The following is a 71768-nucleotide window of genomic DNA, read 5'->3' on the forward strand; positions in this document are numbered from 1 at the left end:
GGAAAACACATGGATACTTAGACAAAAAGTAACTTTTTATTTATTTAAAGCAATACTTAACTACATTTGAAGGATGCTGTTTTTATTACCATAAATAATGAACACATTGATTTTTTTTATGTTTAAAAAATAGTTAAAATCATTTGTGACATATAATTAAGAGGTTTATTATAGTTACGTCATTGCAATAAACTGTAGGACTTTTAAAGACTTCCAGAGAGAGGAATATATTATTTCAGGGTTCTTGCTGTAATTAAATTAAAAATATCCTAGAAAAGTCCTTAAAGTTTTGGAAAATGATCACTGCGAAAGAGTGGGAACCTTGATAATGTACAGTCAAACCAAAATGCATTCAGACACCTTCAACATTTCTCACATTATCACAGTTTATTCGCTATAGTTTAGCAAATAGTAATAAAATATGACAAGAACTTAAAGTTACACTGTGTCAGAACTAATTCATCTTGGTAATCACAAATTAATTAGTCAAACCAAAATTTATTTAGACACTTTACTGGTCGTCCACTGTATGAAGAATTTTGGGGTTTAATATATCACTTAAATAAATTAACAATTATATTTGGTGTCGGAATAATTTTTGGTCAAGGAGTTGGCCTATTTGATTTCCGTCAACTTACTTGGGATTACTGTATAAGTTATAATGTGCGAGTCCACTTGTGGAGAACAGGGGGAACTAGTCACTGACAAGTAATACAATGGCCCTGATTAAAGAGAGAGCAAAGAGAATCATGGAAAGAGTAAAAAAAAAAAAAAAAAACACATTCTAGCAATCATTGTGCAAAACTAGTACACATGGGGAAAATGAGATGGAAAAGAAAATAGTATTTTTAAGTAATAGTTCACCCATAAAGGTAAATTCTGTCATTAATTACTCACCCTCATGTTGTTTCAAACCTGTAAGTCCTTTGTTCATCTTCGAAACACAAATTAAGATATTTTTGATGAAATCTGAAAGCTTTCTGAACCTCCATAGACAGCAATGCAACTGAAATGTTCCCAGGCCCAGAAACGTAGTAATGGCTACAGATTTTACAAAGATATGAGAATACTTTGTCATTATTTTGGTTTTCTTTGCACACAAAAAGTATTCTCAGAGTACAGTTAAACCACTGTTGTCACATGGACTATTTTACCGATGTCCTTATTACCTTTCTGTGCCTTGAACATGTCAGTTGCATTGCTGTCTATGCAGAGTCAGAAAGCTCTTGGAATTCATGAAAAATATTTTCATTTGCATTCTGAAGATTAATTAAGGTCTTACAGGTTTGGAAGGAGAAACTATACTTCAATGCTTTGAAAAGTGAACAGCAAGTTTTCGTGAGAATGCAATACACTTGTGAGAAAACGCAAAAGCATTTTAATATATTTTTCTCATATTTTTGCATCAGTATTTTTATTCAGAGGCTTTGTATTTCAAGGACACAGTCTTTGTGACAATCTAAATGACCAATTATTAGTAAAATTAGTTAAACTGGTCTGAAAGGGTTTTTTTTTTTTTATATAAACATGATGTTTCTTTTGCTGATAATGATTTCAACCACTAAGTTAAACTGGCAAAAACGAATAGGCTTTGAATAGATCAAACAGAATAATTTAGCAATTAACAAAAATGTTATTGAACTCACCTTCGTAGCTGTACCAAATGCTACCGTGCTCTGAGGAGCAGAATAATCTCCTCTCAGAAAAGGCAGAGGATATACAGGGCAATGCTACAGTATAAAGAATAAAAAATGAAGCATACAAAAACATAACTTCTGTTTTTGTGAATAAAACTAGTAGGTGGATATCTAAATTAACTAGTAACAGGTGTTATGTCCTAACTGAAATTATCATAAAGTGTCACAGTAATTCGCTGCAGTACTGTGAAACTTCCCCTTTAGATAGAGAGGTCACTGGATTTCCCCCTATAAATAGCACTGGATGTGAAAATAAGGAACTAATGAAAAATAGAAGTTAGACCATGAGATTAAAAATGAAACAAGCAAAAAATGTAGAGAGTGAGTGTAGATGGTAAATAGTTTTCATTTATTTACACTTTCGTACAAGTTTCTGCATCACAGCTATACTGAATGACATGCCATCCTGACAATATTTAATACATTACAGCGGTCCTTTGAAATGATGAAAAGAAATTCCTAGAGTCGTCCACTATCATTGCACAGATTTAGCTTGGACGAGTTAACTTTTATCTGGTTTGTTCAAGTCATCTGTGTCAAAAGAAAAGGGCCGGTCATAACCCATGAGGTGGTTGTAGTCATGGGGCAGAGGAAAAAACATCGGGTTGACCAGCATTGAGCGTTTCTTTGCATAAAAACTAGTGAACATCCGACTGACATCTGGGATAACGACATCACGCTGATGGAACACAGTTCGTTTCTCCACTAGAAGAGCGCTGTAAGTGATGGCCGTGTACATGTCCGTCTCTTTGTTGTGGTACAGGCGTACTACATAGCCTTTGGTGATCAAGTGGAGGAGAACAGGAGTCATAAATGTGAAGAAACCTATAACGCCACAAAATGCCACTTTCAGGGCCAAGCTGTTTACACCAATGCCTGTTTTCATGAGGACATACGGCATCACACAGAGACTAAACATGCTGCTGGAGTAGGAGAAAAACTTCACACCTACAACAAAAAAAGAGCAGATTTTACTCATTAGATTATTTTAGAAAATTCACTGCAGCCTATGATAATTACAGTGCCTTGCAAAAGTATTCATACCCCTTCATTTTCACATTTTGTTACGTTGCAGCCTTATGTTAAAACTGCTTTAAATTATTTTTACCACATCAATTTACACTTCATAAACCATAATAACAAAGCACAAAACAGATTTGTGACAACTTTGCAAATTTATAAAACACTGAAATATGTACACTGCATAAGTTTTCATACCCTTAACTCAGTACTTAGTTTAAGCACCTTTACAGTCTCAAGTCTTTTTGGGTATGATGCGACAAGCTTTGCACATCTGCATTTGGCTCTGTCAGCTTCGACAGGGACTGGCAGACATTTTCAGGTATCTCCAGAAACATTTGACTGTGTTCAAGCCCAGGCTCTGGCTGGGCCACTCAAGGACATTCACAAAGTTGTCTATAAGCCACTCTTGCTGTGTGCTTAGGGTCATTGTTCTCTTGGAAGGTGAACCCTCTGCCTAGTCTGAGGTTCTGAATGCTCTGGACTGAGTTTTAATTACGGCCATCTCAATATTTTGGTGCCCTGACCTCTCTGTGTACTCTGATGAGTCCTTCAGTCCCTGCCACTGAAAAACAGCCCCACAGCATGAGGCTGCTACCAGCACACTTTACTTTTGGGATGCTACTCTGCAGGTGAAGAGCAGTGCCTGGTTTTCTTTAAACATGATGATTGGAATTGAGGTTCATCCGACCAATCTTGTTTCTCACAGTCTGAGGATCCTTTAGATGATTTTTTGCAAATTCCAAGTGGGTTTTAACATGTCTTCACTGAGGAGAGGATTGAGTTTGGCCACACCGCCATAAAGACTGGATCAGTGGAGTGTTGCAGTGATGTTTGTACTTCTGTAAGTTTTTTACAATCTGCATATATGATCATGTAGCTCAACTAGAGTGACCATCAGCGTCTTGGTCACCAGTATAACCAAGCCTCTTCTTCATCAATTAGCTTTAGAAAGAGTCCTAGTTGTTCCAAGCTTCTTCCATTATGGATAAACAGCTTAACTTCACTCACAGAGTTTAGTAACATCTACAAGTGATATGAATGCTCCTGAACTAAATTTCAAATGTCCCAGAAAGGGTTTGAATACTTATGCAATGGAATCATTTTAGTTTTTTTATTTCTAATAAATTTGCAAAGTTGTTACAAACCTATTTTGTGCTTTGTCATTATGGTATATGGAGTGTAGATTAATGTGGGGGGAAAAGCTGTAACAAGGCTGCAACATAGCAAAATGGGTATGAATACTTTCGCAAGGCACTGTATATCTGTTTGCTAGCTATTCATGGTGTTTTACATGTATAAATGCTGTATGTTCTATATTATAAGTAATTTACCAAGGACTGCTTTTCCCAGGTTGCCTGTGTAGATCAGTTCTCCATCTTCTGGCTGGACTGCTAAGGGTTTATACCATCTAACAGAACAATATGGCTGGACCTGTGGACATACAAATCCATTAAGAGTAGCACTTCTGAATACTACATACAAAATCATTCATTTTTAGAATGAAATTAATACACTTTTTTTTTTTTTTGAACATAAAGTGCATTTTAAAAGCTGTAACTGTTAATTTCCAGCACTATAAATGCCATAATCATAACACCTAATTAGATCATGTGGACCTAAATATATTTACATTTTCTTACACACACACACACACACACACACACACATATATATATATATATATATATATACACACACATACACATATATATATATATATACACACATATATATATATATATATATATATATATATATATATAATATAAATATATATATGTGTGTGTGTGTGTGTGTGTGTGTGTGTGTGTGAACAAATTAAATGTTTTTTTAATTAATGAATATTAAAATTGTATATTATAAATAGCTAAAAAATCAAATAAAGTATGGACAATCGACATAAACAATGTACAATGTACAGAAAGGTTAAAAGCAAATGGCATATTTGGAAGTCTACTAGGTAACGTTACCTTTTTTGCATTGGCTTTTAAAAATGACCTTCGGATCTCATGCAGCAAATGATCCTGCCTCCTTAGAAATACAGCATGAGTGTTGCAAATATTCCCATTGTTATGTAACGTCGGACGAACAGCGACTTTGAGGTTTCTTACGATCTGTTGCTGATTTTTTGACAGACACCGAAACCCCTGTAAAATCCCAATCTGGTACATTTTATCATGTGGAGTTTTCCCACTTCCTCAGACAGCAAGACGAGTCGACTAACGTTAACACCGGAAGCAATTTGGTCTGCGAGCACTTATGAAGTCCATCTAATGACGGACTGCGCAAAAACCTCACATGTGTAAAAAAGTATATATCTTACACGTTAGACTTTAAAGACACTTCAATCGAAAACACACAATTCTGATGTGTTAATAATTTTTAAATCATAATAAGGATGACTCTTATTTTGTAAAATCTATAACGGAAGTGCCTTGATTCTCTGCCGGACATTTGTTTCCTGTTGTCGGCAGTGACAACAGAAGAAGCAGCTGCCAGAGGCTTATCGGAGAGAAAACTGAAAAGAAAAAAAAAAACACACTGACCTGACCAGCTCGATCGTACTGAGGTGAGATGTTATAACGTTTGTTTAGTTATGACTATTTAATCTTGATTCGCGCGAATGCTGTCTACTGCAATATTTATAGAAAATACGATTTGTACGCTGTGTTTGAGCTAACTGGGAAGGCAACTCATTGCCTGATTTATTGTAGTGCATGTACTAAATAGCCCAGGCTCTCACAGAACTAGTGGAGCTGTTTTATTCTTATGCCAAATGTTAATATAAATATCGGTTATTTTTTAATACAAAGTAGATTGCATAGATATTTGTTTCTTGTATGCTTTCCGCATCCCTTTTCACGGACATCTATATGTGTTACTAACGTTTCATTATGTTTTTGTGGGGTTGATTTAAAACTGTTAATTCCTCTTTTAATATTTTAGAGATTGACAAGAAAAGGCAACAAGGATGGGTAAGAAATTTTAAGTGTTTATAAACAAATTAACTACTTATTCTGGACTTAGTCAGTTTGTGTTATTAGGAGACCAAACCATATGGTGCTTTAAAACATTTTTAGATTTTATTTACATTTAGATTAAAGAAGGTAAATACTCTTTTTCTGCATGATGTTACATTGGTGGTTTGATCATTTTAATACATTTTAGACGGAGAAGAAAAGACCTACGGTGGCTGTGAAGGGCCAGATGCCATGTATGTGAAATTGATCTCCTCTGATGGCCATGAGTTTATTGTGAAGAGAGAACATGCTCTGACATCTGGAACAATCAAAGCTATGCTTAGTGGTCCTGGTGAGTATCTGTTAAAAAAGGAATAAATAGCAGTGGATTATGTTCATTTAAAGGGGTCATCGGATGCCCATTTTCCACAAGTTCATATGATTCTTTAGGGTCTTGATGAAAAGTCTCTAATATACTTTGGTTAAAAATTCTCAATAGTAATGTAAAAAAAATATCAGTTCATTTTATCACAAGGGCCCTTTAAATGCAAATGAGCTCTGCTCGCCCCGCCCCTCTCTTCTGAGGGATTACCAGCTGTAAAGTTTACTTTAGCTGCATTTAGCTGAGTTTAGCTGCATTTAGCCGCGTTTATCGGTGAAACTTGCCAACAAGCACAAAGATGCATAAAAAAACCCTTATACTCACTTCTGCTGCGGGTGAAGCTGCATCACGAATGATTCACACAAACATAAATGTATATGTAGATCGGGATCGGCGCTTTCCTTTTAAAAACGAAAGTAACGTTGTCCTCTGCCTCTTAAGCGGCTCAGATGTCGGGAGTAAATGACGACTGCTATGTTCATTATTACACCCAACAGCAGAACACCTCAATGGCTCAATTAGAATCTTCCTTTGCACCTGAGTCGACACAATGGCAATCATATTTGGTAAGGTAAGGCGCTCATGTCAATCAACTGTGTTTCGTCACAACGACAAGAAGCTGAGAATGACCTGATTTTAAAAAGGGGATATTACTTTTAAAGATTAAAAAATACCACTGGGTGGATTTTTATTATTGTACGGTGGTTGTGTACGCAAGCTGCCAATACACAATAATGTTCAAACAACATGTAAAAGTTAGTTTTGCATCCGATGACCCCTTTAAATTACATCTATCAACAGTAGTTATTCCACTAACTGTGTTTCTTTAAATTTGAAGTTTTACATAATGTAAGCGTGTGTCTTTTCTTAAATTTGTGTTCATCTTAAAGCATTAAAGTGAGACTAATATTGCTTTGTCTTTTTTTCAGGCCAGTTTGCTGAGAATGAAACAAATGAGGTCAACTTTCGAGAGATCCCATCTCACGTCCTTTCTAAAGTGTGCATGTACTTTACATATAAAGTCCGCTATACTAATAGTTCAACAGAAATCCCAGAGTTTCCTATTGCCCCAGAGATAGCGCTGGAGCTTCTGATGGCTGCAAACTTCTTAGATTGTTAAACATAAAAAAAGAAACACTCATATACACGTCTGGATCCAGAATAAATATGAAAAGCAAAACATTATTGGTTTATTTTGTTGCTTTAATACTTTCAGGTTTGCAAACAGAGATATGAAGTATAATCATTTTTGGTCATTTGTTATATTTAACCTGTAATATTTTCCCCCCCGTTTTGTTTTTTTAAATTAGTAGATATCTAAGTTATTTTATTGTTTTAAGCTTTGACCCAGTATTAACTTGATCATGTCTGTATTGCAAAAAAAATGCCTGAAGTGATGCTCTCATATTAAATATTTTAATGATTAGAGTCAACCAGACAGACATGTAATTTTATAATGTATCTGTTTGTGTTAACAAGTTAAAAATCAGTTGAAATAGAATTGTTATACCTGTTCTGCATGTGGATTCGTCAGACAAAAGTCTTGTACTTGTCCTCAGTAGTTATTCATCAGTTGTTTAATGAATAAAATCAGCTGTTCTTGAAAATATTTTGTTAATTTCATTCTGCTTTGTGGAGTACATATGTGACCCGGACCACAAAACCAGTCGTAAGTACCATGGGTATATTTGTAGCAATAGCCAACAATACATTGTATGGGTCAAAGATCATGTTCCAGTAAGATATTTTGTTAATTTCCTACTGTAAATATGTCAAAACTTTTTTAATATGCATTGCTAAAAACTTTATTTGGAGATATATATATATATATATATATTCTTGTGATCAAAGCTTTTCAGCATCATTACTCGCCAGTCTTCAGTGTAACATGATCCTTTAGAAATCTTCCTAATATGCTGATTTGCTGTTCAAAAAACATTTTTTATTATTATTATCAATATTTAATATTTAACAACTGTTAAACAATATTTAACAGTTGAGTACATTTTCAGGATTCTTTGATGAATAGAAAGATCCAAAGATCAGCATTTATCTGAAATAAAAAGCTTTTGTAACATTATACACTACACCATTCAAAAACTCTTTTTTTTTGAGCAGCAAATTAGAATATTAGAATGATTTGTGAAGGATCATGTGACTGGATTAGGCCTAATGATGCTAAAAAATCAGCTTTAAAAAACAAAGAAATTACATTGGTAACACTTTATTTTACGTGCTCTTAACTAGTTGTTTATTAGCATGCATAATACTAGAATATTAGCCATTTATTAGTACTAATTAAACACATATTAATGCCTTATTCTACATAACCTTATTCTACAACCCTAATACCTAAATTTAACAACTACCTTACTATTAATAAGCAGCAAATTAGGAATTTATTGAGGGAAAAGTTGTAGTTAATAGTGAATTATAATAGTGTAGTTAATTGTGAAGTATTACCTATTCTAAAGTGTTACCATTACATTTTACAACAGTTATTTTAAATAGTAAAAATATTTTACAGTTTAACTGTTTATGTTGTACTTCCGTTCAAATAAATGCTAGCTTGGTGAGCAGAAGTGACTTCTTTAAAAAACATGAAAGATCTTACTGTTCAAAAACTTTTGACTGATAGTGTATATCGCGGGGCACGTTGTCACCAAAGGTAAATTAATTTGATCTTTTCTTCTGCTATAACATAGGACGTGTTAAATTATTTCATGGTATGTAATGTATCTACATGAAATTGACTTTTACAAATAATCCCGCTCTGAGTAACATTTACTAGAGTAAATAGTGTGGCAACAAGCGCAGTCTCTTTAGATGATACCTAAATCGGGTATTTTGCACAAATCTTTACAATACAATTGTTATGTATTTTCTTACGTAAAAACGGCTATTTTGACTTATATACGAATATTTTAACATGTTCACCTGTAGTAACTTACCTCCCTCTAAACATTGTTGCAAAGTGTGTTGTTGCATTGCGGTTCCGTGAAAAAACCTGCTCAGACGTCATTCGGCCAATCGCCTCTCTACAGGGGCTTTCCATCATGGCGTCTATGCAGGTGAGTATCTTCCTACATACACAAGCAACTATTTCCAAATAACAATATAAACTATTTTTCACACACAGCTGTGACATGTACCGGGGTTCGTCCAGTGTCCCTGCCAGTACTGATCTGAACCCAGAACAGTCAGCTGTTTCACTTGTACGCACATTTGTTTACTTTGTAAGCTAGCGTTCAGTCAGTCTGACAACCCAACAAACTCTGTGCTGTCAACATCACATACTGCTGTGGCGGTGGAAGACGATACTTACAAAGGGATGTGAAACGAGAATTATGTAGCAGAATTCTTCCGGAGCTGTAAATTATTATAATGGTGCTGAATCGCTAGCTTCTATAGCAGTGGAACTCGTTTGTTTGACTAGCTCGTTGTTAGCAGTCTGCTTGCTAGTTGTATTTTCAGTACTTTTCGGACAATAGGATTTCATTAAAGTGAAGTGTTTGAAATCATACACTTTGTAATAAAATGATGGATTAGTGGTTAGTGAAGGGATGTCGTGTTTTTACTTTGAGTTGTCTTTTAAATCAAGTTCTTTTCACTTTCCAGAAGCGATTACAAAAGGAATTGTTGGCATTGCAAAGTGATCCACCTCCAGGAATGACATTGAATGAGAGAAGTGTGCAGAACACAATCACTGAGTAAGTTGTGAGATGTGTAAAGATGCAAACCCGACAACCTATATTTTGACAACCTGCAACCTTTTCTTAAAGTTGGAATGAAATGAAAATTCATACATTTTCTAAATGCATATATTAAATTTTATTGTGAACAATTTATCTATTTATTTAAGTTTTGACCTCGTATTGTTCAGTAAGAATATCAACTGGATCTTCCAGTGAAAATGACTGTATGGGAACTCCTCCAAAAATGTAATCATTTTAAACTCCACCCTTAAGCCGGGGTTTATCTTCCTGTACTTTTGAATACAAAAGTACCACTTCGGTTTAATTTACTCGCCCTTATGTCCTTGCAAACTTTAAATCATCTTTGAAACACGCATGAAGATATGAAACCTGAGATGTTTCTGTCCATCTAACCAAAACTTTGACAAGTTTATAAAGACATTGTAAATGTTATCAGCATTAACCTAGTGGTTTGATCCAGGTCTTCTGAAAAGACGTTTGCTTTTTTCACATATACACTACCAGTCAAAAGTTTTTGAACAGTAAGATTTTTATGTTTTTTAAAGTAGTCTCTTCTGCTCACCAAGCCTGCATTTATTTGAACCAAAGTACAGCAAAAACAGTATAATTCTGAAATATTTTTACTATTTAAAAGAACTGTTTAAATGTATTTTAACATGTAATTTATTACTGTGATTTCAATATGGAATTTTTTGCATCATTACACCAGTCTTCAGTGTCACATGATCCTTCAGAGATCATTCTAATATGCTGATTTGCTGTTCAAGAAAAAAATCATCATTATTATTATTATTATTATTATCAATATTTAAAACAGTTAAGTACATTGTTTCTTGGATTCTTTGATGAATAGAAAGATCTAAAGTTCAGCATTTATATGAAATAAAACGCTTTTGTACCATTATAAAACTTAGAGCTTTTGGGGGAAAGAAATGATAGAATTTAATACTTTTATTTAGCAAGGATGCGTTAAATTGATCAAACGTGATGATAAGGACGTTTATATTGTTACAAAAGATATCTATTTCAGATAAATGCCGTTCTTCTGGACTTTTTATTCATCAAAAACCCCTGAAAAAGTTCTACTCAGTTTTTTTAACATAATAATAATAATAATATACATATTTTTGAGCAGCAAATCAGAATATAAGAATGATTTCCGAAGGATCATGTGACTGGTGTAATGATGCTAAAAATTCAGCTTTGAAATCACTGGAACCAATTACATTTTAAAATGTATTCAAATAAAAAACAGTTATTTTAAATAGTAAAAAAAAAATCACAATTTTATTGTTTTTGCTGTACTTTGGATCAAATAAATGCAGGCTTGGTGAGCAGAAGAGACTTCTTTAAATCACATTTTTAAAAAATTACAAATCTTTGACTGGTAGTGTAAATATTAATTATCACATACATAGAGCACTTAAAATTGTAAATGAATGCTTAAACATGATTGCATCACATACATGTTTTTCTAATCTTTTTGAATCATCAAAATCTTGGTAACATAGACTTTCAGTGGAGGGACAGAAATTTCCTAGGATTTGTTAAAATAGCTTAAATTTTGTTTTGAGGATGAGTGATAGTCTCATGGGTTTGGAATGGCATGAGGGTGAGTAAATGATAATGATGTTTCATTTCTAGGTAAACTAATTGTTTGAACTATTTAGGTTTCTGTACTGAATGAGTTCATTTATATCCATTTGAGTCAAAGCAGGAAATCAATAATTGTACTCTCATAAACCCACCTTTGCGTTTGTCCAGGTGGTTTATAGATATGGAAGGTGCTCAAGGTACTCTCTATGAAGGAGAGAAATTCCAACTCCTCTTCAAATTCAGTAGTCGATATCCTTTCGATTCACCTCAGGTAAACCGTGACTCTTAAAATATTTTGGGGTTTTTTGTCTATGTGTCAAAGCTGAGTGCTTGTTGCTAATACATACAGTGTTTCTAGGTAATGTTCACTGGAGAGAACATCCCCGTCCATCCGCACGTCTACAGCAACGGTCACATCTGTTTATCTATTTTAACGGAGGACTGGTCACCAGCTCTGTCTGTGCAATCTGTTTGTTTAAGCATTATTAGCATGCTGTCGAGCTGCAAAGAAAAGGTAAATTTAAAGGGATAGTACATCCAAAAATTAAAATTCTGTCATTAATTACTCTCATGTCATTCCAGTAAGACCTTCATCCATCTTCAGAACACAAATGAAGATTATTTTAAATGAAATCCGAGAGCTTTCTGACCCTGCGTAGACAGCAACCCAACTACCATGTAGTTTTTTCTTTGCGCACAAAAAGTATTCTCGTAAAATTACGGTTGAACCACTGATGTCACATGGACTATATTTCAACAATAGCCTTACTACATTTCTGGACCTTGAACGTGTCAGTTGCATTACAGTCTATGGAGGGTCAGAAAGCTCTTGGATTTCATCAAAAATATCTTGATTTGTATTTCGAAGATGAACGAAGGTCTTAAAGGTTTGTAACGACATGAGGGTGAGTGATTAATAACAGAATTTTACATTTTTGGGTGAACTCTCCCAAATGAATGTCTTTTAATGAACCAAATTTGAAAAGGTTAATAAAATTGATTTTAAAAAAAATTGTCTAATGAACTGTTTGCTTTGCTTTTCAGCGACGTCCTCCAGATAACTCCTTTTATGTAAAGACATGTAATAAGAATCCAAAGAAAACCAAGTGGTGGTATCATGGTAGGTGTATTCCATTATCTTCTATAAAGAAATCATTTAATTCCAGTTATTTTAGTGTCTGATCAAAGTTCAAATCACTGTTTACTTTGCCCTCTCTCTATGCCAAATTCATGGTGTCTTTTTTGTTTTACTTTTCAGATGATACATGCTAGTATCCTCACGATTTTGATATATAAACAGACTTTTCCAAGTACATCAAGTACTATATGATACAGTCTTTGTGTTAAGACTGAACCAGCAGACCCCGGGATGGTAATTTATGTGTGGATTTGGCGTAAACTTCGGCTGACTGGAAAAAGTGCATAAAACGGCAGGAATGTAACACACCCGGCAAGTATATTTTGATGGAAGCAAGATGTGGAGCTTTTTTTTTTTATGTTTGTTTTACGTCGTATTGTTTTCTTTCATAAGCCTTTAAGGGTTTGCACCAATTGTGCAATAATAACTTCAGTGTGGGTTTGGAAAAAAAGGAGAATCAGTGCAAATCAGTAAACCAGCTACTGTAATGGATCAATCATCAAAAGCAGAGACAGATGTCTATCCTTGCTTGGTTATGCACTGTGAAATTCAAACAGGGCACATTTTTACATTTATTTTATGTAATATTTTAGTTGTATATTTTAAAACCGTAGTTTCTTTTAAACCGTAAGCCATTTTAAGTTGAATGTTGTAGCTGGGTGTGGTATATAGTACTATTCTGATAAATGTCATATTTACGGATGTGTACAGATTTAATGCAGGGTGTTGATCATATGATCTTAAAGGTTATTTGGAATTACACAAATGCTTTGTGGGTTAGGATTTAAGCACTGGTTTTATAGATAGACAGCCATTTTGTGTAGTTAAACCAAGAGGTAACTTTAAGCATAATTACTTTATCTTTTATGTGAAGCTCTATCTAGTTATATTAAAATTGTCTGTTTGATTTAATGATTTATCCTACTGTGCTGGGAGAGGTTCTTTTAAAAAGATGACTTTTCCATGCCGTTAGCTTTAGAAAACGTAAAGTTTGTCCTTATTGTTTTGTTAAAACTTTATTTAACTTTATTTAAATGAAATGTTCTTATTAAAGTAATATATTTTGAAAAGCTGTCATGTATTTTAATTAGACGACTTTACAAATGTGTATTGTGTGACTTCAAATATTGTTTGAGTAATGAAGTTATCCTCTAAATTGTAAGACTCTGATGGTATATAAACTGTTTTATTTCAGTTACACAACCCACCATTAATGCTAGTTTGTGATTAAATGCGGATCTGTCCACTAGAGGGAAGCACAGTATTGTAAACAGATATGTAACATTCACATTCAGACTAACTAAACTAATGTTAACAATTGTTTTTTTTAAATGCAAAACTGCATTTATTTACAGTAAAAACTGTAATAATGTGGAAAAATATTATAATTACAATAGTTGTTTTCTGTTTTAATACATTTAAATATAGACATTTATTCATATGAAGCCAAAGCTGAATTTTCAGCAGCCATTACTCCAGTCTTCAGTGTCACATAGAAATCATTCAATATGTTTTACTGCTTAGAAACATTTCTTATTATTATCAATGTTGAAAACAGCTGTGCTGCTTAATATTTTTGTGAAAACCGTGGTACATTCAGGATTTTCTGATGAGTATAAAGTAACAATGTAAGTGACTTGACCAATTAAATGGATAATTGCTGAATGAAAGTATTAATTTCTATGAACAAAACATTTCAACGGTAGAGCAAGTCTTGATACTAGGTCAAGTTCTGTTAGAACAATAATACTATTTGCAAAAATGGTATCAGAAATAGGGCTGTCAAATCGATTAATCGATCGTTTGTGTTTACATAATATGTGTGTGTACTGCACTGTAAAAAGTTTTCACCAGTTTCAACTTAAGTAATTTCAACTCACAAGTTAAATCAACTCATTTTATTGTAATAAGTTAAAATGAACTTAGGTTTTTAAGTTGAATCTGGTGAAAACTTTTTACAGAGTGTGTTCAAATACACACACATACATGTATATATTTAGGGTTTATTTACGTAAAAATAATGAATTTTATTATTTTTTATTAAAACAGAAAAACTGAAATATCACATGGTCCTAAGTATTCAGACCCTTTGCTGTGACACTCATATATTTGAGATGGTTCTACACCTTCATTTGAGTCCAGCTGTGTTTGATTATACTGATTGGACTTGATTAGGAAAGTCACACACCTGTCTATATAAGACCTTACAGCTCACAGTGCATGTCAGAGCAAATGAGTATCATGAGGTCAAAGTAACTGCCTGAAGAGCTCAGAGAAAAAAATTGTGGCAAGGCACAGATCTGGCCAAGGTTACAAAAAAATTTCTACTGCACTTAAGGTTCCTAAAAGCACAGTGGCCTCCATAATCCTTAAATGGAAGATGTTTGGGATGACCAGAACCCTTCCTAGACCTGGCCGTCCGGCCAAACTGAGCTATCGGGGGAAAAGAGCCTTGGTGAGAGAGGTAAAGAAAAACCCAAAGATCACTGTTCCTGAGCTCCATAGATGCAGTCGGGAGATGGGAGAAAGTTGTAGAAAGTCAACCATCACTGCAGCCCTCCACCAGTCGGGGGTTTTACGGCAGAGTGGCCTGACGGAAGCCTCTCCTCAGTGCAAGACACGTGAAAGCCCGCATGGAGTTTTTTTAAAAACACCTGAATGATTCCAAGATGGTGAGAAATAAGATTCTCTGGTCTGATGAGACCCGAGATAGAACTTTTTGGCCTTAATTCTAAACGGTATGTGTGGAGAAAACCAGGCACTGCTCATCACCTGTCCAATACAGTCCCAAAGGTGAAGCATGCTGGAGGCAGCATCATGCTGTGGGGGTGTTTTTCAGCTGCAGGGACAGGCCAACTGGTTGCAATCGAGGGAAAGATGAATGCGGCCAAGTACAGGGATATCCTGGACGAAAACCTTCTCCAGAGTGCTCAGGACCTCAGACTGGGCCGAAGGTTTACCTTCCAACAAGACAATGACCCTAAGCACACAGCTAAAAGAACGAAGGAGTGGCTTCACAACAACTCCGTGACTGTTCTTGAATGGCCCAGCCAGAGCCCTGACTTAAACCCAATTGAGCATCTCTGGAGAGACCTAAAAATGGCTGTCCACCAACGTTTACCATCCAATCTGACAGAACTGAAGAGGATCTGCAAGGAGGAATGGCAGAGGATCCCCAAATCCAGGTGTGAAAAACTTGTTGCATCTTTCCCAAAAAGACTCATGGCTGTATTAGATCAAAAGGGTGCTTCTACTAAATACTGAGCAAAGGGTCTAAATACTTAGGACCATGTGATATTTCAGTTTTTCTTTTTTAATAAATCTGCAAAAATGTCAACAATTCTGTGTTTTTGTCAATGTGGGGTGCTGTGTGTACATTAATGAGGAAAAAAATGAGCTTAAATGATTTCAGCAAATGGCTGCAATATAACAAAGAGTGAAACATTTAAGGGGGTCTGAATAATTTCCGTACCCACTGTATGTTAGTCTATATTTCTTAAATATATACATTTATGTGTGTATTTATATATACGTACACACATACATAAACCACAAACCTTTATTTTTAGATGTGATTAATCACAGTTAATCGATTTGACAGCACTAATAAGAACATTTTAATGTGTTAACAGTATTAAGATATTAGTATTAGACAGTGTTAAATGGTAAGAGCATATATATATTTGTAACGCATTTTACTATGCATTTTTGTGTATTATATTGCTAAATGGAGGCCGGTGAAATAGAGCCTGAATGAGGAACCGGGAAGATAACACCGTGTCTACACCGGATGCGACAATTGTTGCATATCATTTGAACCTTGTATTCAGTGCGTCATAAATAGGATTTGTTGTGTCGCGTCGAGCCGCATCCAGTGTAGACTGCGTCACTGATTTTATGGATTCCATATAATTTTGTTGCGTCCGGTGTAGACAGTGTGTAAAGGTTATTCCAGATTATTATTTTATTAAACCGTAGAAAATAAAACTACAAGATTGCAACAATGTGATCAGAAGGGGTAAACTAGTCATCAGAAATGATTCTTAATATTTTTACGAACTTGGGAGGTGTTTAACTGTCTTGATGTAGGTTTTCTTAGTGAATCATCTATTCAAAACTAATAACAGTGAGCCACATTAAAAGAAGTAGTCTGGAATGTTTATACAGATGTGAGTCTAAAGTCCTCCGACTGACGAATAACACAATCATCGGAATTTTCTCTTCAGTCAGACGGAAATCCACTGGAGTATGAATGCTTTAGGATCTTCCTCATGTCATATCTGCTCACTTAAAATATGTGCGTGACATCATCGCTACGGCAATGTAATGGTATCATCCAAATGAGTACAGTGGGAGTGGGTGTCATTTCCTACAAAAGGGAATGGGATTGACTGTGTATCGGTAATCTCTCATGGTTGTTCGTCTTCAAGGGAGTTAACAGGCCAACGCTAAAGCTGTTAGTCAGAGGGTCTAGATTTGGGGGAGCCCCACAGGGGAGCTGTCTGCCTTTCTTGGCTCATTGGAAATGAGTTACCCAACGGACATTACTGAGATAACAAGGCAGTGATGCAACGACTCTGATATAAACTAATATTTAATAGTTCCATTAGAAAATAGTTCCAAGAAATACTGCGAATGTGAAAATTACAAAACATAGCTAAAGGTTCCGATATATATATATATATGCATGTATGTGTGTGTGTGTATATATATATATATATATATATATATATATATATATATACACACACACACACACACACACACAGTGGGTACGGAAAGTATTCAGACCCCCTTAAATGTTTCACTCTTTGTTATATTGCAGCCATTTGCTGAAATAATTTAAGTTCATTTTTCCCCATTAATGTACGCACAGCACCCCATATTGACAGAAAAACACAGAATTGCTGACATTTTTGCAGATTTATTAAAAAAGAAAAACTGAAATATCACATGGTCCTAAGTATTCAGACCCTTTGCTGTGACACTCATATATTTAACTCAGGTGCTGTCCATTTCTTCTGATCATCCTTGAGGTGGTTCTACACCTTCATTTGAGTCCAGCTGTGTTTGATTATACTAATTGGACTTGATTAGGAAAGCCACACACCTGTCTATATAAGGCATTACAGCGCACAGTGCATGTCAGAGCAAATGCACTTAAGGTTCCTAAGAGCACAGTGGCCTCCATAATCCTTAAATGGAAGACGTTTGGGATGACCAGAACCCTTCCTAGAGCTGGCTGTCCGGCCAAACTGAGCTATCGGGGGAGAAGAGCCCAAAGATCACTGTGGCTGATCTCCAGAGAAAGTTGTAGAAAGTCAACCATCACTGCAGCCCTCCACCAGTCGGGGCTTTATGGCAGAGTGGCCTGACGGAAGCCTCTTCTCAGTGCAAGACACATGAAAGCCAGCATGGAGTTTTCTTAAAAACACCTGAATGACTCCAAGATGGTGAGAAATAAGATTCTCTGGTCTGATGAGACCCAAGATACAGTAGAACCTTTTGGCCTTAATTCTAAACGGTATGTGTGGAGAAAACCAGGCACTGCTCATCACCTGTCCAATACAGTCCCAACAATGAAGCATGGTGGTGGCAGCATCATGCTGTGGGGGTGTTTTTCAGCTGCAGGGACAGGACGACTGGTTGCAATCGAGGGAAAGATGAATGCGGCCAAGTACAGGGATATCCTGGACGAAAACCTTCTCCAGTACCTCAGACTGGGCCGAAGGTTTACCTTCCAACAAGACAATGACCCTAAGCACACAGCTAAAAGAACGAAGGAGTGGCTTCACAACAACTCCGTGACTGTTCTTAAATGGCCCAGCCAGAGCCCTGACTTAAACCCAATTGAGCATCTCTGGAGAGACCTAAAAATGGCTGTCCACCAACGTTTACCATCCAATCTGACAGAACTGAAGAGGATCTGCAAGGAGGAATGGCAGAGGATCCCCAAATCCAGGTGTGAAAAACTTGTTGCATCTTTCCCAAAAAGACTCATGGCTGTATTAGATCAAAAGGGTGCTTCTACTAAATACTGAGCAAAGGGTCTGAATACTTAGGACCATGTGATATTTCAGTTTTTCTTTTTTAATAAATCTGCAAAAATGTCAAGGTTTTTTTTGTCAATATGGGGTGCTGTGTGTAAATTTAATGAGGAAAACAATGAACTTAAATGTTTTCAGCAAATGGCTGCAATATAACAAAGAGTGAAACATTCAAGGGGGTCTGAATACTTTCCGTACCCACTGTATATATAACTTGTCAGATGTAAACTACAGTCTCTCTCAAAGCAAGTCTTGGTGAAGCAAAGAAATTGTCAGTGCACAATGAATAACTGATACTACAGATTCCAATGAAAGCACATCACAAACACCTTACAATGAGCTGCTACACATCAACCAATCATTCTTTTATGCTGTCAGCTCTAATGAGGAATATGCTGCATACTTCTTGAGTTTGTACAAGGGGCTCTTTATTGTTTGCTGGTATTTAGGCTAAAAGTGGAGTTATCTAATCGACAGACAGGCGTCACTTTGCTTTTATTCACTGACCTGTCAGTGTGTGAGCGGTCAGGTTTTTGTTAGGCTGTGCCGTGAGCATTCTTAATCTGTCTAAAGTAAAGTGTTATTCTGATTATTTTTAATACTTGTTAAACACTGAACAGAGGGGAAAAAACTCTGATATATATATATATATATATATATAGTACATACATACATAAATTATATAATGTAGAGCACTCCAAAGGTATGAATGAAAGGTCGAACTCCACTGTGAGCTCATTCTGATTTGACTATCAGCCGATTGAGAGGAATCCCACTTTCCCTCTGGCCAGGAACAAGCATATGTATTTCTGTATGGGTTTTATGGTATTTGAATGTGATTCCCTTATTTTCTCATTCCATTGATAAGGATGTCTGATATTTCTCTCCTACAGTCACTGGTATTTCCGCAAGTGAGTGGGCCGAGAAAGACTCTGAATATCAGGCTTTACATAATGTAGCCACATCCTCTTCTTTATACAGTTCATACAATACATTCATTTTTAAGTTTAGGTGATAGGACTAATGGGCGTATAAATGACTTACAATACAATTAATAATGAACAATTACTATTGTAATTAATGAACAAATACAGTTAAGGACAAAAGTTTACATACACCTTGCAGAACCTGAAAAATGTTAATTATTTTATCAAAATAAGAGTAATCATACAAAATGCTATTTTTTATTTATTTAGCACTGACCTGAATAAGAGATTTCACATAAAAGCCATTTACATATAGTCCACAAGAAAAAATAATGGTTGAATTTATAAAAATGACCTAGTTCAAAAGTTTACATACACTTGATTCTTAATATTGTGTTGTTACCTGAATGATCCATAGCTGTGCGTGTTTGTGTGCGTGTGTGTGTGTGTGTGTGTGTTGTTTGTTTAGTGATAGTGAAGAGAAAAATCCTTCAGGTCCCACAAATTCTTAGTTTTTCAGCATGTTTGTGTGTTTTGAACCCTTTCCAACAGAGACTGTATGATTTTGAGGTCCATCTATTCACACTGAGGACAACTGAAGGACTCATATGCAACTATAACCAGTGTTGGGAGTAACGCATTACAAGTAACGGAAGTTACGTAATAATATAACTTTTTCCAAATAACTAGTAACGCATTACTTTTTAATTGACAAGAAAATATCTCTTAATTTTTCAAATAAGTAACGCCAGTTACTTTTTCCCATCATTTATTGATTAAAAGCTCTCCTGCCCCCATGTTGAGAGAAATTGTGAGTAAGATGTTACTTTAGTTCTAGAAAAAATGTGAACATGCAGCAAAAAAATAATCTCACTCACTAAAAAAAACAGAGTATTCCTCAAAATGAATAAAAACAGTGAAATTGAACACAAACTTGCAATAATTAAATATGTTAAATAATACAAATATCCTTTATGTATTTAATCCCATTTTATTAACCGTTGTCTTTGCTGCCGACCTTCGATGATTCAATTCATCCATATAAGCAAAAATTATTCAAGATAATCTAACATTTGTTTTCCTTTTTTTATTGCTGAAGAGTTGACACTTTTTCTTCTGTGGTGTACTGTACAGACGTGAATTTACTTTTCTCTAAGCCTGAGGCTTTTGGTGTAAAAAGGCTTTTACATTTGCCAAAAATAGAACTTTTTATATTATAAACAAACAAGCAAGCCCTGCCCAGATTTAAAAAGTAACGTAACGCATTACTTTACATAAAAAGCAACTGAGTAATGTAATTAGTTACTTTTTTAGGGAGTAACTCAATATTGTAATGCATTACTTCTAAAAGTAACTTTCCTCAACACTGACTAACAGAGGGTTCAAACACTCACTGATGCTACAGAAGTAAACACAATGCATTAAGAGCCGGGAGTGAAAGCTTTTTTGAGTTTAAGAATCAGGGTAAATATTATATTGTCTTCTGAGAAAAATGTAAGTATCTTCAGTAGCTTCTGAAGTGCTAAATGAAAAAAAATATGATATTTAGGCAAAATAAGAAAAATATACACATCTTTTTTTCATTTCAAAAGTTTACACCCCTGGCTCTTAATGCATCGTTTTTCTTTGTGAAGAATTATTGAGCATTTGAACCTTCTGTAGTAGAGCTGTCCTCAGTGTGAATAGATGTAACTCAGAATTATACAGTCATTGTTGGAAAAGCTTCCAATACACAAAAATGCTGGAAAAACCAAAGAATTTGTGGGAACTGAGGGATTTTTCTGAAGAACAGTGGGCAGTTTAACTGATCAGGACAAACAAGGGACTCATGAACAACTATTTCTAAACAAAACAACAGCTGAGCCTGTGGATCATTCAGGTAAAGTGTATGTAAACTTTTGAACAGGGTTATTTTTTATAAATGCAACTATATTATTATAATATCTTATTCAGGTCAGTACTAAATAAAAAAAATAACATGCATTTTATATGATCCCTCTTATTTTGGTAAAATAATTACCATTTTGCAGATTCTGCAAGGTGTATGTAAACTTTTGACCTCAACTGTATAGATATAAATCAACATTATTCAATGCATTCACTTTATTAACATTTCAGCAATGTTTTATCTGCATTTATTTTATTCTCTTATTTCAGCAATGTTTTATCTGTATTTATTTTATTCTCTTATTTCAGCAATGTTTTATTTGCATAAAGTCAATCTTCTCAGAAAATGCACGTATAAAGCAAGTCTTGCCCTTAAATAAGAAGCCCCTATCATTCTGTAAAAACTGTTCATGCATGTTACATGATATTTTCAGATGTATTTTACACAACTCATATCCTCACCTGACTATTCAATTCATATATTTGAAAGTACATGTACAAGTCTGCTTTTTGCTTTCCGCTGACCTTAAAGATCATTAACAAAAGTACATCATCACTGAGATTTTAGCTGCTAAATGCTTTGAAATGTTTCTTGCAGTTGAAGGCATTAAGAAAAATTCTTAAACCATTCAAAGTAAAGAAAATGATTTGATGGATTTTAAGCATGGATTTAACCTCCACCTTGTTTGGAAAGCTCTGCAAACAGTACATTCAAACAAACCAAATCACCTTTTCATCACTTAGCATTAGGAAAAAAGGAAGCAATATGTGATTAATATGAAGACTGTTTATTTAACAGTAAGCACTTGTGGCAATTTCTGCTAATCTTTTGCTTTAATCATTGGTGTTATCCAAATCATCAACACATCCAGACCACAAAGGCAACAAGAAGAAATACTTTCATTACATAGTGCATTTCATAGTGTTATTAGGAGGATAAAACCTCTAAAGTGACAAAGTCTTGGAATGTCAAGAGGAAAGCAACAATACTTGACAAAACAAAATGTGAATACATATAAATAGGTGACAGTCCTTAAGCAACCTTACAGTAACACACACACACCATTTTATAATTAAAGCTAATAGCTACATAGTGTTCTACATTTGTAATTATTGCAACCTCAAAGTTGACAGCAAAATGTCATCCGGAAAAAAAAAAAACATCAATGTACAGCTTTCAGCGTTCCAGAGGAACTAACACAGAATTTAGCAGCATTGCTAAATCAGAACCAGTTAGATTCCAGTCTTTGATTCATTGTTGTTCGTGGACTCCTTCCGTTGAGCCAGAAAGGGGTACATGCATTTATCAGCGCCGATAAATCTGTACATGCACACGATGGCGTCAAATGGCAAAACGCTGCAAAATAAGAGATTTAAAACCATTAGAAACAGACCGATTATATAAAACAAGAACATTTATGTCAGATTTACTTACGTTTTCATGAAGGTGACCATGTACATGACACGTGGCGTGCAGATCATAGGTTGGTCTGTTAGTATGGCTCTCATGGCCTGTTTGACACAGTACTCTGGCTTTAGTGGTGGAAACAGTGGAGCCATTTCTTTCCTGTTTAAAAGAGATCAAAATTAGAACATGCCTTGCCATCAGAATTCAATAAGGGTTATGCAATAAAAACCACAAACCTAATTTTGCAGCCTTTGAACATGCCAGTGTCAACTAAAAAGGGACAGACAAGCGTCATCTTTATTCCATTCTTATCAGCTGCTTTCAGTTCATGGCTCAAAGACTCATGAAAGCCTATGGCTCCAAACTTGCTTGCGCAATAGTCCTACAATGAAGAGAAGATAAGTGCAGTCTTTGTTACATACTGTGGTACATTACACCAGATAGAAAACAGAAAAAGGGAGATTTCTTACCTCCACACCAGCAGTGGTGAACAAGCCCAATGAGCTTGCTACAGTTACAATGTGTCCGTGATTGAGCTCAAGCATCTTGGGGAGGAAAGCCTTTGCAGTCTATAAATATAAATGTATACAGAATCAGATGATGAACACATGATATCAAATGTGAAAAGCTTGACATTAATGGTGTGGATCAAAGCTATGTACTAACCCAGAAGTGAGCATGGCAGTTGACCATCATAGTTCTTTCGATAAGCTCATCTGGGCATTCGAGAAGATGAAGTCCTGAGACAACTCCAGCGTTGTTGATCAACAGGTCTATGTTGCCCACTTCTTTGCGCACCTTCTCTGCGGTCGAATACACACTCTCGCGTTTACTGACATCGCAAACATACGTGTACACTTTTGGCTGAAACAAAGGCAGCTCTTGGACACTATCTGAAGAACCTGTAAAAAGAAAAAGATTACGTAAAAATGGAGTACTGCGTATTTTTACAATTTTTAAAACCGTTTTTAAAATCACTCTTATCTCATTAAATCCCAGTAACAATTACATTTAGATTTTCAAGGGTCTGAAAAGGGCTGTTGATTTAGATAGTCAACTAAGACTTTTTATCTTTATTTAAACATTTATCATTAGTTATCATTAAAAAAAACATACACTACCAGTCAAAAGTTTTTGAACTGTAATATTCTTTTTTTTTATGAATTCTCATCTGCTCATCAAGCCTGCATTTGATCCAAAGTACAGCAAAAAGAATACAATTTTGAAATATTTTTACTGTTGAAAATACCTGCTTTTTATTTAAATATATTTCAAAATGCAATTTATTTCCTGTGATCAAAGCTACACTTTCAGCATCATTACTCTTTAGTGTCACATAATCCCTCAGAAATCATTCTAATATGCTGATTTGCCGTTTAAGAAACATTTTACTATTATTTATCACCAATATTTAAAACAGTTGAATACATTTTTTTCAGAATTCTTTGATGAATATAAGGATCCAAAGATCAGCATTATATATAATATATATATATATATATATATATATATATATATATATATAATAGAAATTAACACTTATTTAGCGAGTATGCTTTAAATGAAAAGTGATAAAGATAGTCACGTTACACAAGTTTTTGGTTTCTAGATTAAATATATATTTATCAAATGAACCTGAAAGAAATTTAACTCAGCAGATTGCTATGGAAGCCCATTTCTACCACCGAATACAAAAATGAAGAAAAAAAAAGAATTGTGACTTTTTCACAATTGAGAGTTTACATCTTGCAATTCTGCTTTTTTCTCATAATTATGGGGATAACCTTTTTTTCAGATTTGAATGATATAAACTTACAATTTTGAGAAAGTCAGAATTGCGAGATATAAACTCACTATTCTGACTTTTTTCTTAGAATTGCGAGTTTATATCTTGAAATTGTGACTTTTTCCCCCTCAGAATTGTGAGTTTATAACTTGCAATTCTGACTTTATAACACGCTATTGCAAGTTATTAAGTCAGAATTGCGAGATTCAAAGTTTCTCGCAATTCTGGCTTTGTTTGTCGCAGTTGTGAGTTTATATCATGCAATTCTGAGAAAAAAAAAGTCATAATTTTGACTTTATATTTTGCAGTTCTGACTATAAACGCACAATTGGAATTTGGAAGTTTATATCTCATAATTCTAACTTTATAACACGCAGAAGAAAAAAATAACATACTTTATACTTTACAAAAAAGCGTTTTTTGTTTACATTGATTAACTGTAGTAGTTAACAGAAACCAACAATAAAAAAATACTTCAAAAGCAGTCATTAATCTTTCTTGTAACAAGCGTATGCAACATAACAATGAGCATAACATATTGGGACTTGTGAAAGAATAAAAGTGTGGGGAAATAGTCAACTATAAACTCACCAGCGGAGGGGTTCATTTCTCGGTAGATTTCACGCACCATCTCTGCGGTCTCTTCGTTACTCTCTCGGTTGATGTCCCACAGCACAAGGGTCGCTCGTCTCCGGGCAAACTCCTGCGCAAAGAGTCGCCCGAGACCGCTTCCAGCACCCGTAATAACACACACTTGGCCCTCCACACTTTTTTCCCGTTGAGGAATAAACCATTTAGCACCGGCGAGTACAAACGACCATATAATTTTGAAAGTGACCACGAATAACTCCGTGATGATATTCATGATGTACGCTTGCTCTTCTCTGTATTTCTAAGTTACTCACCAAACTAAACAAACTAGAGCGACGTTTAGTTCCAACAGCAAAGAAATCAAACGCAAATGTGCTCAAAGAAACGCCCGTCGAGGCTTAAATAAAATCGGGATCCCCTCACGACAAGATGAAATAGCCATAACAGTGTATTTTTGTGGCTCTCACAACTCTTTAAATAATGAACTCACTTGATAACTTTCCACGCGTGTTTGTGTCCGCCTTGTATGCAAAGCAGTCATAACGCGTGCGTCATATCTAATGCGTAATGTTTCCAGCCCAGCCCATATACAGTACATTTCAACATAATGAATTCTGAGAGAAAAAAATAGCGCAAGCAGAAAGTCTCTTAAAAGGTAAAATAATTATTACACTATTATTTTTAAAATGCAGGCAATAGATCTGAATACCCAAGAGTGACCGGAAGTCTGAAGGACCTCCCTTATAAGTTGCCACCGCGCATGCGTAGAAGCCTCTTTTACTGTAGGGATAATGGCGGATGAAACGTAAGTTTGATACCGTGCTATTTAAATCTTTATCCATCGGCTAAAATATTGCTCGAACGAGATTGTTTAGAGTCAAAATGAGCAATATATGTGTATTTAAGCATTACGGTGAGGAAATTGAGAGCAGCGATAAAAGATGAACCAATAAATTTAATGTGAATGTCATGTAGCCTGCATGGGTTGGATCGGCTCAGCAACGTGTGAAAAAGCAGTTTATGTAATAACAATAAAACGTCTTCGAATGAGTATTTCTCTACGTAAATTCCTAAACGTGTTATTTGGTTGTGAAATACACTCTGGTTCGAGACATTAATGTCATTATCTGACAACGTGAAGACATGATGTTATGCTACACGCTAGCACTGTTCTTAAGAAAAGTAACGTAATAGTTTTATTAAGGTTATATTGTCATATACTGTGAAATAAGCACCTGTTTTGTGTAGTTTATACATAGACTGTGCGTTTGTTAATGTGACCGTTGTCATTTTAGCCTGGGCTGCAGGCCTAATGTGGGTACCAAGAAAATGACAAATGTGCAACTTTTGGTTTTTCAACAGAAAGAAGAAGGTCCCCTCAGTCCCTGAAAGCCTCTTGAAGAGGCGACAGCGATTCGCTGCCATTAAGGCAGTGCGTCTGAAGAAGAATGTCGCCATCAAGAAGGTTGGTGTTTCAGCTATAAAATGGTTATTTCTATCTTTTGCTGTAGTGTGTCAGTTTGCACAAGGAATCTAACAACAGCCAGTGCTTCACACAGAGACCTGATCTCAGTATCATCATCATCATCCAGTCTGTCTGAAATGACATGAAGAAACAGAAACGGTACAAACTAAGACAGACTAAATCCAGAAGAACTGTGACAGTGTCTCGAAGATGCTTCAACAACCTACCTGCGAAGCTGGCTGCAAACTATGCGAAAGTTCACCTAGGGGAAAAGCTGCTTTAAACGCAAAGAATGGTCACACCAAATGTTGATTTTAATTTAGTTAATAGAAGTTAATTGAAAAAGAAAATCTGTTTATGACATTTATTTTTGACAGCATCCTCAGTTCACAACATTTTCACACACGTGCTTAAAAGTTTATAACAGTACTGTAGGTTTCTTGAAGCATCTTGGAGACATTGCCACAGTTCTTCTAGGGTAAGTTTGTCTCAGTTCTGTTTCTTTATGACATTACAGACAGACAGATGATGATGATCTCTGTGTGAAGCACTGGCTGTTGTCAGACTCCTTGTGCAAACCAAAATCTCACTGGATTATTGCAATGTCAAAATGAATGTTTGGAAACTCAACTATATTTTAGCTGGTGAAAATACTAGTGTTCTAATAATTTTGGCCACCGCTGTATGTTAAGCATCAACATTTATCCAAAACTAAGCTTGCGTCTTATGTTCATAGGCCCGCAAAGTCACCAGGAAGCTCATCTTCAAGCGAGCTGAAGCCTACCACAAAGAATACAGGCAGATGTACAGGCGTGAAATTCGCATGAGTAGAATGGCTCGCAAGGTTGGCAACTACTACGTCCCCGCTGAGCCCAAACTGGCTTTTGTCATCAGGATCAGAGGGTAAATGTTCCATGTTCAAGTGCTGTTTTTGTTTGTCTACCATGCTGTTGTGGTTTATGATGTTGCTCTTTTTTCCCCGTCTTATCGACCATGGTGATTTCTCTCGAAAATAAGCCAAATCCTCTGAAACCACCACTGAGGATTCATCCTAATGAAACTATCTTTTGAAAGTTGTTGATTAAAATACCTTGTGTGTTCTCAGTATCAACGGTGTCAGCCCCAAAGTCCGCAAGGTGCTTCAGCTGCTCCGTCTCCGCCAGATCTTCAACGGCGTCTTTGTGAAACTGAACAAGGCCACCATCAACATGCTCCGAATTGCAGAGCCCTACATCGCTTGGGGGTATGTAAAGTTGTTTTGGTTTGATAATGTCAATTGTGAATGTCTTATGGTTCAAGGTACAATACCAGTTAAAAGTTTGGGTCAGAAATTAATAGTTATTCAGCAAAGATGCATTGAACTTGTCAAAAGTGATAGTAATGGCTTTTATAGAGTTACAAAAGTTTATTGCATAAGAAAAAAGTCAGTTTTCACAAATGTTAAGTAGCACCACTTTTCTTTAGCATCAATTCAGCATAAAAATGATTTCTGAAGGATCTTGTGACACTTAAAACTAGAGTAATGGTGCTGTAAAATCAGCTTTGCTATTACTGGAATAAACTAGATTTTAAAATAGCATGGATGCACTACCAGTCAAAAGTTTTTGACCAGTAAGATTTTTAATGTTTTCAAAGAAGTCTCTTCTCCTTACCAAGCTTTTATTTCATCCAAAGTATGATCCAAAAACAGTCAAATTTTATATTATTTTTACTAATTAAAATAACTTTGTACTTTATTTCGGTGATCAAAGCAAATTTTTTAGCATCATTACTCCAGTCTTCAGTGTCACATGATCCTTTAGAAATCATTCTGATATGCTGATTTGCTGTTCAGGATTTTTTTTTTTTATCAATATCTAAAACAGTTGAGTACATATTGTTCAGGATTCTTTAAATAAAAAGATCAAAAGAGTTGCATTTATTTAAATTAAAAGGTTTTTGTAACATTATACACCATACCATTCAAATGGTTGGATTCAGTATTTTTTGAGGGGAAAGAAATTATAGAATTTAAAACTTTTTATTTAGCAAGCATTCTATAAATTGATCAAATATGATGATAAAGGCATTTTATAATGTAACAAAAGATTCCTTTTTCAGAAACTGTTTTGAGAATAAGAATTTTGAGCATCAAATCAGAATATGAGTGATTTGTGAAGAATCATGTGACTAAAGTAATGATGCTAAAAAATTCTGCTTTAAAATCACAGGAGTAAATTACATTTTAAAATACTCAAATAGAAAACCTATTTTAAATAGTGTAAATTTCACAATTTTACTGTTGTTGCTGTACCTTGAATCAAATAAATGCAGGGTTGGTGAGCAGAAGAGACTACTTTAAAAACAAAAATGTACTGTTCAAAAACTTTTGGCTGAAATTTGTACAGTTTTAACTGCATGTTGGATCCAATAAATGCAGCCTGGTTAGCATTTCAAGAACTTGAAATCTTCCCTAACCACGTTTAAATAGTTTATACTTGCAGTTGAATAATGTACTACCTTCTCTTTTGTACAGTAGTCAGCATTTGAAGCAGATCAAAAAAAGTTAATAAAAGTTGTCCTAAGACAAGAATGTTGACTATATAATAGAAGTGAATGGGAACTCTGGCATTTTAGGCTCTAAAAAAAAACTTGATAGCTTTGATTTGATCTGTGTGATGTGAACATTTGTCTTTGACATTGGATCTTAAGTAGCCCATCAAAGTTAATGATGCATATAAAAGTCAGGTTTTGGTGCTTTGTCACTTGTCATTCCCCATTTATATCCATTATATGGGAAAAAAAAGTGTCTGTTACTTCAGTATTTCCCTTTTTGTGTTCAATAGAAGATTATTTAGGAGAGAAATGGTTCATTTTTGGGTAAACTGTTCTCAAAGTTGTGGCATGTCTAATGTGAAATGCATTATGTGTGTGGCATGGCACGTTGTCACTTACACTTTTATATGCTTGCTAAATCACCGAATTGCTTTTGTTTCCAGTTACCCCAGCCTTAAATCCGTGCGCGAGCTCATCTACAAGCGTGGATTTGGCAAGATACGTAAGCAGCGCATTCCGCTGACAAGTAACTGCCTTATCGAGAATTCCCTTGGTAAGGATTGAACACTACACCAGGTATTACAATGGTAGCGTTTATTAGGATTGGGTCACGTGATTTGCATCTCTCCAGGTCGTCGCGGAATCATCTGCATTGAGGATCTTATCCATGAGATCTACACTGTTGGAAAGAACTTCAAGTCTGCCAGCAACTTCCTCTGGCCATTCAAGCTGTCTTCCCCTCGTGGTGGCATGAACAAGAAGACCACCCACTTCGTTGAGGGAGGTGATGCAGGAAACAGGGAGGACCAGATCAACAGACTCATCAGGAGGATGAACTAAGACCATTAGGTGAGCACCTGACCTCATAAGGTTGACTTTTATTTTCATTTGCATTCAGTTTGTTCTTGTGGATCATATCAGAAATGTGTTCATGTTATTGGTAGATGTTGTTACATAATCTGAGTTGATTTGTTAATTTGCATACTGTGTATTATGTGCTATATGTGAGCTGTTTATTGTATTTGTGGTTCATAATTTTACTGGTTAACATTGTAAAGCAGAACAATTTTAGAGCTACCCTACTGAGGCCTTTTGGGAATTAAATGTCAGGAAAAAAGATGTTTGTACTTATGAGTGACTGCCCCTCTCAAGTCAAACTTTTAATCTAAAACGCTTTTGATTTGTCTCTTACAGGTTTTTGGAACACTTCTGCTGTTGGTTTGTGAGGAAATAAAATCATTTACACAAACTGGTTTTATGGCATCCCTTTATTGTGTGTGACACTTTAGTCTGCTAATATGATGTACTCTTAAGTCTCAACCGCATTGAAAATATACTAAATCTGTGTTATCTGTCTTATAACATCTAATGAAGCGTCTCACTTTTTAACCCCTTAAGAGTGAGGCTTTAACTTTCAAGAACACGCTCATAGTGTCCTGTACAAATGTTTATTTGTTTAGGTTCTAGGAATCTGAAACAATGCAGTCACTATTTCAAAGAAAAGATGTACAGCTATAAACACTGTCACATTGATATACGAACTAGGACTTAATGAAAAAAAAAAAGCAGCAGTGAAAGTGTGTTTTGGAATGTACATACGATAGTCAAGTTGTATTAAAGACAAATCTACTCAATGCTTGTGCAAGTAGATGATCGTGCAGCGCTTTAGTTATGTTGTGTTCCATCACCTTTTGATTTGATAACAGCAAACAATAACTTTCACATACAGAAACATTAGGGCTTTCATGATTACATAAAAAAACCTGAGAAATCAATTATATTTGCATATTTTACTCTATTAAAAATTAGGACTTTCTGTACAGACTTGTCTGAACCAAACCAAAGATCTTAACGCCTTCTCATAAATGACTGTTTATGAAAAGGCACCGTTTTGAATACTTACAGCAGGATTTGTTCCTGCCTAGTTTGTTTTAAAAATCACTTGAATACGATTGACATCAAAACTTGTTTCTACACACTAAACGGATGTAGCCGATAAAGTCTTGAATGTACAGTTAGTATACAAATCATACACTCAAGGTTCTGCATCAAGCTGTTGACATCCAATGACCTCTTTGTGACCTGGCAAACTGTATTGCACGCCAAGAGAGGAACTTTAAAATACCATATTCTCATCCAGTCACGCTGACATCTTGTAGAAATAAAGTGCCGTTTCCTTCATCCAGCAGAGGGCATAGTTGATTTACTATGGCCGTCGTAGGTTTCCCTCAGCTGATTCTGAATCGAAGGCAACTTAACAATGATCTTTCCATACAGTTTCACTGATGTGGAGAGTTGCCCACAGCAGTAACCATGCTAAACTATTTAAAGAATGTATGTAATTCTAAGTAGACTATGGCTCAGCTATAAAGTGATGCAAATGGAAACACTTGAACCGGTGTTTCACTGAAACAGACATGCTCATATAGATATCAGAATATTTAGTACTGATGTGGTTTATTTTGGTATGTTTCTAGGACTTTCTCAAAGGGACGGTTAAAGAAAAATTGGAATTTGATATGATCCATGTTGTGTTGCTTCACATGACCACTGAGGAATAATATCGAAGGCATATTTTGGTCAAAAATATTATTTCAGGACTGCCAATTTACTGTACACTGGTAGCACTTTGGTCAGAACTATGAAACAAACCCAACAAATGTTAGAGTGGTTAGTCGTTAAAAATATGTATATGCATAACATCTGCTCAGTGGGCTTTAAATTAAAAAGAACAATTTGTGGTATCTTATCACTTGTCTGAATCAGCTTATGATTCCAAAAAGATATGATTCAGCTAACTAGTCCTTCACATGGAGGGTTGTACTGTTACAAAATAATAATAACGATAGAATAATAAGAGTATGTATAATGTCCTCCCTCTGTATGAATATCTCTAAGCTCTCTCTTGTCGAGAGCAGACCTTCTCTCAAGATCACAAAGTCAATCTCTGCAGCTGTGCAGTCCAACAGTGTTGAAGAAAGAAAAGAATATCTCCTTCACTACATCAGTATGCCTCTTTCTGTCCACATACATTGATGCATTCGTTCTGTAGAACACGAAACCTGCATTACATGCTAGTTTCACATGGTGGTGAGCGACCACCCTCACCTGAGGACTTGAGAATATCAGGTGAAAGGAGGTGGTTGTCCACCTTCTGTCCACTTTGAATGTTGTCTTCTGCTCCAATGGCACCAACCGTGGCAGAAGCACAGTTTTGTGCACTTTTAGGGGAGGTGGGAGTAACGGCGGCTCTATCGATGTGGTTTCTCCCTCTTTGGCTTTCAGAAGATGACAAGCTGAACCCTGGAGAGCTTGTGGCTCCGTCTCCTTCAAAGCCTTTCCCTGGAGACCTGGGACTGTGCCGAGGAGAACCCGCCAGGAGTACTGGATCAGCTACCGGGAGCTTTGGTGTCAGTGTGGCTGCGTCATCCGTCACGACTAGGTGTAGGTTGGAAGCCCCATCGTCTGCAGATTCGGTGAAGTTCACTTTGAGTCCCTTGGCTTTGACTTGGTTTCCTCGTGGAGGGCTCCTCACGTTTTCACCGCTCGGATCAAAGCTTTGATTCTCTTCGCCCTGTGGCATAGTGCTGCTGTCCGACTTGCACTGGACAAACTCGTAGAGGCCTTCTTTGATGATCGTGGATTGCTTTGCTTTCTCAGGTGGCCGTTTCTCCAGGGAGGTGATCTGACTGAGGTCGAGCGGCGGAGGAGCGCGTGGATGCCTTGCTCCTTGGAAATTCGGCAGGAGCGCACTTCTCTCGACCTCGCTGATGTCTGTGGCACAGCTGGCGAAACTGTCGACGCTGGACAGGCTTCTTATCTCAGTGATGGGTCTCTCTTTGTGCCGTGGTTCACACTGCACTACCTTCATCTCCATTTCTTCTTCTTTCACAGTGCTTGCTTTGGAAGCCGAAGGTCCGCTGCTGCTCATGGATGAGGCGGCCGTCATCTGGTTGTACATTTGCTCGAGGGATTTCGCGTTTAGACGCTGAGGGCTTGATATAGGTTTGAATAATCGATCTGGAGAAGCCAGTTGACCTATTTCTTGATATTTTGCATCATAGGCTTTGGAACCCGAGTCCAGGTTTTGGTTCTTCTGATAGTTCCAGCGACTGGGTGAGAGGTGATTGTCTGAGCCTTTCTCCTCATTCTTTTCTATCACGACGTCCAATAGCTCCATATTGCGAGCGAAGGCATCTTTCAGGTTCATTGACACAATGCTGCCGTTCCTCTTGGCCCTCTCAAGTGCCTCTCTTCGTTTGATAGCCTTTTCTTGTCGCTTCTGCTCTTTGTAGAACTCAGAGAAGTTGTTCACAATGATGGGAATGGGCAGAGCAATCACTAACACGCCAGCAATGCAACAGAGACCACCCACTATTTTGCCTAGAAGGGTTTGGGGATAGATATCCCCATAACCTACAGTTGTCATCGTAATCGTCGCCCACCAGAACGAAGCAGGAATACTGGTGAATTTCGTAGCATCTTCATCCTTCTCAGCAAAGAACACCAGACTGGAGAAGATCATGATGCCCATGGCTAAAAACAAAATCAGCAGTCCGAGTTCATTGTAGCTTCTTCTCAGCGTGAACCCAAGAGACTGGAGACCAGTCGAGTGTCTCGCGAGTTTCAGAATTCTCAGGATCCTCATGATCCGGAAGATCTGAACCACCCTGCGCACATTCTGGAACTGGAGGACACTCTTGTTGGATTCGGTGAGGAATATTGTAACGTAGTAAGGAAGGATAGCCAACAGATCGATGACATTCAGCGGCCCTTTGAAGAACTTCCACTTGTTGGGAGAGGACAAAAACCGGAGGAGGTATTCCATAGTAAACCAGGCGATGCAAACGGCTTCAACATGGGCCAGGTTCGGGTTGTCGTTAGATTGTCCGAATTCATCGATCACTTGTAACTCAGGCAAGGTGTTCAGTGACAGTGCAATGGTTGAAAGGATGATGAACAAAATTGATATTATGGCCAGAATCTGAAAAGAAACAAAAAGAGGAGAGTATTTAGTCCAGACTCCAAAGTGTCCAAACAATTGTGACCACTGTATACTCATTCAGAATATCCAGTAGAGGTCAAATGTTTACATACTCCTTGCAGAATCTGTAAAATGTTAATTATTTTACCAGAATAAGAGGGATCATACAAAATGCATGTACTGACCTGAATAAGATACACATAAAATATGTTTACATATAGTCCACAAGAGAAAGTAATAGTTGAATTTATAAAAATTACCTATTCAAAAGTTTACATAAACTTGATTCTTAATACTGTGTTGTTACCTGAACGATCCACAGCTGTTTTTTAGTGATAGTTGTCCTTTGTTTGTCCTGAACAGTTAAACTGCCCACTGTTTTTCAGAAAAATCATTTAGGTCCCACAAATTCTTTGGTTTTTAATAGTTTTTAAGGGTTAAAATACACAAAAATGCTACAAAAACAAAGAATTTGTGAAACCTGAAGGATTTTTTTCTGAAGAACAGCAGGCAGATTAACTGTTCGGGACAAACAAGGAACTCATGAACAACTATCACTAACCATAAACACAGCTGTGGATCATTCAGGTAACAACACAGTATTAAGAATCAAGGGGATGTAAACTTTTGAACTGGGTCATTTTTATAAATTCAACTATTATTTTCTCTTGTGGACTATATGTAAACAGCTTTTATGTGAAATCTCTTATTCAGGTCAGTACTAAATAAAAACAACATGCATTTTGTATGATCCCTCTTATTTTGTTAAAACAATTAACATTTTGCAGATTCCGCATATAAATCCAAATATCATTTTAGGCACTCAATTCAAAATCAGAATATACTACAGTCACCTAAAAGCAGTTTTGAAATTGTAAAATTAGTGCTCTCTTTTTATCTTGAGTATTAGAGGCATTGAAAAGTTTAAAGTAATAGTGAGATTTCTTGGAGTGTACTATAATAAAAATAATGCAAGGCTGCTAATGGAAATAAGAGCAAACAAAATGAGAGTGAAAGCGACTGTGCCCTTATCCTTATTAAGATAATGTGATCTGCATCGTCTGTTCTCTCATCTTCCTACTGCACATCAATTCACAAATGGCTTTGACAAGCACTTATTGATCAGCTACTTTGTTAGAATATGGAGGTTGTCCCGTGAGGTTATCTAAATCATCTTGCAAGGTAATCAAATAACCCTGATCAGACTGAGTTACTGGTCTGGCTATTATATTGCATTTCATCAAATCAATTTCCCTGTTTGCTGCATTACAGGTAGAGGAAACATCACAGTCTCACAAAAACAGGCATTAACAATGCACAATTTTTTAAATGTACAGTTGAGGTCAAAAGTTTACATACACCTTGCAGAATCTCCAAAATGGTATGTATTTGATCAAAATAAGAGAGATCATACAAAATGCATGTTACTTTTTTATTTAGCACCGACTTGAATAAGATATTTCACATAACAGATGTTTACATAGTCTGCAAGAGAAAATAATAGTTGAATCTATAAAAATGACCCTGTTCAAAAGTTTACATACACTTAAATTCTTAATACTGTGTTGTTACCTGAATGATCTGCCTGTTGTTCTTCAGAAAAATCCTTCAGGTCTCACAAATTCTTTGGTTTTTCAGCATTTTTGTGTATTTGAACCCTTTCCAACAATGACTGTATGATTTTGAGATCCATCTTTTCACACTGAGGACAACTGAGGGACTCATATGCAGCTATTACAGAAGGTTCAAATGCTCACTGATGCTCCAGAAGGAAACAATGCATTAAGAGCCGGGGAGTGAAAACATTTTGAATTTAAGATCAGGGTAAATTTAACTTATTTTGTCTTCTGGGAAACATGTAAGTATTTTCCGTAGCTTCTGAGGGACAATACTAAATGTAAAAAAAAAATGTACACCCCTAGCTCTTAATGCATCGTTTTTCCTTCTTGAGCATCAGTTTAACTGTTCAGGACAAACGAGGGACTCATGAACAACTTTCACAAAACAAAAAACCACAACTGTGGATCATTCAGGTAACAACACAGTATTAAGAATCAAGTGTATGTAAACTTTTGAACGGGATCATTTTTATTAATTCACCCATTATTTTCTCCTGTGGACTATATGTTAACATCTTTTATGTGAAACATCTTATTCAGGTCAGTACTTTATAAAAATAACATACAGTTTGTACGATCCCTCTTATTTTGGTAAAATAATTAACATTTTGGAGATTCTGCAATGTGTATGAAAACTTTTGACCTCAACTGTATGTATGAATGCTATCCAGGCAGGCATGTCTGACCCTATTTTTGCTGAAATTGTGGGAAAACGTGTTATCGTACCACCATTTATCAATGTCAAGAAATGTATTAATCATACTTTTGGAAACTACTACTCGAGTTTCCTAATAGCTTAAAATTGCTAGGCCTCTTTGCTGCTTGTACTTTCATGCTTTAATAAAGTGTTTCTATGTTAAAGTTTATAGTCAAATATTTAAAGTTTGAGTTTTACAGAACTCATTTAGACTACTGTACTGCCATTATGACCTTATAAAAATTATGTCATCCACAAAGAAATAAACTATAAGGTACCACAAAAGACAGTGAGCAACAAATCGAGAAACTGTTACTAATTCACTGGAACTGCATTAAGCGGGGATTAATAATGATCCTGGGTGGAGAATAAAACGTCTGACCTTGACATTCTCCTGTCATTGTGGGTGGCGCAAATACCCTTATGAAAGAGATGTCATAACACACTTCTACACATTCAGCACATTTGATCAATTTCATGATATTACACCAGAATTAATCGTAAGTAGTAGTCACATTACGCCCAATTCGATTGTTCAAATCTTCTGAAAATATCAATGCACTGAGAAATGGATGATTTCGCTAATTTCACACAATAAGCCCCATGACACAAATTGACAGCCCAACATTCTTTACTAAAATCCAGAATATTACAATGGTTAAGGAAAACTAAAGAGATTACAGGTTGATTCTTCCCTTGTGGGGGGAAGGGAAAGACTGAGTAACTGCTCCTAACCTTTCTATATCCTTTCTATAGATAGAAACTCAATCCTATTACAATTATCCTGAAATGTCCTCCCACACAGACGACAATGTGAACACCTTTCGCAAGGTCCATATGGTTCTCAAACAAGAGTGAAAAATGTCACAATGTTCTGATTGCAACAATACCATTGGATAATTTTTCAGTGTGAACGTTAATAGAGAAGGTTAATTCAAGAGTCTTGACTGATGCAGTGAATGGTTAACCAACAATGGACCTGCCAGTTATACAAGAAAAAAATCCCCAACCAGTGCTACACCAGTGTCATTTGTATAGTAAATCAGAGTGCTTTGTTGTCATTGATCCCCCAAGTATTGAGTGTTGCTAGAGCACGTTCAACAACTGATGAGCCAGACTAAACAAATGTCGGGGTCAACCGGGAGGCACAATTGAATGCGTATGTGTGCTGCTAGAGGTGTTTGACATTGTGTAATGTGGTAGAAGTATAAGGAAAGGACTCTGAATAGCTCCCAGGAAGCCTGTAATTGCCATTGCATGACGCAGGGATTGTCCCCACCAGGTAGGGTTGAGTAGCGTCTGTCTGTGACCGAGACCTAAAGTCCAGTCAGAGGTTGATGTACCCACGAAGATAAGAGTAAAAAAGAGCTGATTTTAATCCCTCTACAGGACGTGATATACCATCCAACTGAAATCCAATTTATTTTGCATGATTTTTTAGCTTTCCAGTCAAAAATGCTTTACATTTTTAGGAAAACATTTATGCGTTAAAACAAATTGCTGGCTATCACATACTGAACAAAGGACTATCTATCCACCTTATTTTTCACTGCTTCCAGCTATTTTTAACTGTATAAAACAGCTCGTTTTGCTGCTTGATATTGCAAATTATAGACTGTGGTGCAAACAGTTTTACCATTTACTGTACATTGTTTTTTTTTCTCGTTATTTCCCTAAAGCAGCTAATGAAGGTTGAAGAATAAGATGGATAAGGACTGTATGTGAACATTTACTACATTACTCACTGTAAAAAATGACAGTGAATTTAACGGTAAAAAACTGTAAAAATGCTACGGTAAAAACCTGTGAAATGGTTAACGGTGAGTTCCCCTTCTATATACATTGAAAACCTGTGTTGGACATTGCATTTAATTTTACGGTAGTATACCGTTTTTGGAATTGAAAAAGAACTTAAAAATTTACAGTGAATAACCTTAAATTGACATTCCCAGAATTCCCTCTATTTCATTTTTTTATTTGATGTTTTTTTTTTGTTGAAATACCTTTTTCATCTTATTTTTTTTCTTGGCAGTTTTGTACATTAGGGTTGTATGTTACATCTAATGTTGTTAAATTAATGTTTTTTGCATTATTTCAGTTTTATGTGTGTTACCATGATGGTGTTTAGTGTTTGTGTGAATGACACTGTGCACCTTCTATATATGTTATTATTTAAAACCTCCGTGCGATGGGCTTTGGTTCATCATCTGATGTTGTCATCACCACCTGCTTTTGGTGGTTATCATTGTATTACAAAGGTACAAAACAGATTTCAGTGCTTCAAAAAGTTGGAACATTACCATTATTTGAGTTACGGTTTTAGTATGAAATTATGGTATTTACCTGTAAATTTAAGTGAAAACCTTAAAATGTAAAACATTGCTACTATATTTTTTACGGTAAAATTCTGGCAACCACAGCTGCCAGTTTTTTACCGTAAATTTTACGGATTTTTTTTTTTTTACAGTGTACAGTACAAAAAAAAATACACTAAAATAATGGCATAAACATAGACTAAAAATATAAAATGCAACTTGAAAACACTTAATGCACATTGTTAATAACAAAAATCAGGACAAACTTACTTTCTAAATAAAATCCAAACAAATTTGATGGTTCATACTGGGAATGGAAATACTGGGAATGCAGAATACATTTCCCTGCAATTTACTATTTATTCAGACTCATTTTAACATATTTATCAATGTTTTAATGATGCTTTACAGTAAAAAGTGTACATGTTGACTTTTTCTGATAATTCCTACTTCTAAAAGCAAAGTATTTGTAATAATATTTTACAGTAAAATTGCATTGCATTGACTCTTAAATGATAATATTTGCAGTACATAAATATTAAAATTAACTTACAATTAACCAAATAAATACAGTATTACAATTAAGGTGTCATTTGTTAAGTAACACAAATGAACAATGAAAAATACATTTATTACACTATTTATTAATCTTTGTTTATGCTAGTTAATAAAAATACAGTCATTCATTGTTAGTTCATGTTCAATCACAGTGCATTAACTAATGTTAACAATCACAACTTGTGATTTTACTAATGCATTAGTACATGCTGAATTTAATATTAACTAAGATTTATAAAATGTTGTAGAAGTATTGTTCATTCTTGGTTCATGTTAACTAATGTAGTTAACTTACGTTAACTAATAAACCGGCAACACTTTACAATAAGTTGTCATTTGTTAACATTATTTAATGTGTTAACTAGCATCAACAAACAATGAACAATACATTTATTACAGTATTTTTTTTCTTTGTTAATATAAGTTAATAAATATAGTTGTCCATTGTTTGTTCATGTTAGTTCTAGGGCTGTCACTAACGATTATTTTGGTAATCGAGTAATCTGACGATTATTCTGACGATTAATCGAGTAATCGGATAATTATATATATTTTTAGTAGTAATAAAAATAGATCTAGGCTAAGTGAACAATAGCCTTAAAAATTACTTAAAATACATATATAATAGCAATGAGGCAATAATATTTATTTCAAATAAAGTATCAAAAGCAAGTAATTATATGGTTTTACTGAACAAAACTGTTAAATATATAATGTATTATAAACAATAGTACTTTACTGTGCGATATAATCCTTTTTTAATATTGACTAAACAACATTTAATTCAAATGTCCACTTAATCTATAATATTTGGTCATTTCTTTATGATAGAAATGCTAGTCATTGTAATTTCGTGAATATGTGGACATCAAAATGTGTAAACTCAAAGTGAGAGTTTAAACTTCTATTTTGAAATCGAGATATTTATGTATGCTCATATTTTTGCATGTTTATAAATGATTTACCTTATAAATCTGATGAATTAGCACACGTTGTGTTCCCAGATAAACATTATAATAAACCCAAACTCACAACAACATGCAGAAATGGAGTTTGAGATGCATCACACATGTAAATGATAACTGTTTGTGTGGAGCAGCATTTACTGTGAACGGAGCTGCTCTGTCACACATGTAAATAAAGCACATATATTAAAGCTGCATCGCATATATTTATTTAATTGAATCGTAGTGTTTGTGAATTCTTAATAGCATTATGCTTTTTTATGATTTTTAAATGGGTTTAATATGTGGAATGTGTCACTTACGGTATTTTGGGGATTACTCGACACGGGCAAAATGCAATAAAGGATTTTTTTTAAATCAAATGCTCAAATAGAATCGAGGAATCACTGCAACCCTTTTTAGTTTACAGTGCATTAACTAATGTTACCATCAAAAGAGCTGCCTGTTTACTACTATTAACTTCTCTAAAAACATCACAGTCACCCTGCTATTATCAGCTATGTCAGATAGATACCAGCTGATGGAATGGCACTAAAATCAGAGCAGTGTTCTGACTTTATGGTGACTTTAAGTTTGAAGGACGTGAATTCCCAGCCTGATGTGTCGCTATGGTCAGCTCATTAATCAGTTTCACTGAGGTTCTGGGAAAAACATTTATATCAAGGTACCTCATACAGGCCTCAGTTTAATGCTGACACACGCAATACGGCTGTGCTTGTTCTCCGACGCAAGAGAGACAGGAGCGATAAGTACTGAAGGAGAAAGGCAGGAGGATTAGTTAACTGTCCTCATCTGTGGATCTGTATAAACGTGATTACATGGGCAGTGATCTCAACGCAGGGGGATTTCTGGCGTCCAGCCAGGGCTTACGCATATAGGGAAGCACAGGAAGCACTAAGAGATCCTTCAAGTCACCTAACCCTAATTTAACTCTGTCTTAGAGAAAGGGCACTACCTTGATGATGTCACAAAGAGTTTTGTTTACATTTGTTTAATGTGTTCCTTAGGGGATGAATGTTAATTATGTTCTTTGAGTCTGTGGCATTCAGAAGCACTGGCATGTTAATTTAAAAAAAATAAAATTAAAAAAATAAATTTAAATCTAAAAATAAATGGAGGAAAGGAAAACAGCATTTACAGTAACAGTCAAAAGTTTTTGAACAGTAAGATTTGTAATGTTTTTAAAGTCTCTTCTGCTCACCAACCTGCATTTATTTGATCAAAAGTACAGCAAACACAGTAAAATTGTGAAATATTAAAAATATTTAAAAATACAGTTTTCTATTTGAATATATTTTAAAATATAATTTATCCCTGTGATCAAAGCTGAATTTTCAGCAACATTACACCAGTCTTCAGTGTCACATGATCCTTCAGAAATCAGTCTAATATGCTGATTTGCTGTTCAAGAAACATTTATTATTAATATTATTATTATCAATATTTAAAACAGTTGAGTTTACTTTTTTCAGGATTCTTTGAATAGAAAGATTCAAAGATCAGCATTTATCTTGTAAAATTATACATTATACCAAAAAATATTTTTTTGAGAAAGAATTTACAGAAAGACTTTTATTTAGCAAGGATGCTTTAAATTGAGTATGATAAGTTAAATTAAATTAAATTAAAGTATGATAAAGACATTTATAATGCAACAAAAGATTTCTACTGCAGATAAATGCTGTTCCTCTGTACTATTTATCAAAGAAACCTAATCATCTATGTTTTCAACATAATATTAATAAATGTATTTTTTCTGAGCAGCAAATCAGCATATTAGAATAATTTCTGAAGGATCATGTGAGTGGAGTAATGATTCTAGCTTTGAAATCAGGAATAAATTACATTTTAAAATATATTCAAATAGAAAACAGTTATTTTAAATAGTAAAAACATTTCAAAATTTTTGTTGTACTTTGGATTGAATAAAACTTTTTAAAAAATTAAAATCTTACTGTTCAAAAACTTTTGACTGGTAGTCTACATCAGAAGTGGGCTCTTTGCAAACCACATTTCTCACATTAGTATTATTATATTAATGACTTTAGATTATACATTAACCTTTTGGAACCATTTCACTTTGTGGAATTTTTTAAAACCACTGAAATGTTTTTTTGTTTAATTTTCCCCCTGGCAGCTAATGTTGTTAATTATGTGACTATGTAATGCGTCCTGTTCTTGTGTCATTAATTAAAATATCTAGAATTATTGTCAAAATTGTGAAATTAGAATGATTAGAAGCAACATTATCTTAAAATAAACCAAGACACAGAATGGACACTACTTGACAAATACATGATACGCTGTAACACAACTTTTTTATTTTTCTACTTACATTTTTTGTATGTTTAATTCGATGTGTTATCTGCCATTTATTTGTTAAAGTTAAAATTTGGATTGTCTATTACAATGTACAAAACTATTGGTAACAAGATGAACGCTGCAACAATATTACGGTAAAATGAATACTAATAGTAATTTTCTCTACAGTTTAACTGCACCAGAGGTATATTTGTACGTATTTACAGAGTGATACAAGAGCCATGAAATTAGAGCAAATGTCACCCTCGGATGAGTAGAAAAATATACAGCATCGCCATGGATGATGCCAAACATTAGTAAATATCTGACCAGTAGATGGTGCTATAGGCCAGAACCGAGAATTGCACAGAACCATATAAAAAATTAACATCATAAATCAATACATATTTGTCTTTAGTGTATAATTTATTAGCCCCTGTCACGAAGTTGCAATATCCCATATTGAATAGGTACAATTTCAAGAGACTGCCAAACCAGAACCACAACGTACCTGAGCAGAATGTGAAGGGTGGAATAAAATTTGAGGCTAGTTTGTAGGCTCTACTAGTTTGGAGTTTGGAGAACATCTGGCCTTCATGGCAAGTTTGGCTAAAAATACCTGGCTGATTTTTCTCATTCAAATTCACTGGCCACAGAATTCCCATCTTGGCACGGAACCAAGCATCTGAAAATAATCACAAATAATATATGTACGGAAAAACTGTTTACGGAAGGCAATCTGGCCGAACATGAGGATTTGCCTTTTAATCTGCAGGATGAGGTGGATTTACCTGTATTGCACAAAGTGGAAGGTTCATACGTGAGTCATAGACGAGGAAAACAGAAACATGAAATATTTTTCCATGAAAAAAACAATTATGAATGGGATGTACAGGAATTTTTCTGGAAATAACTAATGAACATTTGATAACGCCGATTCATGTTTCAAAGCAGCACCATGGACAGCTCCCTCACTCCACAAACCGCTAATCCAGCAAATGGCCTGTGATTCAGGAGCTAAAGCGTTAAATCCATCTTCTTTTATCTGCGAACCTTGGTCGGATGCTCGAATGACTCAGTAATGTGTTCTCTCAGAAACAATTACAACAGGCCAAGCTTTCAGCTCTTCCCTCGGAGTAGGGTAAAGTGTGTTGTTTGCACAAACAATATTGGCATCTTTTGCTTGATAGGCCGTTTTTCCTATTTTCTCTTTGCTGAGCTACTTGAAAAACACATTACTGAAGGAAACTTATATCAAATGTAAATAAAAAGGCTCAGTTTGTCAAACAAACTAGGATTAAGATACTGTAATACAGTGTCCCATACAGCTCTTCAAAAGACACCTCTCTTCCTGAGAGGAAGTGAAGGTTAAATTATTTCTGGAGAATGCTGTTATCATTACAGCCATGAGAGGAAGAAGAAACTCTGTCTGGAAACCAAAGAATGTCTTGATCGATACTGAAGGGTTATTTATAAAGGAGTGTCATGGGATCTGTTTGATTGTGTGTTTTTTATAGAACAGGTTAATTTGGAGCTTAACTCCCACATTTGTCAAGTAGATTTTGCTGAGTAAGAGACACACTATCCAGCTCCTCTATAACGCGCAACCGAGAGTCCGTGAACACATGAAACTAACAAAGGTTCCGACACGCATGAAACCAGCTGAGCTACAAGATAGTAAGATGACTACTCTGTGTTTGACAGTGTCTTTGCATGCGCGGGGGTGAGAGGAAGCAGGGGGTCATGATTATAGTGATTAGTCAATAATGTGGCCCTGATGACTGCTTGTGATTTACAGGCTAGCCCTCAGCCTACCACTTACTCGCATGCAAAATATTCAGCCTCACAAGTGGGGTAGGCAGGCAACCTCTACTTAAACACAGTGTACAGCCTGCTATTCAGTCTGTCCAACTGCCACAGACTATTTTTAACGCAATCTACCGTATCTGTCCTCATACCAAATCCACGAGAGTTTGTCCGACATTTGTCCCCCAAAAGAGCGTTTCATCCAACGGAAATTGCAACTGGGTTCAAGGTAAGGTTGAGCTCAGAGGATATAACTCTAAGTCTTATCCTACAAGACTGGCAGTGCTCCTGCCCGTGGCAGGGTTTTAGCTCTTGTGGGTTGGGTAGGTGGAGCTAATAGCATGTATTTTGTTGTCACATTGTATGAATAGCACACAGATTGCCTAAGAAAGAGCATCATTAGCACACCAGCATGAGATCTGATCTGCTTATACACAACCTGGCTGTCTGCTTTCAGTACGGTTTCTGTAATATCTGTATTATTAAAAAAATAATCAATATTATTAGTTTAAAAAAACAATAATGAAATAAATAATACTAATATTAAATATTATATATATATAGTCAAACCAAAATTTATTCACCAGATATAATTTTTGCTATTTTTTTTTACTAGTGGGTGTAGGACACCATAGTTCATGTATGTAAGTGAGGATAGCAAAATAAAGTAAACTGCGACATAAAATACCCAAAAAGTCTTCATATAGTGGACTACCAGTAAAATTCATAAAAATTTGGGATTGAAAATTTGATTTGACACTTTGACCTGATTATGTTTTGCTACATACCTTTTTCCTCACACTTATTTGACATTATCAAAATGAATTTGTTCTGACACAGTTCAACTGTCAAGACTTTTTGTCCTATTTTATTACCGTTTTCTAAACAATAGCAAATAAACTGTGATAATTTGAGAAATGTTGAAGGTGTCTGAATAAATTTTGGTTTGACTGTAAATGTTACACAATAACGACCTAAACTAAGTCCAGAGACACATAACAATGAAAAAGAATCCAAATAATTGAACATGAAGAGACAGGAGGAAAATCTTCCATGCATATATATGCCCTTAAAACATCAGTGCTTCATGACCAAGACTTCACAGAAATAACCAGTCATGAGGGTCAATTTTTTGAAACTGAGATTTATACAATCATCTAAAAGCTGAATAAATAATCTTTCCACTGATGTATGGTTTGTTAGGATAGGCAGAGATTTGGCCGAGAAAAAAAATCTAAATATTGAGAAAATCGCCTTCAAAGTTGTCCAAATTAAGTTTAGCAATGCATATTACTAATCAAAAATTTAGTTTTGATATATTTACGGTAGAAAATGTACTAAATATATTCATGGAACAAGATCTTTACTTAATATCCTAATCATTTTTGTCATAAAAGAAAAATCGTTAGGATAGGACAATATTTGGCCGAGATACAGCTGTTTGAAAATCTGTGCAAAAAATATCGCCTTTAAAATTGTCCAAATTAAATTCTTAGCAATGCATATTACTTATCAAAAATGAAGTTTTGATATATTTATGGTAGAAATTTTACAAAATATTTTCATGAAACGTGATCTTTGCTTAATATCCTAATGATTTTTGCCAATGATTTTGACCCATACAATGCATTTTTGGCTATTGTTACAAATATACCCATGCTACTTGATGGGTTTTGTCATCCAGGGTCACAAATATCACTGTATTTTTTCATCTGATATTTGTTAAACCTTCAGCATTTTAATAACTCTGTTGATTTCTAGTCTTAATATTCCCATTGACTGTTCTAATATAAATATAATATTCTTCTGACATTCTCAGTATTGATCAATGATTTTGTCTAGTAACTTTCAGCTTTGTCAAACAAAACATCCCTTTGTTGGCAATGCTTTCACGGCTTAAACTGAGACTGTTTGGCAGATTCACACTCTTGTGCACCTCTGACATTGGCTTCGCATTTCGCTAAATACCACAAAAGCAGCTTTGTTACACCACAGCTGATAACGTCTTTGAGACACCTTTTAAAAGTTTTCCAAGTGCTTAAACTCTAAACTATAGAATATACTTGTTCATAATGCAGTGACTTTAAGAATTAACGATAAGGAAAGCATTGAAAGCATTAGAAACGTTACCACTGTAACGAAAGTCTTTCGATTATGAAATTTCCTGAATATGAATATGACAAGGTCATACATGCTACAAAAATGCTAGACACACTACTAATGGACTCAATAGTTATTGATTGTAGGTCACGCTACGTTAGTAATTAGCTTTAACCCTCAATGAAGCTTCAATTACAGGATCAGATCATGTCTGTAACTTGCAGCAGACGTCCACTAAGTAGGAGCCATCAGAGTTGAATGAAAGGTGGAACCGTAGCTACTTTGTTTGTTCATTACTCCGATTAAAGATAAATCCCTTTAGGTTTCTCAGGCTTAACTACATAATTGTGTGACATTGTGGGGGATGGAAACTCCTCTGAGTCGGCAGAGAGGCTAAAGGACTTGTTCCACTGTTCAACGCCCACGTTGGGCCTATGTACAGCAGTTTGCGCCCTTTGGGTCACAAGCTCAGCCCTTCCTTTTCAAAGCACTGGATTACATAACGTGACAATTACTTTCAATTCAGAGATGTCTATTCTCATTTGAGGATATCTCAACATGGTTTTAACCTTCGGCTGAACTCTCACATGGATTTAATAACTGAACTGGAAAAATGGGTTGCCATCATTTTCTTGATTTTGTTCAAATCTATGAACATAGATATGAAATAACTTGTATTTGTAATCTATTGCAATTGTAAATGTAATTAATAGCATTAACTTGGGTTTACAATATAATCAAATTAAATCAAAAGTATATAGTTACATACCACATTATTAAAATCTCCTTACAGCACATTATCACATGAAAATAGTTCTGCTTAGTCCATAATAATCATAAAAGATTTTCCAACCTCACTCTGAAAGTACATTGGGAAATAATGCCTTTACTGAAGTAGACGAAGGGTGAATTGTTTTAAAATGATTAATGCAATCTCACTGTAGTTAATAGGATCTAACAGACTCTTAAAAGAGCACTGGATGTAACCTTTATTCATCTTCACATTTACTTTGTCTGTTGACCTCCACGGCTCTTGAAGGGATGGCTGAGAGGGGAATTCACTGGGTATCTCCTTGCACCCAGAATCTCAGCCAGAACCCAGGACTCTTTATTTAGTAACAGAACCTCCACAGACAAAGAGCTTTTCCTTCTTTTTCCCTTTCTCCCCCTTTCCCATCCATGTGCTTGATGCAGAGAATTTCCGCTCTGTACACAGAGCTGAGAGCATAGAGTATCATGTCATGATCAATTACTGTAAATACATATAAATTATTCACATTGCAGACATTTCAGTGGAACAGTGATCCCATCAAAACAATCTGCAGTGAACACCTCTTTGCAGATAAAGATACCTGATGTCTCTCAATATCAAGTATTAGCTCTTATAGCTTTTCAAGATTCATAAAAATGCTATAATCTAAATCTAAAGTAAAAACATTTTTATTGAAGATTTTTTAATTGTATTTTATGAGAGGTGATATATTTTGAATTAATATTTGTGCATATATTTATTTAAGCATTTTAGCCATGGTTGTGTATATAAAAGTGTCACTCAGAAGAGAGATGCTCCACAGAATGATTCACTGTCTCTGTGGGCCTCATTGAGACGAATAGACATATTTCCTCTGCAAAAGGCTGATCTAAGGCAGTTTATTTCATATTCTCAGTAGCGAAAAGTCTAGAAAATGGTTTTACTACCAAATGAAATTATCAAAGAATCTAAAATAAGAGGAACATGAAAGGAATATTAAATCAAAATCAGTTCCTGAGGTATTGTTACACTGTATCATGACATCTCTTTGCATTGCTTACTAAAGGATCAGGACGTTTACAACACATGAAGGTGATGTGACAGACGAGCTCTTTAAAGGAGCTCGGCCTGGCCATGTGATGGAAAGGGTTAGAGTCCTCTGACCTTTTGAGAGGACGTACACCACACAAGTCCTCTGAGACAAGCTGAGAGTCAATGGGAAAAGGGACAAGAAGGAAAAAGCCAAATACACCAGATACCCCACTCATGAGCCAGCATTTAAAATCATAGAGATGCCACTTTTTTCCTTTAAACAAAAAAAATGGCTTAAAATGTTGATGAAAATAAATTCATCTACCCAGGTAATTCACAACACTCTGCTTGGTATTTTGAAACAGTGGAAACAATGCAGAAAAGTCAATGTCCCCTGGCGCTCCTAATAACTTCCACAGGGTGGAAAACTGCCTTCGCTAATTGATTAACTGCTCTGGCTAAACACGTGACCACATTACACACTGTACCATAAGCCAGACAAGCCAGGGCCCTCAGCAGTCTATTTGTAGGAGCAGACTAGGTAAATCACCAAAGGAGATTAAGTCTCCATTGCCTCACAGAGAGCAGTATATGCTGACCGCTAAACTAAACACTCTGTTCGCTGTATCTTTTCAACAACCCAGCAACTGTCCAGTTGCAAATATCTTCGCTTTTATAGCACGATAGAAACCTTAACGGCTTATTTGCTAGTATTTAAAAGGATAAACACATTGCCATTTTACTAAATAATTGAATGAGCTCCGAACTGCTGAGAAGAGCATCCCAACTCATAAAGCAAAATATATAATTTCAGACATTAAATATATTTTTAAGTATAATAGTAATATGTTATAATACAAGTACATACATAGTCTTCTTCATTTTTGGCATTTTTTTTTAACAATATGTTTGCTCAAAACATATTTAATACTTACACTTTGCATTTACCCCAAACATATTTTTCAATTGGACATATGTGACCCTGGACCACAAAACCAGTCATAAGGTTAAATTTTACAAAACTGAGATGTATACATCATATGAAAGCTCAATAAATAAGCTTTTTATTGATGTATGGTTTGTTAGGATAGGGCAATATTTGGCCGAGATACATCTATTTGAAAACCTGGAATCTGAGGGTGCAAAAAAATCTAAATGCTGAGAAAATCACCTTTAAAGTTCTTCAAATTAGGTTCTTAACAATGCATATTACTAATCAAAAATTACATTTTGATATATTTATAGTAGGAATTTTACAAAAAAATCTTCATGGAACATGATCTTTACTTAATTTCCTAATGATTTTTGGCATAAAAGAAAAATCTATAATTTTGACCCATACAATGTATTTTTGGCTATTGCTACAAATATACCCCAGCGACTTAAGACTGGTTTTGTGGTCCAGGGTCACATATTTTCTTGCATTACATTTTGCACTATATTTTTAAGTTACAAGTACATAATTATATATCTACTCCTATTAGTTTTTTGAAACATAAACATTTAAATGGTGGCTGTCATACAAACTTGACATTTATTTAAACATAAATTAAACACTGAAGAACAGTAAAAATGAAAATGAATATGTTATATAGTGCATTTAGCAAAATGCCCCTCTCTAGAGTTAATTTTTTTAGTTAGCTAGTTTATAGTCAAAGAATGTTTTTTTCCTGAGGTAAATGTGACATTATGTGACATTGTTAACAAGCTGATGTCCTTCCACAGGACACGGATTTCGATAAGTTGTACTTTTTTTAAACATACCTTCTGATGTTTATTCACGTTTATTTTGTGCTGTAACTAGTATTAAAACGGGTGATGATTAGATCACGTTCGCTTCTCATTGCCACTCCTTGAACTGAGCTGCTACAGGGATCTTCCTCTCCACACTAAACACTAAAATCGTAAAGTATTCCATTCATTAAAAAACAGGCTAGACTAATCGATCCTAGGGATTTAAGAATCAATATTGTTGCATTGTACTCTTTCTTTTAACATATCTTCGGATGTTTATTATAGTTATTTCGCACTGAAACTATAGTATTAAAAGTTATTATCCAAGTTAAACAGCACCAAAATGGTATTTATTGTTTGAATACTGTAATAAAATGCACATAATTTGAAATCTGAGACTTTGTTTCATTTAAAGAAACAAAGCAAAAAGCTTATTGCGATTTATTGGATAAGAGGCACGCTAAAATATTCCATTCACTAACTGCAAACAGACTACACTAATCGATTCTTGGGATTTAAGAATTGATATTGCTTCGTAAAAATGAGAATCTTTTAAAATGACTAGTTACAGCACAAAATAAATGTGAATAAACGTCCAAAGGTATGTTAAAAGAAAGAGTACAACTAAGTTTTAAAGAATTCTCTTATGCTCATCAAGGCTGCATTTACTTGATCAAAAACACAGAAAAAAAAGTAACATTGTGAAATAGTATTACAGTTTAAAATAATGGTTTTCTATTTTAATATATTTTAAAATATAATTGATTTCTGTGATGCAAAGCTGAATTTTTATCAGCCATTACTCCAGTCTTCAGTGTCACATGATCCTCCAGAAATTATTATAATAAGATTTTTATTGTCAATTATTTTTCTTGTCAATGTTGCAAACAGTTGTGCTGCTTAATATTTTTTTGGAACACGTGATTCTTTTTTCAGGATTCTTTGAGAAATAAAAAGTTAAAAAGAACATAATTTATTCAAAATAGAAATATTTTCCATAAATATAAGTCTATGCTTTTGCTATCACTTGCTAATACTTTTAATCAATTTTACACATCCTTGCTGAATAAAAGTATTAATTTCTTTAAAAAAAAATTAAGAATAAAAATGTACTGACCACAAACTTTTAAATGGTAGTTTATCTTGTTACAAAAATTTCTATTTTAAATAAATACTGTTTTTTTAAACTTTGTATTTAATAAGGAATCCTGAACAAAGTATCACAGGTTCCTCTGATAATACACTGATAATAAATCAGCATATTCAAACAATTTATCATGTGACACTGAAGACTGGAGTAATGCTGCTGAAAATTCAGCTTTGCATCACAGGAATCGATTACATTTTAAAATATATTCACATAGAAAAAAAGTTGCTTTACATTGAAATAATATTTCACAATAGTACTGTTTTTCTGGATTTTTGATCAAATAAATACAGCGTTGATGAGGATAAGAAACTTAAAAAACATTAAAAATCTTACTGATATTCTCTTTTGTGTGGTAGTGTGTGTGCATATATATATATATATATATATATATATATATATATATATATAAAATGGGAATGTACTGAAACGTCTCATGCATCAAAGCAAAGTATTCCTGGCAATATTTTGCCGCAATATGCCATCAATGTGCATTGGAAAATACCTCCTCAGTGTCCCACCAGTCATTTCCTGCTCAAAAAGTAGTGTCCAATAACCAAACCACTAAACCCACAGAAGTGAAGGTAGAGGTCAAGGTTAGAAACAATTTGCCATTAATCTTGCAGCTCACATGCGATTATTCATAACTGGACCCCTGCAATGTAAAGGGATTTACTCTGTCCTCCCTAAAACTCAGATATAAGCTTGCAAAAATAATTTACATTTATTACCCGTCAGTAAAATGGGTTTACTGAAGGGAACTGCATTGTAATTTAATATACTGTTATGCATCGTGAGCATACGTCTACCATACCATCTAAATAGGCTTGTTGCAATCCTGACAGTTTTTTTCCCATCTCAAACCCTCCTCCAGTGAACAGCGGTGATATGATAAACTGAACTAAGTTGAAGGTGATTTCGGTCAATACAAAGCTGCTTCTGGCCTGTCAGAGCAGACATTATAGGCGATAGGTGTAGGCTGAATGGACGCTGTGTGTTTGTGCTGACTCACTCAAACGATTGACTGGCAACAAATCATAGTGGCAGTGACTCAACCTTCATCTTCCTCTCTGAGAGCAGAACGTGCTACTCCACCTGCCCAGTCCCACTACCACACATAATGCTAACGTAAATCTGTCAAACACAATGAATCAGAGTGAGATGATGTACCTTGTCCTTTCTGCTCAGGTAACAGTTGTTGACAAATATGCCCAAGAAAATGTGGATGAAGTGTCATTTGATGCTTGGAGTTTACTCAGCCGGCTAGTGGGAATGTTTATGAGAATTACCATCTGTCCTTTCTCTCCTCATTTTTTCACTTTCCCTTTATTTCCACCTTCTTTTTAAGACTGATTGTGTCAGCCTTTACTTTTAGTGTGACAGTACCAAATTTGCTTCAAATGTTGGATATTAAATATATGGAATCTAATGTGATTTTGTGTGGCATCAAAATTAATATACGTGACTCTGGACCACAAAACCAGTCTTAAGTAGCATGGATATATTTGTAGCAATAGCCAAAAATACATTGTATGGGTCAAAATGACTGATTTTTGTGCCAAAAATCATTAGGATATTAAGTAAAGATCCTGTTCCATGAAGATATTTTGTAAGTTTCCTACCGTAAATATATCAAAACTTCATTTTTGATTAGTTTGCATAGCTAAGAACTTCAATTGGACAACTTTAAAGGTGATTTTGATTTTTTTGCACCCTCAGATTTCAGATTTTCAAATTGTTGTATCTCAGCCAAATATTGTCATATCCTAACAAACCATACATGAATGGAAAGCTTATTTATTCAGATGATGTATGCATCTCAATTTAAAAATTGAGATTGGTTTTGTGGTCCAGGTTCACATATATTATCTATAATCTATAATCATTTCCATATGATCAACTTTAAGGGAATGTTAATTATCATAATTATTACAATGCCAAAATGCAATTTTGTTTAGGATTCTAGTGAGTTTGATCAAACATGTCTCTTTAAAATGCTTTTATTTACCCCTTGGAAAGTCTCTTTTCTCAAGAGCCAAAGGGCAAGAAAAAAAATCCTGTACATTAAAGCATTTCACTAATGGCTCTTCTGACTGCTTTCCCTGTCTGTATTCTGGGAAGTAGGCGATCTGTGTATTGGGACTGGGCAGTGAGTGGAGACAAAGCTCCTGAGCAGCTGTGAAAAAGCATTTTAATATTCTCAACAACCTTCTACCGGGCCAATCTACTAATGTGTAAGAAAATATAATTAGTCAAAATCCAACATGAGAGATATTTAAAGCACCATCTTGACTTTTAACAGACCAAGATGGTGTCTTTGTTTTATTGACTCAATCTTAATTAATGAATCATCCATGCATCTCACCACATTGGCAAAATAAAAAGCAACAGCAAACATCTCAGATGGAAAACACAGCCAAAATAGTTTCACACCGACATGCAGGACCATAAATCTTCCCTGTAACAAGCTTTATACAACAAAAAATATGCCTCTTCTTTTGTGGCATGGAAGCCTGGGCTAATATGTCAATCACGACAGCCGGGGAAATGCATATGGGATGTGTGTATTTATAAATTCATCTTCGGGTTTTATATTTCATCATATCACTGCTGGCATCAGTCTCAGAATTTTTCAGTCCAAACCTTACCCTTGAATTTGCCCCTCAGTCATTGTAAAGCGATTAATAATTCATTTCAAACCAAATATTTGGGCTAACTCTTTTCTTCTGTTTTTTTTTTTAAGTGCTGATTTGTTCTCTCAGATGGAACATCCTAAGTGCAAGTGTCATAAATTAATAATTAGTGTGGCAAATAATTAGATAATTAGTGTGAATATACTCTGATATTTTGTTTTGGGTATGTGTGGGCCGTGTGCTTGCCCTACCTTGGCCGCTACAGAAGAGCTCGGTTTCTCCAGCAAATCCCAGAGCTTCTGCCTTTTGTCTGGACAGCAGCCCGTGTCCACCTGATCTCCTTCCTTCTCCCTGAGAGTTTCAGCCTCTCTCCTCAGCTCTTCATTCATCTGTTCTTTCTTCTGATGGTACCGTGCCTGGCAACACGACTCCAGATAGATCTCATCGATGCCCCAGTAGTCAAGCTCCTGACCAAAGGACAGAGCACACATCTCTTCCATCATGTGTAGCTTGCCAGTCCGGTAAAAGTTTAAAATGGACGAAAAGGCACCTGGGTGCCTGTCAAAGAAATACTCATTATCATTTAGACTGTAGTCGTCGCAGATCTCCATTAAGGTTTCATGGGTGTTGCAGTCTCTGAGTTTGCCCAGACGTGTTCGCGGCAGTCGGTCCAGGGTTCTCCATAGCACCTCGTGGACCAGCCCACCCACATTGATCCGGACTCTTCTGGATCTGGCCTTTGTCCGGATAATGTCGATGGGTTCTGGCGGGAGTGAGCCCTGTGGCCGTGAGACCTTCTGAGCCCCGAAGTTTACCCTCTCAGCCATGACTGCTGCTACTCAAATGTTATGCTAATTCAGATGTCTTTTAGGAGTACTATGATGAATCCACCTCAAACAAGGCCCTCCATGGTTGCACCTGAAAAACAGAAAGACATTTCAGGACCTTATCATATAACAGAAAAATGACTAATATTTAGAATAATAAACAGGCATATGATTAGAAAAAAAAATTAAAGTAAACTTCTAAGTTAATACAATTAAAATATCATTTAATGAAATTCAATGCATTCACATCTCCAACACTATAATGACCCTATTTTATGCTCCAAAAAATTAATGAACCAATAAACTTTGCAGGCTAAAACAAGACTCTGAAGCACACAGTTTTTAGGAATCTTTACAAGGGCCTTGGACTTTTAGTAATGTAACAGGGTCGATGAATTCATGCATAATATGACTTTAATACAGCTCTGCTATGTAAACATGTTTACTATGTTTTCATCTTAGGAATAAAAAGTGTTATAATGTTTGTGGGGCTTATGTCCAGGCGGTTCAGCGGTCCAGAGATCATAAGAAAGATTAAAAATAAGTTCTGAAACAACTTTAAAATATTATAAATATTGAAAAACACTTTATCAAATAAATCAAAATTCTTGAGGCACGTCGGCGCCTATAGCCTTGTGGGCAGCGTGCCGACATGTAGCGCCGTTGCGCTCTGGGCGTCCCGAGTTCGAATCCTGGCTCGAGGACCCTTCCCGATCCCGCCCCCCATCTCTCTCCCACTTTGCTTCCTGTCAATTCTGATCTGTCCTATCAAATAAAGGCAAAAATGCCAAAAAAAAAATCTTGAGGCATTACTAACAAGCAGGAGGCCATTTTGTTGTCATGTGACAAGAAAAACTATGTGTGTATGTGTACCTGTTATTCCCTACATTATGAGGACCAAATGTCCCCACAAGCATAATAATACCAGTAAATTTTGACCTTGTGGAGACATTTTATGGTCCCCATGAGGAAACAAGCTTATAAATCATATAGAAAGAAGTTTTCTGAAAATCTTAAATAGAAGAAAGTTTGTGTGAGGGGTCGGTTTAGATTAAGGTGACAGTAAATACAGTTTTTACAGTATAAAAACCATTACGTCTATGGAATGCCCCCAAAAAAAATTTAAACCAGTATGTGTCAAGGTCATTGAGTTTTTTCATTTCACTTTAATTTTTAAATTGCATATTCTGACTTTTTTATGTTGAGGCATACAGTCAAACCAAAAACTATTCAGACACCAGATATAATTTTTGGGTGCAGGACACTATAGTTAATTTACGTAAGTGAAGACAGCAAAATAAAGTAAACTGTGACATATTATACCCAAAAATTCTTCATACTGTGGACTGCCAGTAAAATTGATTAAAAAAAATTTGGGACCAAAAATTTGATTTGACACTTTGACATACTTTCTATCAAAGTTATCTGCCATTATCCAGATGAATTTGTTCTGACAGTTTAACTCTTGAGTTCGTCATATTTTATTACTATTTTTTAAACTATAGCGAATAAACTGTGATAATGTGAGAAATGTTGAAGGTGTCTGAATAAATTTTGGTTGGACTGTAATTAATCTGTGATTATTAAGATGAATTTGTTCTGACACAGTTTAACTCTGAGTTCTTGTCATATTTTATTACCATTTTCTAAAATAAACTGATAATGTGAGAAATTCTGAAGGTGTCTGAATACATTTTGGTTTGACTGTATGAAACAGAAATGTTTGTAAAAACAAGAGCCAAATAATACATATAAATTTAAAAAATGCCCTTATATTGTATATTATTATTCCATTTGACATTACAAGTTAGTAAATGTATAGTAAATGTTTTTCTTTTTTAAATTTGCAAACTAAATTTAATTTCCAAGAACTTAGCACATACATGTTATTTCTCGCTTTGTATCATCTCGAACATGTAAACTCAGCAATGACAATTGCAATGTTCTTGTGTAGCATTTGGATGTCAAGTAGGCTATACTTTTGGCTCTGAGGACAGACGGTAATGCGATTGAGTATTTAAGAATGTCTTGATGATAAATCCCGGTAGGACTATTTAGCGGGCTTCTATTTCCTGCTCTTAAAAGACTTCGTAACAGCCGGCTATTTAAAACTCCCAACCAGAGAGGAAACTATATAGGCCAACATTTCATAATGCTGCAGCACTGCGATGTATCGAAACTATAATGTCCCGTTGTGTAGTTTGCATGACGTTAACACCCTGCCACATCCTAATACATCCGCAGGTTTATGCTTTATCCCCACAAGGTTAAGTTGGTGTGCCCTGATATTACAAACTCGCTCTATAACATATACTTACTGAGGAAAATTCAACTCAACTACGGTGCACAAGATGTATGGTTAAGAGAAACACAAAATACCAACATGAGTTAGTATAAAACACAGCCACTGCTAAAAAAGATGATTCTTACTAATTAAATACTTCAGGCTACGAGTTTTCCCCTCACAAACTTTGCATTTCAAGCTGTTCAGGAACGTTCATCACAGACTAATCCTTAATCAGGAAGGTAGAGGCTGTACTTTCCAGTGCACCTGTTTCAGGACAGCTGATCAAACACTCTTACACAAAGGTTCTCCAGAGGTTCTTAGGTTATCAAATACCACTTTTGCTGTGAAAACCTCTCGAGTGGAGACTTCACGATATAAAAAAGTTCTTGTAAAACACACTGCATCAAGCAGAAATGCCCTTTTATTATCTGTCAAGAGGCTTTATTTCTGAGAGTGAAGTCTAAATAGCTGGGACACGCTGAGAGCAGCAGAACTGTAGCGTTCTGGCATGCCTGTCCGTAGAGTTTACTGTGCCTGATGAAAACAGTGCAGTCTTACGCACAACTATCCAAACGAACAAGTAAAAGCAGCGAAATCTTACCTTCCCGCCGTTCGCCTCTTGTTCCTTTACCGCTACAACCAAAAAGAAGTCAGTCAGCCTCTTATTTCCCCCTCCATCAGCTCAGGGAAGTGAGGCGTCAGAGGTACCCCTGCTGAAAGGGCAGTCGTTCCTCTTCATTCTGTATGGACCGAATCTCACAAACAACTCGCGGGAATTAAGCACAAAGATGAAGTTGGCCAAAAACCCGAAACTGTTGATTATTCTCGCCACGAAGCCATGATAGTACGTTTAAAGTGATAAGCAAAGCGAGTGTAAAGACTGTCACACGTAGCGCTCAGCGGAGCATCGACTGAGCAGGAGTGTTCGCCCCGCACGCTGCATCACAGCCCGGAGGTGAAGCCTAATTGGATTGAGCTGTACATCACCAAGGATAGCAGCAGCATCAGATCCCTCCGTCCCATACAGGAGTCAGTGTCACTGATCTCTAGCTCTCTGTCATAGCAAGTTCAGATGAGGTGGGGACATGACACAATGGAACACGATGATCCACATTTGCAGAAGGCTTAATATAGAGCACATCAAGGAACCTGATATCATTTGCGTGATATTTAAGATGATATTTAAGATTCTCATATAGAACCTAATCAGGGATCACTTAACTGAAAGGAGATTTAGAACGATAGGGATCTATCTATCTATCTATCTATCTATCTATCTATCTATCTATCTATCTATCTATCTATCTATCTATCTATCTATCTATCTATCTATCTCACTTTCACACTGACCTGGAAAACTTCTTGGCAGACTAATGGCACGGCAAAATCGAAATCTTCTCTGCAGAACTTTAAATGAGTTTAAACACAACACCACCTCTATTATGGCCATTAATTGTAATAATAAGACAGCATGGGGCAAAGTGCTGTATTTCAATTGGCCACTGGATGGGGATATGATTCTTATTTTTTCTCTGCACTTTCTCCCACCCCTTCAACCCTCCCTCCACTACATTACACTCAACACTTCCTGTCAGCATTCTTCTAGATAACTTTAACTGAGCGGGACAATTGTTCTTTTGGGATTCATGCCTGTGCCCAAGTCAACTGAGAAACTGTCTTTTTCTTCCCCCTCCTTCTTGTGTTCTCTGATCCTGGACCTGCACTGCTAATAGCAGCAAATTCATTAAAAATACAGAGGATATGGTTTTAGCAACTGCAAACCAAACACTCACAGCTAATGAAGGTCAAGTGCAAAGTTTTGAGAAGTCATAGCACTATAAGAGAGAAGCAAAAAGTCATTAAAGTCTCAGGCTACAATAAAATTTAAAGTGTATTTCACACCTTTTAAAAATTACTTAAATACTGTAATATGCTAGGTTTTTACATCTTTATCTGTTAATTGGTTAACTATAGTTACTTTAGCATGACGAACAATAATAATATTATTAATATAAATGGTTTAACAAACTGATCTATAATAGAGATTTATATAAATCAGTGGTTTAACAACACATAATGTAATTTTCCTGTAGAATGCAATAAAATACAGGGTTTTTGAAAGTAAAAATTATGAATTATCATAACACTTGCACTTTTACAGTAAATTATTGTTAAAGTTTCACTTGTTATAAGTAAAAAAAATACTGCAAGAGGCACCTTATAACTACACCATTTATAATTATAATTAAAAAAAGAAAAAAGGGACATTTCCAGAAGTACCTGTGCAGCACATAATTAATCATATTTAATTTAATTGTTTAAATGTTTTCTCCTTAGTAGTTTTGTTATCATGTATGATTTTGTTTTACATTTTATGCTTAGATTTAAAATATTATATTTTATATTTTTCTATAGATTGCAATAAAACAATGCATGCACTTTTACAGTAAATTGTTAAAATTTCACTCTTCATAAGTGAAAATACTGTAAGAGGCACCTAATAATCACATTATTTATAGTTATATCTAAAAAAAGAAAGAAAAAAGGACATTTCCAGAAGTCCCTGCGTAGCACATTATTAATGATTATTGAAATGTTTTTCCTTAATATTACCATATTATTTCTGTTATCATGTATGTTTTTGTTACATTTTATGCTTGGATTTAAAATAATATTTTTCATGTCATTTTTCTGTAGAATTAAACTACAGGGTTTTTGGAAGTAAAAATTATAATTATCACAACACATGCACCTTCACAGTAAATTATATGTGTGTGTACCGTGTATATTTATTATGTATATATAAAGACAAACACATACAGTATATATTTTGAAAATATATAATAACTTAAATACATATAATATATATATATATATTATATATAAATATATTTAATATATAAAAATGTTCTTAAATATGTACATGCATGAGTATATATATATATATATATATATATATATATATATATATATATATATATATATATATATATATATACAGTACACACACACATATATTATGTACAGGAAAACTTTTTTTTGATGTGATTAATCACGATTAATCATTGCCCAGCGCAAACGATTATATTTAATTTAAATGTTTTTTTCCTTATTATTTTTGTTATGATGGATCGTTTTTTTTTGTTACATTTTATGCTTAGATTTAAAATAGTATATTTTTACAGTCTTTTGTCCCTTCTTCATTCTAAAAAAACAAACAAACAAAAAACAGGCCACTCAAAGTGCAATATTGAGGTTATTTTTCAACTGAGGTTTATTTCTGAAGTTTAACTGGGTCACTCTTTTTAAATAAAATATATTGAATAAAAAAAAAAAATATATATATATATATATATATATATTTTTTTTTTTTTTTTTTTTTTTTTGCCTCAAACTAAGCTATTAGAGACCAGAAGCAGTTTAACGCTTTCTGCATTGTGCCACTAATGTCATTGGAACAAAACATTTAGGCAGATGGTCGCCGTCTGTCTGGTCTGTGAGGTTGCAGTGCCTTCCCTCTCTCAAACTGAACATCAGTGATGCACCAATGGAATAAAGAAGATGCAAGGACTATATTGTCTGGCAAGCTAGAGAGACAAACCTACTGTACTTGTAACAGTAGAACCTCATAAGGTGGTGAGGTTTCACCCAAAGCTCTCACATCATGGAGACTCGAAAGTAACTCAACACCACACAGTCTCTGAAGAGAAATAGAAAGAGCCAGTAATTAGTTAAAACTAGACAAGCTGGCATGAAAAACATTATGTATATTATACTGTATGTACTATAAATATGTATCTAGTATAATATATTATGTATAGTGGTATATATATACACACACACACAATTCCATTTAATTAATGTAATTAATTTAAAATCACAAAATGATTGTGATTTGGGATTTCTGATGCTTCCATGTAAAATCCTGGTGTGCCAGAAGTGCACGCAGTTCCTGTCTGTATCATGCATCCTGCTATTAGGTGCTGGATTGTCTCAGGAGGACCATCCCTATTGATTTAGAGCTGAGTGCTTGTTCTTGTCCTGCCATGATTAGAGCCTCATGCTTTCCACTGGTCCTGCTATTTTAAACCAATTTCCCAAAGTCAGCCATACCAGCTATAGTATCTGGCAGTGGTTCATCCCATTGAGAGGTCTGTTTTCCGATGGCACTTCCTCAGCCATTCTCAAAATCTGCTGGTTTGTGAGATAGTCCCTTAGAACTTCCAACACCGGAGGCCATGTGGCAGGATGGTGGTCTTGATACGTATTACTTTCCACAGGCTTGGACCCTGTAAAAAAACACAAACATGCATTTTATTTTCAGTAACTGAATATTTTTGAATGGACATATTTTTAATGCATGTTTTAAAATGTTCTTAAATTAGAAGATAAAGATAAAAAAATAATGGCAAATAATGATAAATCAAAAGCCCCTATATATACAGTTGTGCATCGTATATATTTTACACAATAAATGTGACCCTGGACAACAAAACCAGTAATTTGTAGCAATAGCCAAAAATACACTGTATGGGTCAAAATTATCGATTTTTTTTTAATGCCAAAAATCAATAGGATATTAAGTATAAACCATGTTCCATGAAGATATTTTGTAAATTTCCTACCATAAATATATCAAAACTTACTTTTTGATTAGTAATATGCATTGCTAAGAACTTCATTTGGACAACTTTAGTGGTGATTTTCTCAGCTTTTTTTTTTTTTGACCTGTTTTATCAGAATCAGAATCAGAATGAGCTTTATTGCCAGGTAAGTTTACACATACTAGGAATTTGTTTTAGTGACAGAAGCACCACAGTGACAGAAGTAGTGTTTTAGTGACAGAAGCTGCTAAAGAATGACAGTGACAAGACGATACATATTATAAAAAGAACAATATACAAGTATACAAGACAGACAATGTGCAAAAATAGCAAAGACATTTGAAAGGAAGTAAGTATGTGCTTTAAAATAAATAACTGAAAAATGAATAAAGAATGTATAGTGTTGTATGTTCCAAGATCAAGTGTTCATGAGATGGATTGCCTGAGGAAAGAAACTGTTTCGGTGTCTGGTCGTTCTAGTGCTCAGTGCTCTGTAGCGCCGACCGGATGGTAACAGTTCAAAAAGCGAGTGTGCTGGATGTGAGGGGTCCAGAGTAATTTTGGCAGCCCTTTTTCGTACTCTGGATAAGTACAGATCTTGAAGGGTAGGGAGGGATGTACCAATGATTCGTTCTGCAGTCCGGACTATTCGATGTAGTCTTCTGAGATCAGAATTGGTAGCTGAGCTGAACCAGATGGTAATTGAAGTGCAGAGGACGGATTCAATAATGGCAGAGTAAAACTGTTTCAGCAGTTCCTGTGGCAGGTTGAGCTTCCTCAGCTGGCGGAGGAAGTACAGCCTCTGCTGGGCCTTTTTAGCAATGGAGTCTATGTGAATGTCCCACTTCAGGTCCTGTGAGATGGTGTTGCCAAGGAACCTGAATGACTCCACTGTGTTTACGGTGCTGTTCATGATGGTGAGTGGGGGGAGAGCAGGGTTTTTTTTCCTGAAGTCTATGATCATCTCCACAGTTTTGAGCGTGTTGAGCTCCAGGTTGTTATGACTGCACCAGACAGCCAGCTCTTTGACCTCCTGTCTGTAAGCAGACTCGTCACCGTCCTGAATGAGGCCGATAAGTGTGGTGTCGTCTGCAAACTTCAGGAGCTTGACAGAGGGGTCTTTGGAGGTACAGTCATTAGTGTACAGGGAGAAGAGCAGTGGGGAGAGGACACAGCCCTGAGGGGCGCCAGTGCTGATAGTACGGGTACTGGATGAGAATTTTCCCAGCCTCACTAGCTGCTGCCTGTCTGTCAGGAAGCTGTTGATCCACTGACAGACCGACGTGGGCACAGAGAGCTGAGTTAGTTTGGGCAGGAGGAGGTTTGGGATGATAGTGTTGAAGGCTGAACTGAAGTCCACAAACAGGATCCTCACATAAGTCCCTGATTTGTCCAGATGCTGCAGTATGAAATGTAGACTCATGTTCACTGCATCATCTACAGACCTGTTTGCTCGATAAGCAAACTGCAGGGGGTCCAGTAAGGGTCCGGTGATGTCCTTCAGATAAGCCAGAGCCAATCTAAATATTGTCTATTTATCTAAATATTTAATCTATATAAAATAAATATTAAAAAATATTTAATCAATATTTATCTAAATAAAATAAATGTATCTATATAAAATAAAAATTTAAAAATATTTAATCTAATATTTAATCAATATTTATCTAAATATTGTCCTATCCTAACAAACCATACATCAACGGAAAGCTTATTTATTCAGTTTTCAGATGATGTATAAATCTCAGTTCCAGAAAATTGACCCTTATGACTGGTTTTGTGGTCCAGGGTCACAAATAGTTAAATGTGATAAATAATGTGTTTAATGTTCAGAATTATGTTAATGTTTGATGATGATAGACAAATATCTATGGTCATTATACAAGTTCTCTCTTCTTTGTTCTTATGGATCATATACACTCAAAACACATTTTCACTCAGAAATTGCTAATAAATTTCACAAATAGTTACAAAGACAAAACAACTAACACTTATTTTGATTTTAACATTTTAAGTAGAAAGACTTTAGTATTTTACTTGTAAAATGTACTCCAGTAATTTTGGTTTTATTTACATTATATATCAAAAGTTGGGGATCAGTAAGATTTGTAATATTTTTTAAAGTCTCTTATGCTCATCCATTTATTTGATCAAAATATCAGTTTTCTGTTTAAATATACGTTAAAAATCATTTATTTTCATGATGCAAAGCTGAATTTTCATCAGCCATTTCTCCAGTCTTCAGTGTCACATGATCCTGCAGAAATCATTCTAATATGCTGATTTATTATTATTATCAATGTTCGCAACAGTTGTGCTGCTTAATATTTTTTGGAATCTGTGATATTTGTTTTCAAGATTCTTTGAAGAATACAAAGTTAAAAAGAACAGCATTTATTCAAAATAGAAATCTTTTCTAACCATTTAAGTCTTTACTATCACTTTTTATCAATTTAACACATCGTTGCTGAATAAAAGTATTAATTTCTTTCAAATAAAGAAAGAAAGAAAAAAATTACTAACCCCAAACTTTGAACAGTAGTGTATACTGTAACAAAAGATTTCTATTTTGAATAAATTTAGATTTTTTTTTAGCATGTTACAATGATTTCTAAAGGATCATGTGACACTGAAGATTGGAGTAATGATGCTGAAAATTCAGCTTTGCATCACAGGAATAAATTCTATTTTAAAGTATATTAAAATAGAAAACCACTGCAATGTGTTTACTGTTTAATGATTTATTTATAAATTATACATATACACAAATGCTCAAAAGTTTGGGGTCAGCAAGATTTTGCAATGTTTTTGATAGAAGTCTTATTTCACCAAGGCTGCATTTATTTGATCAAAAATACAATAAAAACAGTAAAATTGTTTAAAATTTATATTGTTACTTAAAGGAAACTGAAATTTAAGTACAATTTAAAATAACTTTGATCAGTTTTAATATATTTTAAATGTAATTTAATTCCTTTGATGGCAACAAGCTGCACTTATTTGATTAAAAATACAGTAAAAACTGTAAAATTGTTTGAATTTTATATGTTACTTAAAGGAAATTAAAATTTAAGTGCAATTAAAAATAGCTTTTATCAGTGTTAATATATTCAAAATGTAATTTAATTCCTTTGATGGCAATAAGGCTGCATTTATTTGATCAAAATTACAGTAAAATCTGTCAAATTGTTTGAAATAGTAATGGAGTAATGATGCTGAAAATTCAGCTTTGCATCACAGGAATAAATTCTATTTTAAAGTATATTAAAATAAATAAAATAAAAAAAACACTGTTTTAAAGTGCAATAATATTTCACAATATTACTGTTTTTTCTGTATTTTTAATCAAATAAAACATTTAAAATCGTACTGATCCCAAACCTTTGAATAAGAGTATATATATATATATATATATATATATATATATATATATATATATATATATATATATGCATATACTGTATGTCTTAAAACAATAAAACTATCTTATTCTGTTTCTTATCACCTATCTGCAAATAATTACAATTACGATAAAACTGAATAGAATATAACTAAGTAACCATCTATTGAAACATTTTACATTTTATTGAATATCTTTTAATAAGCACAGTAAAGGAACTAAACTGTATTGGACTAAATGCAGTCAAGAGATCTTGACTGCTGCTTATGTAACTCTAGGCAATGTTTATGTTTAAAACCAGAAACCTCCAATTTGTGCTTTAAAATTGAAGAATAAAAATGGCTTAGTGTCTCTAAGTCAAGCAAACATCGACATGTTGCTAAACATAACATGCTCATAATTAGATTAGACATGAGCTGTTTGCTTAATCAACAAAAATAATCCTCATATGATTTGTTGGTTGTGCTCCAAATTACATGATTGTAATGAATGATTGTACAGTTTATTATGGATTTAACCATATGCTCCCTAGTTGAACTTAGGCTTACAAAATGTTTGCATAGTTGCAAGTTTTTGTCACATTTTGTGTGGACTGCTTACAAATAATGCTTTTCATGAGCACATGAGCAGTAATGGCCTGAACATGACCAGGGGTTTATGCCTCTGTACTCACAGGAAATGATCTTAGACCAGAAATGGACCACTCTGGTGGTAATATGTAACCTTTTAACTCTTAAATCCTTGATTGATATTCACAGATCTCACAAGTAATGCTTTATTCATCGAATTAGCTGAAAAAAAAGATTGATGATGCAAATAAAATATAATTAACATGAATTATACCGAATCACAATTATATCATTTCATACATAAAACTATAATGTAATATAGCTTGTGGAACTTGATTCTCAGCATCCATGAACTTATGTTTTTGCTCTTTTCTAAGTGCACCCATAGTCTCATTAGAAACCAGCTGGCTGCATCAGAAAAATAGTAAAGGCTCTATTGCCCTCTCTCTCTCTCTTAGTGAAACAATGTAACCTGATAACCAGCACATTTCTAACCACACTATAAAAACCCACTCACTGATAGCAAAAAAGCCACACACAAGCCAATACAGAGGAGATTCCAAATGGGTAAGAATGGACCTCATCAACTTTGTGTGTTGTTTATATCTGTTTTATAAAATTATCCATTAGTTTGAAGCTTGTGAGTTTGAAAGGCAATTGCATGCAAAGGATAATATCGCAGGAAATAACAATAAATGTCAATTTTCTCTTGTTTTTCATAGTTTGCTTGCAGGATGACTAAGAAAAGTGAAGAAGTGACACACAATTCCAAAACTGAGTCAAAATCTAGACAACAGTCTTATGACAGCGTGATGGATGGGGATGAGAGCAACCAGATATCTGCAAATGTATTCGAGGTACTCTGCTTATCTAAAATTACTAATTTATTCATAAATTATACATATACACTAATGCTCAAAAGTTTGGGGTTAGCAAGATTTTGTCATGTTTTTGAAAGAAGTCTTATCTCAGCAAGGCTGCATTTATTTGATCAAAAATACAGTAAAACCAGTAAAATTGTTTGAAATATTATAGCCTTTTCATCCTTTTATATGATACTTATAGGAAATTGAAACTTAAACGCAATTTAAAGTAACTTTGATCAGTTTTATTTTAATTTAAATGTAATTTATTTAATAAATTTGCATCAAGAATACAGTAAAATAGTTTGAAATGTATATTTTTACTTAAAGGAAACTAATTTAATTGCAATTTAAAATAACTTTGATCAGTTTTAATATGTTTTAAATGTCATTTATTCCTTTGATGGCAACAGGCTGCATTTATTTGATTAAAAATACAGTAAAACTGTTTGAATTTTACATTGTTACTGGAAGGAAATTTAAATTTAAGTGCAATTAAAAATAGCTAGTATCAGTGTTAATATAATTTAAATGTAACTGAATTCCTTTGATGGCAATAAGGCTGTATTTGTCGGCGCCGATAGCCTTGTGGTTAGTGCGTCGACATATAGCGCAACTGTGCTCACGGCGACCCGAGTTCAAATCCCGCCTCGAGGTCCTTTGCCAATCCTGCTCCCCTCTTTCTGCCCATTTATTTCCTGCCGACTCTCTACTGTCCTGTCCATTAAAGGCATAAAAAGGCCAAAAAATATAACTTAATAAAAATAAGGCTGTATTTACTTGATCAAAAATACAGTAAAAACAGTAAAAATGCTTGAAATGTATATGGTTACTTAAAGGAAATTAAAATTTAAGTGCAATTAAAAATAACTTTGATCAGTGTTAATATATTTTAAATGTAATTTAATTCCTTTGATGGCAATAAGGCTGCATTTATTTGATCAAAAATACACTAAAAAAGTAAAATTGTTTGAAATATATATTGTTACTTAAAGGAAATTGAAATGTAATTAAATTTACAATAACTTTTAGCAGTTTTAAATTTTTTTAAATGTAATTTATTAATTTGATGGCAAACAGACTGCATTTATTTGATCTAAAATACAGTAAAAACAATAAAAAATTTAGAAATTTATATGGTTACTTACAGGAAATTGAAATTTATTTCAATTTAAAATAACTTTTATCAGTTTTAATATACTTTAAATGCATTTTATTCCTTTGATGGCAAAAAGGCTGCATTTATTCAATCAAAAATACAGTAAAATAGTTTGAAATTATATTGTTACCTAAAGGAAACTGACATTTAAGTGTAATTTGAAATAACTTTTATCAGTTTTAATATATTTTAAATGCAATTTATTCCTTTGATAGCAAAAAGGCATCATTTTTTTAAATCAAAAATACAGTACAAACAGTAAAATTGTTTGCATTTTATATTGTTACTAAAAGGAAATTGAAATTTAAGTGCAATTAAAAATTGCTTTTATCAGTTTTAATATATTTTAAATGTAATTTATTCCTTTGATGGCAAAAAGGCTGCATTTTTCGACCAAAAATACAGTAAAACAGTAAAATTATTTGAAATTTATATTGTTACTTAAAGTAAACTGAAATTTAATTGCAATTTAAAATAACTTTGATCAATTTTAATGTATTTTAAATGTCATTTATTTATTTGATGGCAACAGGCTGCATTTATTTGATAAAAAATCAAGTAAAAACAGTAAAATTGTTTGAATTTTATAAAGTTATTAAAGGAAATTTAAATTTAAGTGCAATTAAAAATAACTTTGATCAGTGTTAATATATTTTAAATGTAATTTAATTCCTTTGATGGCAATAAGGCTGCATTTATTTGATCAAAAATACACTAAAAAAGTAAAATTGTTTGAAATATATATTGTTACTTAAAGGAAATTGAAATGAAATTAAATTTACAATAACCTTTAGCAGTTTTGATATAATTTTAAATGTAATTTATTCATTTGATGGCAAAAAGGCTGCATTTATTTGATCTAAAATACAGTAAAAACAATAAAATTGTTTGAATTTTATATTGTTACTTAAAGTAAACTGAAATTTAATTGCAATTTAAAATAACTTTGATCAATTTTAATGTATTTTAAATGTCATTTATTTATTTGATGGCAACAGGCTGCATTTATTTGATTAAAAATACAGTAAAAACAGTAAAATTGTTTACATTTTATATTGTTACTTAAAGGAAATTGAAATTTAAGTGCAATTAAAAATAGCTTTTATCAATGTTAATATATTTTAAATGTAATTTAATTCCTTTGATGGCAATAAGGCTGCATTTATTTGATCAAAAATACACTAAAAAAGTAAAATTGTTTGAAATATATATTGTTACTTAAAGGAAATTGAAATGTAATTAAATTTACAATAACCTTTAGCAGTTTTGATATAATTTTAAATGTAATTTATTCATTTGATGGCAAAAAGGCTGCATTTATTTGATCTAAAATACAGTAAAAACAATAAAATTGTTTGAATTTTATATTGTTACTTAAAGGAAACTGAAATTTAAATCCAACTTAAATGTAATTTATTCATTTGATGGCAAAAAGGCTGCATTTATTTGATTAAAAATGAAATGTATATTGTTACTTAATGAAAACTGAAATTTAATTGCAATTTAAAACAACTTTAATCAGTTTTAATATATTATAAATGTAATTTATTCTTTTGATGGCAAAGCTGTATTTTTAAGTCTCGAGTGTCACATGATTCTTCAGAAATTATTCTAATATGCTAATTAGTTGCTCCAGAAACATTTCCTTTTATTATCACTGTTAAAAACATGTGTGCTGCTTAATATTGTTGTGCAGTCATATTTTTTCAGGATTTGTATTCAAATTAATGTCCTAACTTAGTAACAGTATTAATTTCTTAAAAAATATAATCTCACTAACCCCAAATTTTCGAATGGTAAAGTGTATAAAATGCAACATAAATATTTTATTACTTTTCAGAGAGAGAAAATTCTGTGCCATGCCTTTTAGTTGTGTCTAGTTTTCCTGTCTAACAGTACTGTGAGATGACAGCTTGTACAGGTGGTCTAACGTTCCTCATGACCGAATTTTAAACTCAGTGGACTAAGCAAGGAAATGTAGTCGCTCTGGAGAAGCACACCAGGTACCTGGACATACGTGACAACAACGGTGCCAGCCCAATGCACTACGCCGCATCCATGGGACACTTTCGCATCATCAGACTGATAGTGCAGATCACTGGACAGCAAGGTAATAATATCACACTTTTAGACATTTATGTACATTTTAGCTTGAATTAATGACAAAATATGTTGCTTTAAAGAAACTAATCTAAACTAATATAAAAAACTCAATTTTTGACACTGCAGAGCTCAATGCCAGTGATGAGGAGGGGAATACACCTCTTCACTGGGCTGTGCAAAAGGACCAGCCAGGAAGCTGTTCTGTGCTTCTAACTCTAGGAGCAGATCCTAACATCTTAAATAACAACCAACAGTCACCACTACATATGGCAGTCAGCCTGAGTAAAAATTTTGTGTTAGAGGTGGGTCAGTTGTGTTTTCCATTGGAAGGAATATACTTTGCCTTTCAAAGAACATAACATTATCACACATTTGGGTTTTAATAGCAACTCGTCTCACATAAACAAACCGATGTGAACCTAGAAGGGGACTTGGGAAACACGCCTGTCATTTTAGCTGCTTCTTTGGACAATCATGAAGCTTTGGTCATACTGGTTAGTAAGTTTGTATGGTTTGGTATTTTGTTTGTTTTTTTGACAGTTATAACAATACAATCATTGTCTCTCCTTCAGTACAAACATGGTGCAAAGTTCTGTCGTCAAAACAAGCTTGGTCATTTTCCCATTCATGCTGCTGCTTTTGCTGGAGCTAAGAAATCCCTGGAGGTCATTCTTCTGAAAGGTACGATACTGTATCACCGAACCAATTGTGTATTTTGAGCCTGAAACATTATATTGGTACTTTGGGCCTATAAGTCTTTTGTTTCTCATTTTTCACAGGAGAAGAAGTTGGTCTGTCTATTGATACTCATATAAACTATGTGGATAAATCTTGCAGTAGTGCACTCCACCTGGCCGTACGTGGAGGAAATCTCGACACCATTAAACTCTGCATTGCATATGGAGCAAAAATTGAACAGCAGCAGGTAAGGGAGGATTTTTTCCTCATTCCTTTCTAATTCAGTACTTTTGTAACATATTTTTCCCTTTACAGTGTGACAAATCCACTGCCCTCCACTTTGCGTGTAGTCAAGGTGCCATAGAGGTTGTTAAAGTCATGCTCTCGACTTATCATAAAGTGTGTGACCTTATCAACATCACTGATGGGGCCAACCAGACACCGCTACATAAGTACTTCAGCTTTACAGACTATACATGACTAAATGAGACTAAACAAACCAACACATCTGAGATATCTCTTCTAATTGTTTTTTCTTTTACAGAGCAGCGATATTTGATCATTTTGAACTCTCTGAGTACCTTATATCACAGGTATGACAACTGCAGTTGTTTGTGAGTAAATAAACTATGCTTAATATTAAACATGCTATTCTGACACCATGTCTACACCGGACGTGAGCGGCACGATGCAAAAGACAATTCACCATATTCTTCAGCACGGAAGTAAGGCCCTGTTTACACTAGTCCTCGTCTACACTAGCATTTTCACTGCGTTTTAGAAACGATCTCTGTCTACATTCATTCAGGTACAAACATAGATATGTATAGGTAGATGCCCTGTTGCTTAGATAGAGGACGTGCTTGGAGAAGTCGATTGGGGCATCTACTTATACATATGGGTACAACAACGAGCAGGATGTGATTGTTTACACGGTCGACAAGGATACGCAGAGAGAATGTGGGCTGCTATACCATCGTTTTCAAAAGTCTCCGTTTTGGTCCGTTTACACTGAAACACAATCCCAGAGTTTTCAAACTAAAATAGGGTCTGCAGCTTTTTCAAAAGTCTCAGTTTTCGAGTCAGTTACCCGGATGTGCGGCCATATTGATGATACTCGGATGTAAACAACAGCATGGATAACACCATTAATGTACTACTAAATACATTTTTAGCTAATTTATGTTGTGTAAACCACGGAAAAAACATGTGGAAGCTGCTAAACCATATAGAGAATGACTTAGTAAGCAGGAAAGAGCACAATATTTTGACAAACTAAAGTTAATAGGTGGTAAAGATAGATACGAACAGTATTAATTAATTTATTAGCCGAATAATTCACCTACCTGACTGGAAATGATAAGAACAAACACAAATGTCAAAATTCTTGCCCTGAAAACCATGGTTGAGTTTGGCCAACCACAAATGCCGTTTGCTCCATAGGTTCAGTGGCATTGTTTACGTTCAGTGACGCTAATA

General features: G+C 34.7%; 7 protein-coding genes and 1 non-coding gene across 8 annotated transcripts in view; 5 read left to right on the top strand and 3 right to left on the bottom strand.

Moving 5' to 3' along the window:
• Positions 1-2025: 2025 nt before the first annotated feature.
• Positions 2026-4958, bottom strand: tmem70 (transmembrane protein 70). The gene is made up of 3 exons (XM_073849720.1): positions 4691-4958; positions 4052-4151; positions 2026-2645 (listed from the first exon to the last, which is right to left on the bottom strand). The coding sequence occupies exons 1-3, from the start codon at positions 4889-4891 to the stop codon at positions 2200-2202; spliced, it is 747 nt and encodes a 248-aa protein (XP_073705821.1). The 5' UTR covers positions 4892-4958; the 3' UTR covers positions 2026-2199.
• A 207-nt stretch (positions 4959-5165) lies between these two features.
• Positions 5166-7669, top strand: elocb (elongin C paralog b). The gene is made up of 4 exons (XM_073849606.1): positions 5166-5289; positions 5667-5695; positions 5889-6032; positions 6992-7669. Exons 2-4 carry the CDS (start codon positions 5692-5694, stop codon positions 7180-7182), a joined length of 339 nt encoding a protein of 112 aa, XP_073705707.1. The 5' UTR covers positions 5166-5289; positions 5667-5691; the 3' UTR covers positions 7183-7669.
• Positions 7670-9643: 1974 nt separating this feature from the next.
• On the top strand, positions 9644-13582 carry ube2wa (ubiquitin conjugating enzyme E2 Wa). The gene is made up of 5 exons (XM_073849337.1): positions 9644-9772; positions 11543-11645; positions 11733-11888; positions 12419-12494; positions 12633-13582. The coding sequence occupies exons 1-5, from the start codon at positions 9732-9734 to the stop codon at positions 12644-12646; spliced, it is 390 nt and encodes a 129-aa protein (XP_073705438.1). The 5' UTR covers positions 9644-9731; the 3' UTR covers positions 12647-13582.
• An 8562-nt stretch (positions 13583-22144) lies between these two features.
• On the bottom strand, positions 22145-25778 carry rdh10b (retinol dehydrogenase 10b). Its single transcript, XM_073848062.1, has 6 exons — positions 25158-25778; positions 23447-23682; positions 23251-23349; positions 23017-23162; positions 22808-22939; positions 22145-22729 (listed from the first exon to the last, which is right to left on the bottom strand). The coding sequence occupies exons 1-6, from the start codon at positions 25429-25431 to the stop codon at positions 22606-22608; spliced, it is 1011 nt and encodes a 336-aa protein (XP_073704163.1). The 5' UTR covers positions 25432-25778; the 3' UTR covers positions 22145-22605.
• A 132-nt stretch (positions 25779-25910) lies between these two features.
• Positions 25911-30406, top strand: rpl7 (ribosomal protein L7). Its single transcript, XM_073848063.1, has 7 exons — positions 25911-25962; positions 26520-26622; positions 27359-27525; positions 27728-27865; positions 29601-29710; positions 29789-30006; positions 30352-30406. The coding sequence occupies exons 1-6, from the start codon at positions 25949-25951 to the stop codon at positions 29995-29997; spliced, it is 741 nt and encodes a 246-aa protein (XP_073704164.1). The 5' UTR covers positions 25911-25948; the 3' UTR covers positions 29998-30006; positions 30352-30406.
• LOC141345048 (small nucleolar SNORD12/SNORD106) lies at positions 27572-27661 on the top strand. Its single transcript, XR_012356914.1, has one exon. It is a non-coding gene; the product is annotated as a small nucleolar SNORD12/SNORD106 (small nucleolar RNA).
• A 1-nt stretch (position 30407) lies between the features above and the next one.
• kcnb2a (potassium voltage-gated channel subfamily B member 2a) lies at positions 30408-57895 on the bottom strand. The gene is made up of 3 exons (XM_073848061.1): positions 57515-57895; positions 54051-54717; positions 30408-34141 (listed from the first exon to the last, which is right to left on the bottom strand). Exons 2-3 carry the CDS (start codon positions 54624-54626, stop codon positions 32225-32227), a joined length of 2493 nt encoding a protein of 830 aa, XP_073704162.1. The 5' UTR covers positions 54627-54717; positions 57515-57895; the 3' UTR covers positions 30408-32224.
• An 8325-nt stretch (positions 57896-66220) lies between these two features.
• The window catches only part of trpa1a (transient receptor potential cation channel, subfamily A, member 1a), a 21160-nt gene continuing 15612 nt past the window's right edge, over positions 66221-71768 (top strand). Inside the window, exons 1-8 of the mRNA XM_073849402.1 lie at positions 66221-66343; positions 69468-69618; positions 69738-69913; positions 69998-70105; positions 70184-70292; positions 70391-70536; positions 70605-70741; positions 70834-70882. Of these exons, the coding sequence (XP_073705503.1) occupies positions 66221-66343; positions 69468-69618; positions 69738-69913; positions 69998-70105; positions 70184-70292; positions 70391-70536; positions 70605-70741; positions 70834-70882 (999 nt within the window). The remainder of the gene's footprint in view (positions 66344-69467; positions 69619-69737; positions 69914-69997; positions 70106-70183; positions 70293-70390; positions 70537-70604; positions 70742-70833; positions 70883-71768) is intronic.

Source organism: Garra rufa, chromosome 10, assembly GCF_049309525.1.
Source record: "Garra rufa chromosome 10, GarRuf1.0, whole genome shotgun sequence".
Classification (NCBI taxonomy): Eukaryota; Metazoa; Chordata; class Actinopteri; order Cypriniformes; family Cyprinidae; genus Garra; species Garra rufa.

Excerpts from the sequence above, each read along its gene's own strand:
- ube2wa (XM_073849337.1), top strand. The coding sequence starts at position 9,732 with ATGACATTGAATGAGAGAAGTGTGCAGAACACAATCACTGA. Across the intron at positions 9,773-11,542 it reads GTGCAGAACACAATCACTGA|GTGGTTTATAGATATGGAAG; the intron begins GTAAGTTGTGAG and ends GCGTTTGTCCAG. Across the intron at positions 11,889-12,418 it reads TGTCGAGCTGCAAAGAAAAG|CGACGTCCTCCAGATAACTC; the intron begins GTAAATTTAAAG and ends TTTGCTTTTCAG.
- elocb (XM_073849606.1), top strand. Across the intron at positions 6,033-6,991 it reads AGCTATGCTTAGTGGTCCTG|GCCAGTTTGCTGAGAATGAA; the intron begins GTGAGTATCTGT and ends TCTTTTTTTCAG.
- kcnb2a (XM_073848061.1), bottom strand. The coding sequence starts at position 54,626 with ATGGCTGAGAGGGTAAACTTCGGGGCTCAGAAGGTCTCACGGCCACAG. Across the intron at positions 34,142-54,050 it reads GCTCTTCTGTAGCGGCCAAG|ATTCTGGCCATAATATCAAT; the intron begins GTAGGGCAAGCA and ends GTTTCTTTTCAG.
- rpl7 (XM_073848063.1), top strand. Across the intron at positions 26,623-27,358 it reads AGAATGTCGCCATCAAGAAG|GCCCGCAAAGTCACCAGGAA; the intron begins GTTGGTGTTTCA and ends TTATGTTCATAG. Across the intron at positions 27,526-27,727 it reads TTTGTCATCAGGATCAGAGG|TATCAACGGTGTCAGCCCCA; the intron begins GTAAATGTTCCA and ends GTGTGTTCTCAG.
- tmem70 (XM_073849720.1), bottom strand. The coding sequence starts at position 4,891 with ATGTACCAGATTGGGATTTTACAGGGGTTTCGGTGTCTGTCAAAAAAT. Across the intron at positions 4,152-4,690 it reads TAAAAGCCAATGCAAAAAAG|GTCCAGCCATATTGTTCTGT; the intron begins GTAACGTTACCT and ends GTATGTCCACAG. Across the intron at positions 2,646-4,051 it reads CCTGGGAAAAGCAGTCCTTG|GTGTGAAGTTTTTCTCCTAC; the intron begins GTAAATTACTTA and ends TTTTTGTTGTAG.
- rdh10b (XM_073848062.1), bottom strand. The coding sequence starts at position 25,431 with ATGAATATCATCACGGAGTTATTCGTGGTCACTTTCAAAATTATATGG. Across the intron at positions 23,683-25,157 it reads AGAAATGAACCCCTCCGCTG|GTTCTTCAGATAGTGTCCAA; the intron begins GTGAGTTTATAG and ends TTCTTTTTACAG. Across the intron at positions 23,350-23,446 it reads ACTGCCATGCTCACTTCTGG|ACTGCAAAGGCTTTCCTCCC; the intron begins GTTAGTACATAG and ends TTATATTTATAG.